The 69506-nt window shown below is 35.8% G+C and overlaps 4 protein-coding genes and 1 long non-coding RNA gene across 10 annotated transcripts in view; 1 reads left to right on the forward strand and 4 right to left on the reverse strand.

The window, feature by feature from the left end:
- Positions 1–434: 434 nt before the first annotated feature.
- Positions 435–12858, reverse strand: cd4-1 (CD4-1 molecule). The gene is made up of 10 exons (XM_073847678.1): positions 12743–12858; positions 9231–9324; positions 8975–9130; positions 8733–8876; positions 6042–6293; positions 4423–4806; positions 2988–3239; positions 2793–2899; positions 2619–2665; positions 435–864 (listed from the first exon to the last, which is right to left on the reverse strand). The coding sequence occupies exons 2-10, from the start codon at positions 9283–9285 to the stop codon at positions 828–830; spliced, it is 1434 nt and encodes a 477-aa protein (XP_073703779.1). The 5' UTR covers positions 9286–9324; positions 12743–12858; the 3' UTR covers positions 435–827.
- Positions 12859–23179: 10321 nt separating this feature from the next.
- cd4-2.2 (CD4-2 molecule, tandem duplicate 2) lies at positions 23180–47403 on the reverse strand. The gene is given in 16 exon segments (XM_073847493.1): positions 23180–23567; positions 25698–25765; positions 25840–26015; positions 26195–26297; positions 26475–26719; positions 26823–27050; positions 27146–27277; positions 27361–27519; positions 44756–44885; positions 45052–45296; positions 45396–45502; positions 45504–45609; positions 45612–45743; positions 45832–45990; positions 46139–46185; positions 47295–47403. Coding segments are annotated over 15 exon segments (2130 nt in total). The 5' UTR covers positions 46173–46185; positions 47295–47403; the 3' UTR covers positions 23180–23461.
- LOC141342200 (uncharacterized) lies at positions 32753–33840 on the reverse strand. The gene is made up of 3 exons (XR_012356677.1): positions 33481–33840; positions 33115–33200; positions 32753–32844 (listed from the first exon to the last, which is right to left on the reverse strand). It is a non-coding gene; the product is annotated as an uncharacterized lncRNA (long non-coding RNA).
- Positions 47404–48005: 602 nt separating the features above from the next.
- usp5 (ubiquitin specific peptidase 5 (isopeptidase T)) lies at positions 48006–60697 on the reverse strand. Of its 6 annotated transcripts, none has more exons than XM_073847225.1 (21): positions 60405–60697; positions 59839–59967; positions 59027–59077; positions 57400–57466; positions 57140–57267; positions 56888–57033; positions 56190–56374; positions 55961–56055; positions 55677–55870; positions 54931–55002; positions 53917–54007; positions 53621–53746; positions 53379–53532; positions 53124–53298; positions 52568–52656; positions 52254–52439; positions 51106–51249; positions 50876–51018; positions 48964–49114; positions 48785–48869; positions 48006–48670 (listed from the first exon to the last, which is right to left on the reverse strand). In XM_073847225.1, the coding sequence occupies exons 1-21, from the start codon at positions 60510–60512 to the stop codon at positions 48577–48579; spliced, it is 2613 nt and encodes an 870-aa protein (XP_073703326.1). In that variant the 5' UTR covers positions 60513–60697; the 3' UTR covers positions 48006–48576. The 6 variants fall into 6 exon arrangements, with proteins under 6 accessions (XP_073703326.1, XP_073703330.1, XP_073703329.1 ...); XM_073847229.1 differs by having other exon boundaries at positions 52311–52439; positions 60405–60696; XM_073847228.1 differs by lacking the exon at positions 59027–59077 and having other exon boundaries at positions 57400–57463.
- Positions 60698–63154: 2457 nt separating this feature from the next.
- The window catches only part of p3h3 (prolyl 3-hydroxylase 3), a 10898-nt gene continuing 4546 nt past the window's right edge, over positions 63155–69506 (forward strand). Inside the window, exons 1-9 of the mRNA XM_073847436.1 lie at positions 63155–63478; positions 63702–63883; positions 63997–64155; positions 65596–65782; positions 65971–66102; positions 67351–67493; positions 67663–67752; positions 67858–67910; positions 67993–68072. Coding sequence (XP_073703537.1) covers positions 63190–63478; positions 63702–63883; positions 63997–64155; positions 65596–65782; positions 65971–66102; positions 67351–67493; positions 67663–67752; positions 67858–67910; positions 67993–68072 — 1315 coding nt within the window. The 5' untranslated portion in view covers positions 63155–63189. The remainder of the gene's footprint in view (positions 63479–63701; positions 63884–63996; positions 64156–65595; positions 65783–65970; positions 66103–67350; positions 67494–67662; positions 67753–67857; positions 67911–67992; positions 68073–69506) is intronic.

A 69506-nucleotide genomic window follows, 5' to 3' on the forward strand; every position in this document is an offset into this window, starting at 1 on the left:
GCACGGGTATATTTGTAGCAATAGCCAAAAATACATTGTATGGGTCAAAATGACCAGTTTTTCTTTCATGCCAAAAATCATTTGGATAATAAGTAACGATCATGTTCCATGAAGATATTTTGTACATTTCCATGATTTCCTACCATAAATATATCAGAACTTAATTTTTAATTAGTAATATGCATTGCTGAGAACTTCATTGGACAACTTTCAAGACGATTTTCTTAATTCTTTTTTTTTTTTTTTTTTGGCACCCTCAGATTCCAGATATTCAAATAGTTGTAATAGTGGCTCAAATGAGAACAATCATTGTATTAGGGGTGTAAATGGCATTTTGGAGTGAAATGGTCATATAGTTTCGTTTCAAGTATTTTTTTATTTTACATTATCATTTATTTTAGTTGTTTTTCTCATATAAAAAGTACAAAGACAAATTTACAAATGCAAAAGAGCAGGAGTGGATAAAAAAATATCAGAACAATACTGTATAAAGAGGCACTTTGAGCAATTGCAATAAAAATATACAGATATAATGACTGCTTAGATTACAATAGCCACCAAATTTTATCCTGTTGACACATTTATCCTCAAACTAATGATATCATGTTATATACACCAAAAGAGATACAGCATATTTTTTGAGTTGCATATAACATAGCTTGTGATCAAGCCTGGTCAATTATATAAAGTGGTTATGAGAGTATTTGATACAATAGTAAAGAAATTCCAGCATCATCTTCACAATGAAGACAGTCAGTTCTGGCATGGAAGGATTTGTTCTGGTGACTGTGCATTAATATGATTATAAAATGAAAAGCAGAGGGTTCTCACGTCTTGTAGAATCCCTTTTGATTCTGCTGGGGACTGAGACAAAGATAGAGAGACAAAACATGATTTTAAGTATGATGTATGTTCATATAATCATATATTCAGTAACCACAAAATGTATTTGGACACCTAAAGTTGCATCTAAATATGATTACATTGCATTAGTTAGCAAAATGTGATATTCGTAAAATGTTTTATTTTTTTATTTTTAACTTCAGCTGAAGTCAGAAAGTTTACATACACCTTGCAGAATCTGCAAAATGTGAATTATTTTACCAAAATAATAGGGATCATACAAAATGCAATATTTTTTTATTTAGTATTGACCTGAATAAGATATTTCACATGAAAGAGGTTTACATATAGTTTACAATATAAAATAATACTTGAATTTATGACTGTATGATTTTGAGATCCATCTTTTCACACTGAGGACTACTGAAGGACTATGCAACTATTACAGAAGGTTCAAATGCTCACTGATGCTTCAGAAGGAAACACAATGTATTAAGAGCCTTAATGCATTAATGCATTAAGAAAACTTTTTGAATTTGAAGATCAGGGTAAATGTAACTTATTTTTTCCTCTGAGAAACATCAGAAGTATCCTCTGTAGCCGTTGAAGGGCAGTAATAAATTAAAATAACATGATATTTAGGCAAAATAAGAAAAAAATGTACCCATCTTCATTGTTCAAAAGTTTACACCCCTGGCTCTTAATGCATCATTTTTCCTTCAGGAGCATCAGTGAGTGTTTGAACCTTCTGTAATAGTTGCATATGAGTCCCTCGGTTGTCCTCAGTGTGATAAGATGGATCTCAAAATCATACAATTATTGTTGAAAAAGGGTTTAAATACACAGAAATGCTAAAAACCCAATACATTTGTGGGACCTGAAGGGTTTTTCTGAAGAATAGCAGGTAGTTTCACTGTTCAGGACAAAAAAGCGACTCATGAACAACTATCACTAACCAAAAAAAACAAACAAACAAACACACACACATAGTTGTGGATCATTCAGGTAACAACACAGCATTAACCCCTTAACTGTCACCATCCCCTTGGACGCCCAAGTTTACTTCACCATTTTACAAATAAATCCTAATCTAATCTTGACAAACTATGTATTGTTGGAAAGGTCTAAGGCTCCTAAATAGATATTTTCCTAAATTAGATTTTTTTTTTTTTGTTACAAATTGTGTAGGAAAAATAATAGATTAATTTATGTCAAGAGTGCACCTAAAAAATCTACTTCAAAACAGTAGTTCTGACCTTTGTCACAAAAAGACTTCCTTGTTGCCTTTTTCCCTATTACACTTTAGAAATCATAAGAAAAGATATATCAGCTGAAAACGTAAAATCTCAAAATTCTGCCTTTGAAAGCCATTTCAAAATCAGACATTGCATTAACATGGAAAATGGTTTTCAAAATTATATTACAAAATGTTTTTGTTCATGAATTATAAAAATTTAAGTTTGAATTCTTAATTTTCATTTCTCTGTTCAAAAATGGGAGTGACAGTTCAGAATCAAGTGTATGTAAACTTTTGAGCAGGGTCATTTTTATAAATTTAACTATTATTTTCTCATGTGGACTATATGTAAATGCATTTTCTATGAAATAAAGGATTCAGGTCAGTACTTAATAAAAAAATAACATGTATTTTGTATGATCCCTCTTATTTTGGCAAAATAATTAACATTTTGCTTATTCTATACAAGGTGTATGTAAACTTTTGACTTTGTCCAAATATTGGACAGTATATCAATTGTTTATCTTTAAAAACTCACGTTTTGCAGCAGCAGAATTTGGTTTTGCGTCGTCTGTACATCATCATCTGTTAAGAAGAATGAAAGAAAATGTATAAGGCATTTGATTTTCACTTTTTTTAACACTTTACAAATGAATGGCCAGTGTGTGGAACTAGATAAAACCATGCATCGAGTATCAAAGTAAACATTAACCTGTCTGTGCCTGCGAATGCATATGATGACAATCACAAGGAGCAAGATGAAGCCCACGACTCCACCGATAATAGCAACCCAAAGCCAGATATTCACTGGAGCTCTCTCTGCGAAACATTTTATTCACAACAAAAGGGTTACACACTTTTTATAGTACATATATCACTCTCTTACTCTTTCTTTCACATCTCTTACCAATCTTTAATGATAGCACAGCAGATGTCAGCTTTGCCCCTTTTTTCCAGAGCTCACATGTATATTTCCCACTGTCCTTCACTTTCACTTCAGGGATGAACAGAGTAGATGGATGAGTCTTGAGACTGGAAAAAATGGAGCAGGACGAGCAATTCCATTTCACCTCGAGGTCGGAGGTATGTTGATGTCCCAATGTGCATGTCAGATTCACACTCTGGCCTTCATATAATCGAGAACCTCCGGAAGAGGAAACTAACAGAAGGAGACATTTAGAGAGTTGTGATTAAATAAAGAAAGATATGTTTGCATTTTTAGTCTCAAAAACATAAAACTCTTTGTTTCAAGCCACAGATGTCATTCAAGATGTTCATGTATTTCTTTCATTCTTCAGTCAAAAAAGAAATTAAGGTTTTTAAGGAAAACACTCCAGGATTTTTCTCCATATAGTAGACTTTAATAGGGATCAATGGTTTGAAGGTCCAAATTGCCATTTCAGTGCAGATTCAAAGGGCCGTACACAATCCCAGCCAAGGAATAAGGGTCTTATCTAGCAAAACAATCTGTAATTTTCCAAGTAAATATTGCATTTATATACTTTTTAACCACAAATGCTCATCTTACACTAGCTCGACATCACGCATTACCCAGTGTTTGCAAAGTGAATGTGCAAAGAAAGACAAACGGCATTTACAAAAAAAGTCAGTTTTTTTAACCAAAGTACTCAAACGAAAAACTAACCGCATATGACTTTTCCAACGTGATTACGTAATGCATTAAGATGCGCATGGCAGAGCTAATGCAAGATGAGCATTTGTGGTTAAAATGTATACACATCATTTAATTTTTTTAGAAAATGACAGATTGTTTTGCTAGATAAGACCTTTATTCCTTACCTGGAATTGTGTAGATCCCTTTTGAAGCTGCACTGAATTTGGACCTTTCAACCCTTTGATCCCAATTGAAGTCCACTGGAATGTTTTCCACAAAAACCTTAATTTCTTTGCGACTGAAGAAAGAAATACATGAACATCTTGGATGACATCCTGCGGGTGAGTAAATCAACAGGAAACTTTTGCATAGTAATCCTTCATTCCATTTTTGCATAATAATCCTTTATTCCAGTGTCCAGAATCAACTTTAAGCTAAAACTTGCTCATAATTTAAAGGAGGACTTTGAATAACATTTAATAATATTCTATGGTGACAACTGTTACATTCATAAACCTGTGTAGGGCTCCAAAATGCTAAGGTCAGCCCTGCTTTTAAGTTAATATCACTTGTTTAGGAATCCATGGCACGAGTAACAATGTAACAAACAGCGAAGCTTCATTTTTTTAGGGTATTAAAAAGTTTTCATTTCAAAAACATTATTATGGAAGTGCTGTCACACTATTGAAAGTAGGTAAGTTAGTTAGTTCCTTGTCATTTCACTTACCCTTCAGAACCTCCACTGTGACTTTTCTGCTGAGAGTCTTGCTTTTGAACATCAGGCTACAGTTGTAAACCCCCCTGATCTTCTCTGATACACGCAGATTGCGAATCGATAGATCCTGGTCCTTCAACTCTCTTCCCTCAACGGTAGGTATACTGTCTGTGCCCTTTACCACATCCCATCTGACCACCGGATCAACGCTGAGGCTGAGGAGAGATTGTGTTGACTTCGGGTCGCTGAGAGGAGTGAAGCTCCAGCTACCACCGCTGAGGCCAGTTTCATTCAAGACTGACCAGGGAATCTTAGAATACAAGGAACAAGGAATGTCGACTGTAGAGTATGAGGACAAGGATGAAGTATAAATAGTATCTGGAAAGAGGGAGAAGTCTGGAGAAAAAGGAATGAAGATAAAAAAGGAAAACATTATAATTATTGTTGTCATTGCTGCAGGGTGTTAAAAAATAATCATTTAAAAAAAAGCAAAAGTTTTCCAGAATAGTCTTTTCTTTCTCTATTTATTTCTTTTTAGAAAGGGTATCTACACTGTAAAACCCAATAGTTTACCTCACTTAAATATAGTTAGTTATCTTTACTTAGTTGCTATATTTACTAGGTTTTTTCAAACTATATTTTTATTATAACTTTCTTCCTGTTAATGCAGCAATGCATCATGAAATCAGAGCTTCTTGATTTCAAGGAAAGAAAAGTAATCACTAGGTCGGTCTTAAAAAATTATTTGTTTTCTAATTAAATCATTATATATATACAGACACATATATCATTAGCTGTATTTTACAAGCTTCCTAATGATCCTTCACTCTTTTATAGTTCTTTATAAACACCTTGCGAAGCTTTTTATTGGGTTGATACAGTTCTTTAATATTTACGTTAATATGCTCGAGTCACACACATGACTTTAACTTTCAGCACACGAATCACAACAATGGTAACAATTCAATTGTGTGTATTTTTAATAATTGTTACAATAACCATTTTATTTGCTCTTTTTGTTGTGCTACTACTGATACAATACAGCAAATTAAATTGGTAAATAAAAACAACAGTAAAACCAAGCAACTGCATAATTTATTCATGCCGCAATGCACTCTGGGAGTCAGTGAGTAGCAATACTAAGTCAAGAGTAAACCTAAAGTAAAGAATCAAGTACCCCTTACAGTCCTTGTTTAGTTACTAGAACACTTGTGTAAGTAAACTATACTAAATAAGCATTTGTCCATACAACATACTGTTCCTATTTCACTTTACTTAGTTTTTTTAAGGCAATCAGTTTGCATGCTTTTTTTAAGTAAGCCCAACTAATTCGATTTTACAGTGTAAATTGAGTAAATAAATGAGTCTAACTTTGTCACTTTTTGAAAAACAAAATTCATTTGAACTATTTAATAAAGTACCCTATATAAATTGGAACAATTATATTTGTATATTATATATTTATATTTAGGCGGGGGTTACCCTTACAAAAAAAAAAGAGATAAAAAAAGGTTTTATTAGTGCTCTCTCATTAATCTACTACATTTCTTCTTCCCATTATAGATTTATTGTGTATTGTAAACATATACTCTTACAGTGGGAGAGAGAGAGAGTTTAACACGTGTTCTTACCTATTACAGAAACAGTTGTTGTTGCTTTGGTTTCTCTCCTATTATTACCATACTTCAAATTGCATGTCCAAAGACCACTATGACACCAAGACACAGCTTCGATGTTAATTGTCTCTGTTTTAAGTTTACTCAGATTACAGTCATTTTCAGGTGGAATCCATGTTACTGTGGGATTAACTGAACTAGAGTCCACTTTACACTCCAGAGACAGAGAGGCACCAACCAGCACAGCCGGCACTTTGGGTATAGTGACTGAAACAGAGAAAAAGAAATGTTGAAAGGTGGAATACAACAACATTTGAGGAATGGTATCATGTAATGTGTACAATTATAACCTACACCACAAATTCTAGTGCTCCTATTACACATGATTAATTCATTGCCTTCATGTGTGTAATATGGAGAAAGATGATTGTAGTTTAAATTAATAGATTAATATGTCATGCATTTTTTCTTTCTTCCTTTTTGCAGTTCAGCCGAATGACAGAGGGGGGAAGTTTACTTCTGTGTACACATCCTGAATCAAGCTCAACAGTAGGTGTAGTGTCATTTCCTTATATTTGAAAAACAAACTGATAGAAATGCTCATTTTAATTCTCACCTGATTTTTTGGGAAATTAAATGAAAACAGGTTAGCTCACCTAATTTTCAAATGAAAATTCTGTCAATAATTATTCACCCTCATGTCGTTCCAAACCTGTAAGACCTTCATTCATCTTCAGAACACAAATTAAGATATTTTTGATTAAATCCAAGAGCTTTCTGATTCTGCATAGACAGCAACACAATTGCATGGCCCAGAACAGGCATTCACGAGTTCGCCCTTACATCTAATCTGCTTGAGTGAGTAATAAGCATATTTTGGCGTGCTGTCCTGGGGAAGGGTTCCGGGCCCGGAATACAGGCCAGACACAGAGAACTCCCCCTGCTAGTTTAGGATAGAAACAGATTAGAAGTGGGGAGTAGGGGTGGAGGAGGGATGCCAAGAAACTGTCGCTGGATGGAAGTAAGACGGCTGGCAATATATAGATGATGCGCTAATTCAATGATTGGTTAAACAAGTTGCACCTGTGCCGAATGGATTGATTATCTGATCGTGCTCCTCCCGAACCTTGTTAATAAAACATCATTTGTTAAAATAGTCCATGTGACATCAGTGGTTAACAACTTTATTCAACAGTTTTTTTCTCTTTTGTGCCAGTCACGAAAGTAAGTCATGGTAATGTCTTGAATGCACATCAAAGACTGACATGGTAGAGAAGAAATTGTCAAACAAAGTAATTTTTGTTTTCTTTGTGCACAAAAAGTATTCTCGTAGCTTCTTAAAATTTAACGAGAATAATGGTGTCCTTACTACTTTTCTGGGCCTTGAACGTGTCAGTTGCATTGCTATCTATGCAGGGTCACAAAGCTCTCAGATTTCATAAAAAATATCTTAATTTGAGTTCTGAAGATGAACGAAGTTCTGATGATTTTGGAATGATATGAGGGTGAGTAATTAACAATAGAATTTTTACTTTTTGGATAAACTATCTCTTTAACAGAATCAACACATTCTCACTTCCAACTTACATATTGACGCTTGGTCAGGACCCTTTGGTGTCACATTTTAGAGCACAGGGTACCCCCTTAGCATAATTTTTCACAGTGCAGGGTCCTCCATTGCTTTAAATTAGAAACCCTTGGCATCAATATGAAGAATCAAAAGGCATTGGGAATTTCATAGTTATATATGTTGGGGTGTGATTTTTCAATGTAAACAGAAGAGTTTTATTTACACATTTATGAGCATGTAATCCAGCCCCTAAACCTAAAATCTGTCAATAAAAATATTAGTTTTCCAAGTCTTTCAGTGCAAAACAATTGATTTGTGAGAGGAATAGACATCTCCAATGGCCAAAAGCTCAGATCCTGTGGGCAGTGCGCAAATTCAAAAAATGCAGCCAAGAAGAAGCCTTACGTCAGCCTTGGTTGTGAAATGCCATTGGCACTTGTTTGTCTCTGTGACCAATTGTATCATGCTACAGCAGGATCTTTTTAAATGAGATGTGAGCGTGTTAACGGAGCTGGGTAATTTTCAGCGATTAAAACCTTATGTTTTACTTCTTCACAGAAAGACATTGTATGGCTTCAGAAAACTTAGAAAGCATCACGACTTGTTTGTAATACTGTACTTTTATACTGCTTTTTATAGGCAGTTTTTGCAATAAATATCTGACTGTACTTTTATTTGCCTGTTACATGATTATAATGTTTAGAAGTTGGTAGGTTTAGGAAAGGGATGGGGTTAGATGCCCCAATGAAAGTATACATTTATATAAAATTATTTATATTTTTATGCAAGAAACCATTCAATATAGGCAAACAACTGTAAACAATGGAGGACCCTGCACGTCGAAAAGTATGCTAAAAAAAATTTATTCAAACTAGCCTGACTTTCTTCTGCAGAACAAAAGATATTTTGAATTGTTTTCACCCATACAGTAAAAAAGTCGACTTTCACTATGTGGACAAAAACAGTTCAAAACATTCATCAAAATATATTTTGGCTCCGCAGAAGAAGAGCATAATGAGAGTGACAGATTTTTGGGTGAACTATCCCTTTTAAGAGGTGACGTTCCTGGATTATTTGAATCTTTTTCTTCTCACACACACACACACACACTATCTCTCTGACACACTCTCTCTTACCATGGTAAAGTTTGTAGGTCCTTTCTGAAGTAGCCATTAATACATGTTGTACACAGCGCCAAATTTCAAAATCAGAATCCTGTACTGGTGAGATTTGGAGAGAGAAATCTTCCAACAGATTGGCATGTGTCTTCATTTCTCTCCCTACAACAAACAAACATGCATGTGTAGTTATATTAAACATGATAGCCTGATTATTACTGTAGAGTGAAAATGCATGAACTCAAAACCATGCATCTCACCCTTTTGGATCCCGCTCTGAGGATTCCTGCTGATAGTTGGATTTTCGTCTAACCCGCGGTACCAGTTCACGTAAACATTTTCTGCATTTTCTTTTACCGTATATCTCGGCAGGGTAACAATCCCTCCTACCTGTGCATAAATTACTATTGGGCTTTCTGATGATAGAAGAACACATTGGACAGAAAAAGAATGCTTATAAAGTCTGAATTTCACACTCTTCGCCATATAACAACTATCAAGATTTTTGCAACTTACCTTGCGCTTTAATAAATCCAACGTACAGCGATATTAGTATCCAACACAACATCATTCTGTCCTCAAAGCAGAGCCAGATAGGATGGAGGGTGATCTGTAAGACACCCATAGAGACATTCATCAACAAGAGCATAAAAATACAGAGGAAGGAAGGGGCTTGTGGTGGGCTCAGATTTTTTTTTTTTGAGTGATTGAGAGAAACAGTGAAAGTGCCGGATAGTGAGGGGGAGACAGAAGCTTTGTGGTGGGCTATGGGTTACAGACATAAAGGAAGACGAGTGCCAGTGAAGAAACATGAAAGAACAACAGCTAGAAAGACAGCGAGAAAAAGACGCCGAGAGGTGTGTCTGTGGTGGGCTGAGATTGTACAGGGAGTAGATTCTTATCCCTCTCGTTTTCACCTCTTCACCTCCTCCTCCATAACACCCCCTCTCTTCCTCCCTTGTTCCACGAAAGGCGGATCTCTCCACGCTTACATACAGAAAAAAAAGAACGCCACATGGTGCTGCTGCTGGTGTCGCTGCGCTTGGAGTGCGGTGTGTGTTATGTCTATTATATCTGATCTTAACCTCTTTTCTTTCTGTGCATGTGATTCACACAAATCTCTTTTTACTGCTTTTGAAGAGATTGACACTTCAAACTAGAAAAATGCAGACACCTCATTTATTTGTTACAACCTTTCTTGTAACCAATCTATCAAATCTATTACTGCACTCTGCACTCGTTTTTGCTTTTACTTTATTTCACAATATTCTTCCTAAAAAAAGTTTTCTAAACTAGCAACACCAAGGTTTTGGGGTTGATTCCCAAGAAAGGCATAAGATGATCAAATATATACTTAATGCAATGCAAGTCGCTTTTGGTAAATCGTCTGACAAATGCATAAATAAATGTAAATGATGACTATTTTAAGATACAAATGCTCAAACTTAAATGCACACTTAAGAAAATAATTAGTATATTTTTTCACTTCCATCTTTAATATTTAGTGATTTGTTTTTTTGTTTTTATGTTGTGTTATTTCTTATCTTTGCCTGTCCACCACTGAGAACCACCAAGAAACAAATATCTGAATTTATATATAAAATAAAACAAGATATATCTACCCTAGTGATTTTTTTTTTACGCATTTATGTACTTACTAAAATTATGTACATTTAGTACACTAAACTGTTATACTTAAAGTCTGCTAAATGTTGTGCTTAATTTATTGCACTTTAATTGTGCGGAAGTAGTGATGAATTCCAGATAAAGATATACTAAAGTCTATTCAATTGTACAATTGTACCTATACTTTAGGTACCCTTGAAATATCTTGCATTTAAAGACTAATATTATTCAAAGATCATACAATCAATTGTGACATTAAAAAAATTTCGGCTTAATATAAAAAATGTGCATTGTGCAGAAGCAGTACAGCAAATAAAGTTAAATTATTTATATTAGTAAGTCTTGAGCTATATGTAGGTAAATATGTTAATAGATTTATACTTAGTATAAAATAAATTGAATACTTTGAATATATTACTTTTTACTACTTTTAAATTAGTACTTTCTTGTGACATGTGCTTTCTTATAGTAAATATGTTTAATAAATATAACTTACACAGCATAATTTACAGCAATATAGTATGCAAAAGTATACTGCATAGAACAGTTTGTGACTTTCTGTTCATGCTAAAAAATATATGCATGAACATAATGCATAATTCGCCACCAGGTGTGGGGTACTAAATATTCACATTGGTTTTGTGGTACAGGCTATTTATGCGTCTATTATTTGGCTGAATTTAAAGTGTTGAATTTCACTAAGAAAAAGATTTGCAGGCACACTCTGTTATCAACAGATAAATGAAATCAGTATCACCCAATGACCAGTGTTTGCATCCCGGGAATGTAAGCCGCTTTGGATAAAACCACCTGCTAAATGAATACAAAAGTAAATGTAAAACCACTAGTTGAGACATACATTTATAAAAGTTTCAGTCATTTGTATATGACGTCCAAATATTTTTTGCTCTGATTCAGAATTAAAATTTGCCTTGATTTTGCTGCCATTAATTACAAAAATGTGACCCTGGACCACAAAACCAGTCTTAAGTCGCTGGGGTATGTTTGTAGCAATAGCCAAAAATACATGATATGGGTCAAAATTATTGTTTTTTCTTTTATGCCAAAAATAATTAGGAAATGAAGTAAAGATCATGTTCCATTAAGATTTTTTGTAAAATTCCTACTGTAAATATATCAAAATGTAATTTTTGATTAGTAATATGCATTGTTAAGAGCTTAATTTGGACAACTTTAAAGGTGATTTTCTCAGTATTTTGATTTTTTTGCACCCTCAGATTCCAGATTTTCAAATAGATGTATCTCGGCCAAATATTGTCCTATCCTTACAAACCATACATCAATAGAAAGCTTATTTGTTGATGATGTATACAACTCAGTTTTGTAAAATTTTACCTTATGACTGCTTTTGTGGTCCAGGGTCACAAATGTCTAATGGCGAAATTGCAACCTTTTAAAGTTTTAAGTCTCCAGTGGTGCACAGAACTGTGTAAGAAATGAGGGAAAAGTTTGTGAAGAATGAGAAACAGAAACAGAGGAAGGAGAAGCACACAAAGAAACACAAACGATAGATGTAGAGATAAAGACAGCCAGAGACTGCACCTGAACAAGTAACCCAGAAAGACAGATGATCAGGGCTGTGGTCAGGATGGAGGTTAAACAGCAAACAGACACACATGAGATGCAGGCAAAGGGAGGGGAACATTAGTAAGACCAAGAACTTCAATTTCTAAATGCCTGACAAAACTTTTAGAAAAAAAAGTAATGGATTTGATGAACATGTTTGTTTTCATTCATGTCCACTTTTTAACGAATCTTAGAGATTAAGATACATTTTTTTGATGGAATTCCAAGCTATTTTAATGCTCCACTCAGTTTAGTTAAAACTAATGACAGTTTAAACATTGATGTTCTAATATCCTGTATGTAAATAATTGTTCATGTTATAATAGAGCCGAAGACAATCAGACGATGATCAGATGTTCATTTTCACAGCTACTCTCTGCATCGCATGCATCACATGCAAAAGAGAATATACTTCTGTTTTGCATCCCGCACATTTGATGTCTAATGTTATATATTGTGTATCGGACAGTTTTCAAGTTTCTGTTTCTAAGTTTTTAACAATGTACAATACATGCCGTCCGATTAATTGAACCGTAAATATAAAGAGTGCAAATTTTCATTATGTAATTTGCTATTAATTTTTAGTGTATTTCAGACTTCATTCAGAGTAAATAATTCATATTAATTAAAATATAACTTAAAGGGGTTTAAAACACTTCAGATCAACACTTAAAAGTATTTTATTCTCTATTCATATTTTATGTAATAACATAAAAACACAAAAACAGATCAAATGAAATCATCCATAAAAAAATAAAGCTATCTGTAAATGACAGTGTATAATTAAATGTACATCTATGTGTAAATATACTCACCTTATGAGCAAAATTCTTTATCGTTCCTCTTCAAAGTCGTGCAGCGGATGTGTTCACTTACAGGCCAAAATATTTCTATTTAACCTTCGTTGACGCCTCCCCTCCGTCTGATTGGCCTGAGAGGTAAAAGAAGACGTCCGGTTATTGACATGAGGCTGTTGATTTAAGCAGATTTCTAAATAAATGGAAAAAATTGTACATTTTTTCCACTGAATATACATTTTTTTGTTACTGCATATCTGTTCAGTGTATGACAATTACTTTTCTAACCGCATTATTTCTCCCTCCAAAAAATTATTGTTACTAATATAATATTTTAGAATATTATAGAAATTAATAAAAATAGATCCTTTTACAATCAGATCCATGTGGGAAAAGATTCAATGACAATCATTAAATAAAATTAACTGATAAAATTGAAAAATTTTCCGATAATAACTTTAAAAAAATAGGATCGGACATCGCTGTGTTACGCTCCAAAAAAGCTTTTTTTCTGCGTAGGTTTTTCTGTTTTTTTCTTGATTATCATGTAAAGAACACAATGTTCTCTGAAACCCTGATTATTTATTTAAGTTTTTGTGTAGCTTTATGTTTATTTTCTCTGTTTTTTTTTCATTGTTTGTTTGCCACATTATTGTATAATTGACATTATCTTGTCTATTTTTTTTTTAAATGGCAATGTCCTATTAGTAACATGAGCACTGCTTTATAGTAATTGATAAGTTATAATAATAATCTAATCTACTCCATATAAAACACTTGAACACATGCATAAATGTCTTTATCAGCACTGACCCTCCAAGCCCAGCAGAATAAACTCTAAAACATTTATTATAATTTGTTTTATTTTTATTTTTATCTGTTTTATTTTTTCGCTTTCCAGTTGTTCCATTGTCTTTACTTTATATGATTTTCTTAATCTATTGTTTAAAAAGGTCCAAAAAGAAGCTTTATTCTACTATCAACTTTCATCCGTGTCCCCGAATGCGTACATGACTTGAGCAAATATGGGTGGAATGTTACAACATGTGAAAACTGACCTATGAATATGAACAAATAATTCACTGTAATTTGTATAAGAACGTAAATCATTTGAACATTTACAATCAATCTAAGTGTGCTTAGTAAGCATGAAACACCACATCCAGACTTTAATAAATTTGACAGAGAATTGAAATAAAAATCAAAGATGTCCATTACTGTAAATTACAAGAAAGATTTTCTTAATCTATGTTATTTTTCAAAGCATTTAAATATGCATGGAAAGCAGAAATGCAGTATGCGAAAAATATATGAAAGTGCAAATGCGCCTCGAAAACTTATTTAGGGGGAATTCTTTGAATCCAATTATCATTTAATGCATACTTATGTATTATGGGTAATACTTTACAATAAGCTTTAATTAGTTAATGCATCATCTTGAACAAACAATGAACAACACATTTGTTACAGTATTTATATCTTTATTAATGTAAGGTAATAAAAATACAGTCGTTCATTGTTCATGTTAGTTCACAGTGCATTAACTAATGATAACAAACAACTTTTGATTTTAATAAGCATCAGTAAATGTTAAATTAATATGAACTAAGATTAATAAATGCTGTAGAAGTATTGTTAATTCTGAGTTTATGTTAACTAAAGCAGTTAACTAATGTAACTAATGAACCTTATTGTAAAGTGTTACCGTATTATTCAATTATTAAATCAATTTCAAATATAGATCATATCTTTTAAAGAAGCGATGTCATGGATAAACTAAAGATTAGTTTGTGATATTATTAAAACGCAGTAAATTATGACAATTCAACAACTTCTAAAAATGTTAACTTGCTTGTTTTTTAACATCTGGAAGACAGTTTCTCTGCAATGTATCACTTCTGCTATAAGATAAGCTGATTTAAACCAATGTGGTTCCATAGAGGAACACAAATTAAGCAAAAAATGAAATGAAAGCTTATGGGATGCAACGATCAACCAATTTTTTTTTTTTTTTCCTAAGGGCATTTAAGTTAAAAATCTTAGGGTGGTAGTTCTGTTTTGGTTTGTTGTGATTACTTCTGAGCCAAGTCAGCATCTTTCTGCACAATACTTCTCTTTAGAGCAGTTTATCTCTTACATTTATTGTTTGGAAATCACCAAATCAAATGCCTCGTAAGCACAAATTTAGGAAGTCTTATTCGTTAGATTTGCGTTACAAAAGATTTAGAAACCCATAAGCAGTTCACAAATCTTCTACACACCGATCTAAACAAGCTGCACTCTTAAAAATGAAAATACTTCAGTCAGTCAGTTAAGTTCTTCGCATCACATTGGTTTCAGTAAAGAATGCCATTCTTAACAAGAACCAACACTGCAAGGTTTTTATTTTGGGGCTAAATTCTTTGGAAATAAAAAAAATCATTTCAAATTATGAGATCAGGTTTAAACACCAGTTCATTGGTTTTGGTAAAACCTAGCCACTGTGAATTCTCCAATAGCATCAGTATGTAAAACTGTAACATGTTTAAGGATGAATAAAGCATCCTGCTGTAGAAGAATAAGTAGATTAAAGAAAAGCACAAGAGAGCGACAGGTACTGTAGAGCATATTTCAGCGCTGTAGGGCAGGAGTGGTTTGCTAAGGGGAACCACATGAAGGTTGAAACAAACACGTTGCCTGCCTCACATCTGTGTCTGAGGTTTCACCCCTCTGTCATTCTCGCTCTTCCTGCCTTGCTCTGTTCGTCTTCTTCAAAAAATACCTTTAGCTTTACACAGTTCTTCATATCACCATTCACATCTATCTGTCTATCTACCTATGTATTTATCTGTTTTCTCTCAGAGCTGAAAGGAAAGACCCATTTTAGAGGGATCCCTCATTACTCACAGACTGAAAAGGTGTTGAGACACCAACATATTCATTACTGAAAGAGAGAAAGAAAGCAAGCAGGAAAAGTGGGCGATTTATTTCAATATGTCCCATACAGGTTTTCGTTACGTGTTTCCCCTTCAGCAAGTCATTTCGCTGTGTACTCGACTGAAGAACCCGAGGACTGATATTGCATACGTCTCCCACACGTCTTACTCTTGTAACTTGTGTCAAGGTATTTTTAGAGTGAATAATCTGTTTTCTTATTTGTTGCCATTTTATCTAGTCTTCGTCTAAAATTAGTGAGAATTTTACGCATATTAAACGATTCGCTATGGTTATGTGACTAAGAGGGGATCCCGCTAACAGATCTGAATCCTCACTTTCAGTGATTCACACACATCTTAAACTGTGGGCCGTAGGAAATGTTGAAGGAGTCTGAGGTGTGCAAAGCGCTGACGAGGGCTAAGATGGACGCCATTGCTTTTGGTTTTCTAGAGTCAGAGTTTCGCATGGTGAACGAAGTGTTTTGGAAAAGTGAGTGGAAATTACATAGAAAGACAAATTGCAGTTGTTTCTTTCATTCTTGAGTTTTCAGTTACAACCCTCCTCCATTAAATGAAGTCCTGTAGGTTTGAAATACAAGCACGGCTAAATGTCAGTGGAAAGAGATGTCGAGAGAACAAGAGATTACTGACATTTGGCCTGATGCTTACGAAAATGTGTATTTTTAGATTAATGTACAGAAGATTAGATCATATTTTAGAAGGCAAATTTCGAAACCTCATGCTACATATGGCGACTGTTCCATTGCGTAATTATGTTCGCGTCTTTGGGGTTTTTTCTGCTAAAATCTGCAAAAGGCCCTTATTGTTGATGTATGTTCACAGAAATGCTTATAAAAAGGGCATAATCATTTTTAGGAATCTGCTATCTGCAGTGTCATTTCCTATATTCATGTGATCTCATTTTCAGTCTCACGTGGAGTTCGTTCATCCTAATGAAGATTATACATTAAAAATATGACTTTTTTACCCAATTCACATTTGAATATAATGAGTTGAACAAAGCACTAGACTTGCTGAGTGTGACCATCTGAGAGGAGGTGAAACTAAGGGTCGGGTAGGAAAACCCTCTGACAAAATGTGTGGTGTGTGTTTGTGTGTGTGTGTGTAGGACAAAGCTGAAGTGAGAGGATGAGAAATAGAGAAAAATGTCTGTATGACACACTTTGTGAAAGAGGGAATCCTGCTCTCATTATGAAAATTACTCCCTCCTTCATAACAGTAGCACTGAAACAACAAAAACGCAGGTGCAATCTATTTTCAGACTTGTTTAAAGTCACCGTTTTTTTGTCTCAAGTACTGCTTTAATGAAAATAAAGGGTCATCTATTGTGATGTAACAATGTGTTTTCTTGACTATTAAAACATTTATATGTTTTAAAACATTAAAACATAACATTTTTTAGTTTCATTCCACATTTAGTGATGTAGAATCTGTAAAATGTGTTTTGTGCTTGACAATACATTTTGCTCCTTATTTTCTCACTTGGTTTGCTGTTTATATCTTATATCTTATTTCAAGATATATATCTCATTACTGACTTATTTTTTGTAACTTACAGTCAGAAAAGGGTGTTTTTTGCCAGACTGAATTCTCAGAAGATCATGAGATCATGCTGTTGTCCCGTGACTTTATTTAAGAGTGCATAAAACATTGTAAACCAATCAAGACTGTTGTTATATTGATAACACAAAATTGCAAATTACAGCTACTGAAATATATAATGAGAAGGTATTAATTCACAGTTTTAAGTTTTACTAAACACTTTACATCCTTGTGGAGTTAACGGCGTGTTTCATATAGTTTGTTCGACTAAATCCATCGATTCACATTGATTACTTCAACTTTCAGTGTAAACCTAATCACTGGCATGTTAATGTAGGAGTGCCGCTATATTAAAGATTATTATTCATGGCATAATGCATATGTACGTTGTTCAAACTTTTCTTTCACAAGTTGACATAAACGCATGTATGCACAAAACTGAACTGGTAGCATTGTATTTTACAGTCCTGTTCCTTATTTACAAACTATGTACTTATTAAAGTGATTACAATAACTAGGTAATAACTAGGAACCATCCCAAAACCTAACCCTACCCATATATTATTACCTTATATTACCAGTACTTTCTTAGGTACACCGTAGTACACGTACTGTAAAAATGCAACCACTGAACTTTGTATATATGTATTTGGCTTTTGGCTTATTGCAAGTAACAGTTTTTTTACTGATAAACAACATTATGTAATTTGTTGCTGTGCATATGGATCATCTTAAATGTAACATATTATATTGAGCATAATATTATGTTTTCGGACAGACAGGCAGAAAATACATGATAAATAAAGATCTTGGCGGTGACCAAACAAATCTTTCTCTGAGAAACTGAAGCTGTGTATAGCGCATAATGTATTATATTACCCCTGGTAATGTATTTGGTATACGCAAGGTGTGTGCAAACAGCTGATACTACATTTTATGATTCTGCTCATTTAATAATTTTGATTCAGATTTTTTTTTTTTAATCTGAGAAGCATTTTGTGCCTGTCCTACAAGTGTTTCTATGACTGAACGGTAGCGTTCCACAACTACATGCCGCTGAATTAGACAGCAAACCGCTGGGACAAAATCCACTGTTATAATCTAATTTTACACTGACGTCTAGAATAACTAAACACATAAGATGAGGTAACACTTTATTTTAAGGTAATTTTATTACCCTTGTTATATGTACTTGCTATAGTAATAATAGTAAATGTGATCCTGGACCACAAAACCAGTCATAAGGGTCAATGTTTGGAAATTGAGATTTATACATCATCTGAAAGCTTTCCATGAATAATCCTTCCATTGATGTGTGGCTTGTTAATATAGGACAATATTTGGCTGAGATACAATTTGAAAATCTGGAATCTGAGGGTGCTAAAAAATCCAAATATTGACAAAATCACCTTTAAAGTTGTCCAAAATTAAGTTCTTAGCAATGCATATCACTAAGCAAAAATTAAGTTTTGATATATATTTATGGTATGAAATTTACAAAAAATCTTAATGGAACATGATCTTTGGCAAAAAAGAATAATGATTTTTGGCATAAAAAAAAGAATTTTAATCCATAAAATGTATTGTTGGCTATTGATACAAATATACCCGTGCTACTTACGGTTTTGTGGTCCAGGTTCACAAGTGATGCACAATTACACACAACTAACCCTAAACCGTACCTTAACCCTACATAGAAAGTATGTAGTTAATTAACATTACTCAGTACTTGCTTGCACTGCACATATATAAAAAAATGTCGGTGATTTTACTGTGCGGCATTAACTCCATCTGCTCCATCTGAGGTCAAAAGTGCTCTTGATGGGTTGAATTTTGGAAAGATGTTTTCGATGATTTGCATGTAAATTGATTTTTGCCATGACAGAAGGAGATAAAAATGTAATAAAGCTTTAGTTTAGTTGTCTCGACTACCGGTACATGTTTCGTTTAACAGTTTTTTGTTGCTTGAAGTCAATAGACATCTGTAAAGTTAGTCATGCTGGAATGATAATGATATTTTCAGAATAAAATCAGCATATCATAACAAAGCATGGACGATAACAATATCCATTTGCATTTGCGAGTACAATAGTATACACTAACAAACAGAATGCCTAAATGACTTCCTTGACATGCTTGCGTTTTGCCAAGTTTTTTCACCTGAGGGATGCAATGTGTTACAAAATTCGACTTTTGAAAAAAAAACATAATAATGTGGTTGTGAGGGATAGCAGATCTCTTTCATGTTTTGTTAGTGATTTTCCTAAAAAAAAAAAAAAAACTAAACCAGATATTAAACAAAAGACGGCGATGTCTGACAATGACGCACAGTTGTTGTTGTTTTTAATCAGGCATCCGTTTATATTTCTATCGTAATAAATTTTTTATAAAGTGGCCTCAGAATGTCTTTGGACACCTAAACCACACTTAAACATGAAAATCACTGCATTATTTGACACAATATAATATTAAATGGTATTTAATATTAAACAGTTTGATGAGTTATATTAAATAATAATACAATAGATTTACTCTTCAAATGATAACAAGAAGTATTTGGATGCTTTTGGGTCGTCAGACAAGTTAATGTGATGAGATACACCTGTGGTTTCATCTGTTAAGACACCTGTGTAACCTTACATCCAGGTCATACATCCACTAAAGCCAGTTTAGAGTGTGCACATTTGACATCCAAATACAAATCAACTTATACTGCATTCAATTGCATTTTATCAGGTTCTCCTGGGAATCAAACCTATGACCTTGCCGTTGCTAACACGGTGTTGTGGAATCAGAAAAGACTTAAAAAGGAGTATTTTGTTTGCAGATGCCACTTGATTTGATATTTTGATATTATATTTGATATTACATCTAATGCAATGACATGAGTTTTTAAGTCTGACGTTTGTAGGCAAACTGCAGTTAATGTGGATTGATTTTCGTTAGTAAAACTTGGTGGAGGATGAAGATGTTGTCTGTTAAAATAAATAATTTGTCGCTGTTATGCGCTAAAACGGTCCTCAGTTTTTGTTTCCTGCACAGAGAATATCAAACTAATAATAAAGACAGATCGGCATTCCATACCTGGAAATTTTTAAACCAATATATTCATTATATGATACTTACTAATGACTTAAACATGAACATACTTTTTTCAAAATAAATGTAAAAATTGTTACATTTTGTGAATCATGTTTTATGTAGGTTAAGAAAATTAGCTTGTTTAGCGTTAATGAAATGTAAAAAAAAATGTACTTTTATAATGACATCTCATATGAAATAAATTAAATACAAATACGCAAATACAAAAACTATCCAACTTGACTGCTGTAGCTGTGTAAACATCTAACGCAACTGTTAAAACTTCAAAAACATTCAGCTTATAACACAAAATACAAAACACTAAAACTGAACAACACATTAAGTATTTTACTTAATCTTCATCTAGTTTAAAAGAGTACTTTGTCAACAACAAATCATTTTAAATATTCAATTAACGGTTCAAACTGAGGCCTTGGCCTACAAAACAGATACAGTTTAACAACTTAAACACAATAATAAAAAAGCATCTAATATCTGTTCATATTCTGCATTATGAAGGTTACACTATAGTCTACAGCTATAAGAGTAATTAAACGTAGGCCTAATATACAAACACTCATTATCAAACGTAACTCTAACAATAATATTTGCATTGAAATATCTAAAAAACAAGCCCAAATATTTATATGTAAATAATACATACCAGTACACCTGAAAATGTATTTTCAAAAGGTTATTTATGTTATCATTAGCTATTAAACTTTTCATTCAATACCATGGTTAACGTTACTACAAACAGCACATCAGAAACAGGAGTTCGGCATCCGAAACATTTGCGCAAAACTTCACGCTACAAAACAGTATTAAAAATGTACATAGGACCATGATTGTACTGATCAAAACAAGCTGCTTGTAAACAGCATTAACTAACAAACACATCTCCACCACTGTCATTTTGTTTGGAATAATTTATAGCTCACCATTTGTGTCAGACATTTAGCTTAAGACAAAACTCTTTTGGTATTTTATATGAGAACACATCGCCAATAACAAAAAGCAGCATGGTTTATGTTTGTGATAGTACCAAAACAATACTTACAGTTGTGATGAGATGAGTGTGTGTTCTATCCAGGGTCTCAGAGCTACACTGACATTTTCTTCCAAACACACTCCGTCATACAAACACGACAGGAAACAGCAACGTGATTTGCGCAGCACTACGCTCATGTGTCTGTGGTATCTTATGCCCTTGTTTTTACTCTGAAAGCTAAGTACTATTTACTTCTATATCAGTGTCACACATCATTTATCACACCAACGGCCTTCCGCCTGCATCGGATAGCTTTTTTCTAAAGCTTCTTTCTCTTGCATTTTAATGTTGCCTTTCTAAATAGTACATTATGTAATCCTAAAGTCAAGAAAAGCACAAAACAATACCCTTCCAAAAGGTATTAAAGGGTTAGCTCACCTAAAAATGAAAGTTATGTCAAAACATAGTATTCTTTTTGTGCACAAAGAAAACAAAAATAATGACTTTATTCAACAATTTCGTCTCTGCAGCGCCTTCATAAGAGTACCAAGACCTGCATTATTCTTGTAAACAAGGCGCAGTGCATCGGGGTTCTACATCTGACCTTATATGCAAAATTTTAAAAAGTCTAACAAAAAGTATTCTAATAGCTTTATAACATTGAACCACTGATGTCGCAAGGACTATTTTGACAATGTCCCTACTAACCTTTCTGGGCCGTTTGAACGGTTATTCAGTTGCGTTGCTGTTTATTCAGGGTCAGAAAGCTCTCGGATTTCATCAAAAATATTGTAATTTGTGTCCTGAAGATGAACGAAGGTCTTAGGGGTTTGCAACGACATATGAGGGTAATTAGAGTAATTAAAGCGAGACGCTGCAGGTGAATAGGGTAAAAAAATGTACTAATAGTTATGACTTTACTTACCCAGTTGATTGATTACATTGATAACTGCAAACATTTTTGTATTTTTTGTAATTTTTTAAAATGTTACATTTAAATATGCACATAAGGCATTATTTAATGAAATATGCGCTCATTTGCAAACATTTCTAGCACACAAATCTAAATACTGGATGAAGTCAGTTTCAAAATTCTTGTTTAATTTTTTTGACATATTAGAGTCCATTTCGTCACAACATAATAAAAAAAAACTTAGAACAGACGGGAAACACTATATTTTTTACCATTTTTGAGGAAATGTTTTATAAAATCAAGCAAATTATATATGAACAAATCCCTCTGTAAAAACCTTCAGAATATAGACAGGAATAAAAATGTTAAGTGGTGTGTGTAAGTGTTACTGAAGTGGAGATTTGTGGCACAGTGTAGGAGAAAAAACTCATTTTGAGAAAACGGCCTTTAAAAATGTGTGTTGTAATTGGAACCTGTTCACATAAATAGATCAAGTGCTATAAAAGAAGCACTTAACAGTGTCTTTTGGGTGTTTTCTTTCCACTAGTCTGAAAAAACACTTTATGAAACACCAAAAAGCCCAAAATCTCAAACCTGACAGGTTTTTGCCTGCAGTGTCTCCCCTTAATACACTGTATGTACACTTTAGGCACTAATATGTACTTTTGAAGTATGAATATATACATTTAAGGTAGTAATATGTACCACTTACAGGTAAATAAGATAGAAAGATGTACCTTTCAATTTTTGTACCTTACCGTACTACTGCAGTGACAGCATAGTACCATAGTACCTTTTTTGAGAGTGTATATCAAAACACAGATACACACTTTTATAGTCAAAGATTAAAGTTCTTCATAAGATTTTTTTCTGTTTTGATGTCTGCAAACAGCTGTACATGTATGGACACCTGTGAACTAAAACAATTCCAGCTGCACCAGTTTCTGCTCAATAAAATGTGGGGAAATACACACGCACAACAGCCACACATGTAAAAGCATGTTAAAAGAATATAAAAATTTTATTAAACAAAAAAAAATAAAACATTCAACATTCTTGTCATTCAAAAAGTACGGTTATGAAAACATTTATATTACATACTCTGCCAGATATACAGGATTTGTTTTAAAGGTACAGTAACCATCACATATTTGTCGCCAGGTTCTACAAACCTTGAAAAGTACATGCCTTATTTGGCATCATTAAGCAAGAAGCACGTTTAAAAGCACAGGCCCAGCATGTTTTTTTCTAAGTGGTCTTAGACTCTGCTCCTCTCAGTTGGTATCGTTTGTGCCTGCTGTACGTGTACGCTGGTTGCGCTGTTGTCTGGGCACTGGAAGTGGCCTCACTTGCCGTTCAAACTCCATTTCTTTCTCAGCTCTAAAAAAAGAAAAATGCTGTAATACTTTGGTAACACTGTAGCAGTTACTATAGCGCATTTATGATCTTATGATTTATATATTTATTTTTAATTTTGTGAACTATAAATTTATTACCAATTAGGAAACAGACAAATGTTGTTCCCTAGAAGAAAAATGGATTTTGTAAATATAACATCCCTATGTTTATCCATTTTGACATTACCAGTAGATATACAGTATTGTGTAAACTATAGAGATGCATTTATATTTTGTCCAATACTGATAAATGGCAGAAAACATTTGATAAAATAAGATCTCATCAAATGTTCCAATAGGCATCATTCTAATGTACCGTATGAAAAGGTAAAAATAGGAAACAACCACAGAAATGTAAATATCCAACACCAACCAAATACTGAAAAATAATGTCAAATTAGTTTTAAAGGGGTCCTATTATGTCTTAATTTTGTTTTGGGGGGTGCACTAGAACATGCTCTCATGCTTGGTGGTTCAAAAAACGCATTATTTTTCACATAATTTACATTATTACAATACCTTTCTCCCCAGCCTGGCACAAATAGCTTGATTAGTTCAGGGTTAGATGAAGGCCCGCCTTCTGAAAAACCAAATGTGTTGTGATTGGTTAGCTGTCCCAGTGCGTTGTGATTGGCGAACAGCTTAGAGCCTGCTACCTTATAGTTAAGGATATATTAAGGTATAGTGGACACTACAATGGTGTTGGGTCTTATTGCCAACCTGCCAGATCACCGATATTATGATGCTAATTTATTTAATTACTTACATACTTAGATTTATTGCCCAAAACCAGGTCCAGCATAAGGCTAAAAGCAGCCAAATGTTTTTAATATGACTTCATTTGTATTTAACATGACAATAATTGAATAAAAACATTGTAAGTTATTAAATATAATGCTTACATTTGTTTAGTTATTCAGAAAGCAGATACAGAAAACAGGCAATGAACATTAACATTATAAACATCATCACTGATTAGCCTAGCCTAGTCTAGTGCAAGTTTATGCATTTTTAAAAAACACGCGCATTAAAAGTGTAGTCCAAACGAGCCGTTCATTGTAGTTCTTGAAAAGGGATTTTTAAAAAATGAAATATCTCCCTTTGGAGTGGACTTTGAGATTTGTAACTTTGTAGATCTTGTTTATGCCCAAACTGACTAAAATTCAAAAAGTGAAAAAGCATAATAGGACCCCTTTAACATATAATATATAATACAGTTACAACATTATGTATCTTCTTTTGGGTTAACATTTTCATTTTTGCTTGAACCACACTAGCAGTAAAAAGTTTTTAAACAGTAAGATTTTTGATGTTTTTAAAGAGGTCTTTTCTGCTCACCAAGTCTATATTTAATTGATCTAAAATACAGCAAAAGCAGTAATATTGTGAAATATTTGTATGATTTAAAATAACTGCTTTCTATTTAAATATATATTTTAAATGTAATTTATTCCTGTGATCAAAGATAAATTTACAGCACCATTACGTCAGATCCTTCAAAAATTCTTCAAAAGAAACATTGTTTACTATTATTATCAATATTTAAAACAGTACATTTTTTCAGGATTCTATGATGAAAAAAAAGATTCAAAGATCAGAATTGATCTGAAATACAAAGCTTTTGTACTATGCTATAGCACTATACTATTCAAAAGCTTGAAGTCAGTAACTTTTTTTTGGAAAGAAATTATAGAAATGAATACTTTTATTTAGTAGGGATTCTTTACATTAATCAAAAGTATGATAATGATAAAAACATTTATAAGGTTATGAAACATTTCTAGTTTAGATAAATGCTGTTCTTGAAGAAACCTAAAAAATTCTACTCAGCAGTTTCCAACATGATAATAATAATAAATGTTTTTGAGCAGCAAATCAGAATATTTGAATAATTTCTGAAGGATCATGTGACTGGAGTAATAATGCTAAAAAGTCAGCTTTGAAATCACAGGAATAAATTGCATTTTAAAATATATTAATATGGAGAATGGTTATTTTAAATAGTAAAAATATCTTACTGTTTTTGCAGTACTCTTGGTAAGCAGAAGAGACTTCTTTAAAAAAAACATTAAAATCACTATATTACACAGAGGAATGTAAGTGGAGGAAGTACCTGCTGCACTTGCAGTAGTCTTTAGCTGTCAGAGGCTGCCGCATGGATCTCAGCGCTCTCACTCTTTGCTAGGTAAAAAACGCAACATTAAATGAGCCACTTCCTTTCATGCTTGCTTGCTTTCTACCTTTTCTTCTCTCACCTTCTTCCGTTTGATCCTTTTACTGACGAGAACAACCACGATGATAAGTCCAATCAGAACCACAGAACTGACTCCTACAGCAATCCAGATCCACAGCTGTACACCATACACTTCCTTGGTCAAGGTTTTCATAGCTGCAGTTGTTTTCCCTTTCCATTTAGTGGACCCCTGTCCACCTGTTCAGTAATCATTACAATCAGAGACTGAACCGTTTATCTGGGAGTTTGCTTAGTGCACATAAAAGGGAATCATTTCTATTGTGGAATGAGGTTCATGCTTCTAGGGATGCAGTGATATTAAAATTCTGACAACTACCAAAACCAGTGTACCAAAATGTAGTGTAGTTTTATTTTACCTGAAGGTTTGGCCACAACCCTCAAAGTCGTCTCAGCACTTAGACTCGCTCCACCTTCAAACTTCACTGTACACACAAATGTCCCTTCATCGCTGCTCTGCACCTGAGAGAATATGAGGGGAAATTTCTGTCAACATATCCATTTTTTTTTTTTTTTTTTTTTTTGGCATGGATGATTCCATAACGAACCTTTAACATCCAACCTTTTCAATTGCACAAATAGTTTTTTTATGCAAAAAAGGGGTTCTTTGGATTGTTAAAAACAATATAAAGTATTCACATTTTTCAACGTGACATCAAAGTTAGTGCTGAGTTGCTTAGTAGTAAAGTTGACTTTTGATAAATCCTCGCCATTCCAGTGTAAGCCTTTGCCTTCTGTGTTCATCAGGGTTGGGAAGGAGACTCCGGTGAGGTGGTCAGCCTTCCATTTCCCACCCACAACACGCTGAGATACACTCTGAGGAAGAGAACAGGGCAGCTCTATGTCGTCCCCTTTAGAAACATTAACAGGTGTGGTCTGGAGACCTGTTGGAGACCCACACAAATGTCACTGACAGCATGAAATGTTAAGTATTATAGAAATAAAAAACACTTTCATACTAAATAACAACTACTGAGGGACACCAACCAACAACAGTCAATGTTACACTGAGCTTCAAGGCATCGTTGACTTGACACGTCCATTGGCCTGCTTCTTTTGAAGTCACAGACTTCAGCTGAATTACTTGATTTTTTTCATTATATTCTTGACCATTAGGTCTCTTCCACCGTACTTTAGTATTTGTGTCTCCTGCAATGTCACAGTGCAGCTTTGCATCACTAGACTGCACCAGCACTGGGCCTGGTGTAGCAAAGACTGAGAGAGAAAAGGGAGTAAATATGAAAAATACAATAATTCTAAAAAATAAATTAAGTACATACATAAATATGACAAGCACTGCTGTCTCTCACCTGACACAACATGCAGAGTGTATTGTTTTCCTGACTGCGTGCAGGAATAGACTCCAGCATCTCTTGTCTCCAGTCTGGGAACCTTCAAAGTGTCTCCGTTTGCACTTGCTTTTGACGCAATATGGGAAGTACCTTTATAAATAAAATCAATTACAGTGTGACTAAAAATTCACAATCAAATAATTTTTGTATCAAAAGGAGAAAAAAAATGATACCCTTCCGTCTAGTCCCACGTCTGCCATCAATAGTTAAGATGAGAATGTCATTTAATTTCCATTCTATATTACTGTCTGAACCTACTCCACACTTCATGGAAACGTCATCCCCGACTTGCTTATATAACACATCACATTTCCCACACCATATACACAGTGCTGATGGAGAGAAGAATGGAGGGTTAAACAGAGCAAGACAAAGAAAGCTGTACAGACAAAGTAATTACAGACTGTTTGAAATAAAATGTATAGTACAGCTTAGAATAATAATGCACTTTATGAATTTATTTATGCTCACCAAGGAGGAGAAAAAAGAGAATCTTGCAAGTTGCCATTCTGTTCTTATTTTCCTGAAATATATAGTCAATGAAAAGAAAATGAGTTTCTTTTTTAAAACAAAAACCCAGAGCTATACGGAGAATACATTTTTGTTCATAAAAAGAGGCTCATGCTTTTGCAAAGAAAAAAGAGCAAACAGGAAAAAACATACAAGCCACAAACGCTACTCCCTTCAGTAATTTAGTTTTGTACTCCCTCATTCTCATTTTTCTTGCTAGTAAATGTTTGGCCTTTGGTCTATATTCGTAATCTCAGCTATTAACTTAAATTAAATTAAATTTGTATAATATAAGATAAATGCCTATGACACTTACAATACTTTTTAGCTTAACAAGATATTATCAGCAAATATGAAATGCCTCAAAATTGTAGATTGCTTTTTAAAACAATGGATTAGATGCTTTTTTTTTTCTCTTTATCAAAGCCTTAATGTATCTCTCACGTAAATTAATTTACACAGGTTCCTCTGAATGCTTGTGGTCCAAATGAGCATTTCTATGTGAAGCTGCTATTATTGTTAGAAATTTTTTATAAATACTTAAAATTGCAAATTTTTCGTTTAAGTGTTTACATTTTCAGCTTTAAAATAAAAAAAAGTATAGGCCTATTATTTGAGCGAGTCCATACACATATATGGTTATATATTTAAAAAATTATTAAAATTAACTCAACGAAAATATAAAACATTACAAAATGCGCATTCCTCCAGATTGAGTGTTAAAACATATTTTGTTACACGGTGTCTGCACATATCCCGATCAGAGATCGAAGACTAATTTATCAATAGACCTCAAGCAGCAAAAATTCTGATACTCTTCTCATGTTACTTTTCCCTGTTTTATATAACCATTACACACAAGTTAAATATTATATTTCATATGTGTCCGCTCTGATTTTCATACTCACGCTTGGATGCTGTTTTATATTCTCCTGACAAAGTTTAAGAAACGTTCTATAGCTTTAGTCCAACTGGCAAAAGCCAGTGTGTGCGAGAAACCAGTCGATACGAAAAGAACCTGCACAAGTAACTGAAATGAGGTAAGAGAGCGGAAGAAAGCAAAAAAAAATGTTGTATGGAGAGCAACAACCAGAGCAGTGCAGAAAACGCCTCTCACATGCACTTCTCAAGTGGGAAATCCTTGAAATGACGGCTAGATTCACAATAGGGTCACAATAACGTATTAAGCATATAAATAATTAAAAATGAATCGAGGTCAGTACTTTTACAACTAAACCGACCTTTTTTTTCAGTTTTACATATATTCTCTAGTACACAGGGCTGTCAACTTTTATCACACATTCAGCGTGAGACACAGACAATTGACACTGTTCTCACGCTCTCCTGCCACACGTCCATTTTCTCACCCAGTTATATATGTTTGTATGAGTGCATTTGTAATATTTAGAACAGGGTTACTTAACTTTCGAGGCCAAGGGCACATTTAAAACAACATAAAATGTGAAACACACTTGTTCGTGTGTGTGTGTGTGTGTGTGTGTGTGTGTGTGTGTGTGTGTGTGTGCGTGCAAAATAAAATACATTAATATTTAAACATTAAAGAATGTTCAAACTCAAAACATTCTTAAGCAAATATAGCTAGTTCACAAATTTCTTTAGAGAGAAGTATCATTTTTTTCTATTTATGCCCTATAGGAAAAACATATGCGTTGCAGAAGTAATAGAACTCATGACGCTTTAGGAAATCCCTAATATGGACAAAGGCATCATAGACCCAACAATAACAAACATTTTAAAATAACAATGAATCAAATGTGCTACCTATTATATTGTGTTTTATTAAAGTCCCCATGAAATCAAAATTAAAGTTTTTTATCTTTTAGTATGAGTACACTGTAAAAAGTTTGCTGTAAATTTTACAGTAACTTACTGGCAGCTGGATGCCAGTAAGTTACTGTAAAAATGTTTACAGTATTAATACTGTAAGTGCATTTACAGTACTAAAAGGTCTTTACTGTAATTTCATTTACAGTATTTTTACTGTAATTTCATTTACAGTATTTTTACTGTAATTTCATTTACATTATTTTTACTGTAATTTCATTTACAGTGTTTTTACTGTATCTTCAATTACAGTATTTTTACTGTATTTTCAATTACAGTATCAGTACTATAGAGTTTATTTTCATTTATTTTAAACATTTTTACCTGTAAAAACAATCCAATTAACCTACAGCACTGTAATTCAAGATTTTTACCACCCAACCCCATAAAAATCACAATAACTCATAAGCATTAGTTCTGATAATATTCTTTTTAATTGTTGAACATTTTCTTTTTAAGTACAGAGACTTTGTATCATGGCAAACATACACATACTGAAAAGCAAAAATAAGTAAGTACACTACCAGTCATAAGTTTTTGAACACTAAGATTTTTTTTAAAGAATTCTCTTCTGCTTACCAAGCCTGCATTAATTTGATCCAAATTTAATTTATTCCTTTGATCAAAGCTGAATTTTCAGCATCATTACTCGTCTTCAGTATCACATGATCCTTCAGAAATCATTCTAGTATGCTGATAAATTTAATTTTTAGATTTTTCAGGATTCTTTGATGAATAGAAAGATATTATTTAGCAAGGATGATTTAAATTGATCAAAAGTGATAATAAAGACATTCATAATGTTACAAACTATTTCTGTTTCAGATAAATGCTGTTTATCTGAACTTTCTATTCATCAAAGAAACCTGAAAAAAAATGTACTCCACTGTTTTTAGCATTATAATAATTTCAGCAACATCATAATAATAGTTTTTGAGCAGAAAATCAAATTATTAGAATGATTTCTGAAGGATCATGTGACTGCAGTAATGATGCTAAAAATTAAGGTTTGATCACAGCAATAAATTACATTTAAAAATATATTCAAAAAGAAAACAGTTATTTTAAATAATAAAAATGGTTCAAAAGTGTATTGTTTTTGCTGTACTTTGGACCAAATGAATGCAGGCTTAGTGAGCAGAAGAGACCTTCTTTAAAAACATTTAAAATCTTACTGTTCAAAAGCTTTGTCTGGTAGTGTAAATAAAATAAAATCATACAGTAAAAATGTGTTTGTGTTGTGTTAAATTTTAGTAGTTTTGAGTCAAAGTTGACAAGCTCTCTGATGAGAAACGGCAGAATGGGATTCAGGCTGATGCTTGTTGTTTGCACCCTCTTTCCAGAAGTCCATCTGATCTGTGACTGTCAATGCATTTGCTGCCACAAAGGTTGACTGTCTGAACAAACCTGCAAGCACAAGAAAAACAGTGTTTAAAGAACAAGTTTGCCTCAACTGTCAAACTTGGTGCTGTATGCATTTAAAAAAAAAATTATATACTACATACGAACGCAGTAGTAAGAAAAAAAACTGAAGAAACTTTTTCTTGAATTTTTTTATAAAGAATTTTATGAATGGGTCAGTAAGTCACTGATTCTAGGTGTTTAAAAAAGGTAAATTCATTCAGTAATGAAACACTGCTGTGTGCAGAGATGCACAACATGGCTTTGTTAAGAACCGTTTTTACTAAATGGAGCAAAAAGACAATATTTTCTTCTTGATTTAAAGGAGAACTCCGGTGTGATTTTGACCTACAGTGTATTGAATCATGATACCGAGTGTGAACGTACCTTGCATATCTCATCTCGTCTTGTCCACTGCAGTCCGAAATCTGGGGTCAGTTATCCGATGCTCACAACAGGTTGTCAATGAGAGTCAACAGGGCATCGAAGAAGCCATGTAAATAAATCACTGTTTTACGCCATCTTAAATTTAGTCACGATAAGTCGAGTGTCGAGCACCAAGGAATTTATCAGGTTATCAACTTATCAGGTTGTAGTTTCCTTCGTGCTCGACACTCGACTTATCGTGACTAAATTTAAGATGGCGGCGGCCGCTAAACTTCTTGCAGTTACTGTCTGTATAAATCTACTTGTAAATAAACTACCGGTGCTTTTTCTGAGTTCTCAATGTCTCGTTTTAAATGTCAGGGCCCTTGGAAGTCTACCAATGAAGTGTGGAGCTACTTTGTGCCTCGTAAATGGCGTAAAACAGTGATTTATTTACATGGCTTCTTCGATGCCCTATTGACTCTCATTGACAACCTGTTGTGAGCATCGGATAACTGACCCCAGATTTCGGACTGCAGTGGACAAGACGAGATGAGATATGCAAGGTACGTTTACAGTCGGTATCATGATTCAATACACTTTAGGTCAAAATCACACCGGAGTTCTCCTTTAAATCACTTAATATTACATTCTTGTTTATTGAATTTTGTTGCCCTGACACTTAGTAAAGTCTGCCACGGACCATGCTAAATGCTAACCAATCTGTTCATATAAACATTCTAAACAGGTGTGTGTTTCCTAGAAAGTCTGTGCATATAATAGGCCTACTATGATTAAAAATCTATATTTGTTGTTTTACAGTAACAATAATCTAAATTGACAGACAGTAAGATTGCTATTATGAATTTAAAGGTTACAGTAAGTTAAAGATACCTGAAGCAGCTGCATTTTGCTGTTTAAATGCTGGTTTAATAGAAATAATTTTAATGCGCATGCAAACTCAATCTTGATGGTAATAAAAACATTCCCAGGAAATAAATACCTTACAAATGTGTACTTTAAATTAGGGATGCACCGATCCTCATCGGCCGATCATTTGCGCGTTTTGTCAGTAAAGCCGGTTCTGTAATCAGCGGTAAATGCCATCAGGTGCGTGATTTCACGTTAAGCCGTATATATACTACACACAGCCGTTGTTCACTGACGAGCTGCGCACATTCACACTGATAATGAACATTGATTTGCGCAGCTCGTCAGTGAACAATGGCTGTGTGTAGTATATACGGCTCAACGTTAAATCACGCACCAGATGGCATTTACCGCTGATTACAGAACCGGCTTTACTGACAAAACGCGCAAGCATGATCGGCCGATTCGTATCGGTGCATCCCTACTTTAAATACAATATAACTTGCTTAGGATAAAAGCATCTGAAAAATGCATGAATGTAAATGCAATGTAAAACAAAATATGTTTTAGGTTACCTTATTCTGCATGTCTGTAAAATGGACAGCTGGCTGTGTGATGATTCTGCCCTTGATGGTCAGCATCCAGTTAGTGCTTGGAGAAATCTCCTGTAACAGACAGTGTCACAACACCCTTTTAGTGTTACTATAGTTTATGATCAGAAAAGACAACTACTGTACAGTAATACAATTTACATTTTTAATAAAATAAACATTTATAATATTTATTAGCAAAACTTGCTATATTAATATATTGCTAGCCCGTTACTCTCTTTAAAATGTTAACCCGTTCTGTGAGTTAGTGGAGAACAGCAGCCTGTGGCTAATTTAGTAACGTTAACATTAGTTAAGTTGACGAAAGCAAAAGCTTAACGTTACCTGTTGTTTGCACTGCGACGACGGCAATCACCAGAAAAGGCTCCAATACACCTCTGATGCAGACGACATGACCACGAGACCACAAACTTGAAAATAAAACACAAAAGAAGCACTTAACCGAGGTGTTTCAGCTTTACCTCAGTGTTTCATGTTAGCGCGCTGTTTATGTCACGTCTGTCACTGAATTTAGGGACCGTCTATAAAGTTACATACGACATTGACACACACATTTCTTACTTAAACATCATTTGAAGAGAATTACCTTGCCAGCTATAAAGAAGCAGCGTTGAAACGATATTATGCCGCTCTGTGACTAACGTTAACGTTGAGTTTGTCAACTTCGGCTTATGGACATTATTAGCTTACCAGTTCATGTTATCGTCGATACTATGGCAGTCATTCACAAGAAGAAGATCCAAAATACACCTCCGACGTTACAGACGACATCCAGACCAGAAACTTGAAAATAACAAGCAAAAGAAGGGCTTGAAAATACTATTTAAAATCTCCACAGAAAAAGCGGTGTTGCTTAACGCACTTTACGTTACCTCAGTATTTCACCTCAGTTCGCCGTTAAGCTTGAGTAACGTTAAGGGCTCGTCAGACGAGTTAACTTGCATTAAAGGGCAGCACAATATACAAACGCGTTTCTCGGTTTCACTAAAGTTTTATTTCGACTAATATATGTCACCTTAAGTTACTCACCAGTCCATGTTTTCACCGTTATGGCGGCGCCCCGGCCGTCAGTCAGAAAAAAAGGCTACCGACATGCAAAACACGATGAATATTGTTAGTTTCCTGTTAACAAGTGAAACATCTTAAAATTGTTCAGTTTTTCATAAAACAGAAATAATATACTAACCTTTTTGTCAAGTTATTGGTGCAACATTTCTCCTTTTGTCCTTTTTACCGCCACTTCCTCTCAGCAGGAGAGAAAAAAAATCGCCATTGCCATTGGTCAATTTTTCGCGGGCAAGTTCACTACTGTAAATTTACAGTAGTTTACTGTAAACGGATTTACAGTAGTGGATAATTACAGTAGTGATCATATATTTTCCCACAATCCTTTGCAGTTTACAGTAAAATACTGTATATACATTTTACAGTATCTTACTGTAGATATTACAGTAAAATACTGTTCAAATTACAAAAATCGGTTACAGTGTATGTTAGCCTTAAGATTATCTATAAGCTAGTGTGCTCCAAAACAACAACAACAACAACATTCACGTTTACAAGATATGAGCATTTAAAACTTACAGTCTCTCACTTCCGCCAATATGAATCAATGATTTTGACGACATCACGCTGCACTTCAGCTTCTCATTAAACGTTCTGTCCAATCAAATGCTCTCTAGAATCCATAGTGTCCCACCCCCTACACTATAAATAGACGTTGAAGCTGCGGCTGAGATCGGTCACTTCTTCACAGTGTTAGTGTTTTCTCTATGGTGAATGGCATGTAGTGCACAATTTAGGTGATAGGAAACGATTCAGACATTGTAAATATGCTTTCCATTGGGGAAAATGAGATCTGGTTTTGCGTCAAGTCATGCGAACCATCTGCACATATTAAACTACACAGCCTCAGCATGATTATGATCACTATTTTGTTTTAATCAGTGTTTCATATTGAACCTAGGGGGTAATCTATCAGACTATGGCTGTCATAAACTGACAAATCCAGCTTTATCGAGCCTGGTCTTTGCTGGTCCTCAAGCTGGTTTTAGAGGGGTTTTGACTTTTGGGAGACCAGCTGAAATAACCAGTTAAAACCTGCTTAAGCTAGTTTTAGCTGGGGGGGGGGGGGGGGTTATATCCATCGCCATTTGTAAGATCTTTCTGTAGCTGTGGTCATCATGTCCCCCCTTAGTCCAAAATATGTATGAAAATGTTAAATAACGTTATATTAAACTATGCAAGTCTTAATACCCAGGGTTCCCTTTAATATGCTGTCTTACACATACAATTGTCCCGTTTACAATTGTCTCTTTTGGTTTCAGTTTCACAGACTTTCAGTTTGTTCATCGTCAGTCTCCTTTTTTCTTTTGTCTTAGTTTTCTGCCATTAATATGTTTCCATGGCCACTAACTGATTCATCACAGCTGTCCGTTATTAGTTCTTCATCACTGTGTTTTTAAGTTCCTCCTTGTGCACTCTTCATTTGTTTGGTATTGTTTGTGCAAGCCACACTGTTTTGCCTGCTTTAGGATCTACCTGTATTTGTTAGATTTAATAAAGACTTCTGTTATTTTGGCTCCTTATTGTCTGACCTAAAGCGTGACAGAATACCAGACTCCAAGATCAGAAGACGAGAAAGGATTGGTACCATTAATGTGGTACCTCATAGCTGCCCGGGACTTGATTTTCCAAGGTGGCCGTTGCTTGGAGGGCTATGTGGAGGAGTTACCATCAGCCACCAAGTGGTGTGCAATAATGTCACCCTCATGGATGACTTTTGGTGTCGGTTTCCTGATGGCCAGAGAAAATTTCTATTAAAGTTTTGCAGAGTACATAATCTTTGTCCTCCTTTGAGATGGAACAAGCTGAAGAGAAGGACAACAGCACAAGCGTTTAGCCCCACCTAACATCCATTATCATGCCACCGATTCCAGTGCCCAGCCTGCCATCATCTACACAAGGAGCTCTCGCCTGCGGTGATGAGAGAGCTAGACCCTGAGTGGACAGAGCCGGTCATCGTCTCATTGCCTGAGCCCCAAAAGGAGTATTGTCATGGGATGCTTCGCTGAGTACAAAGTTATGGAGAAGGACCTTACCCACATTTCCACCGCTGAGGGTGAGCTGGAATAGAGTGTTTTGGAATATTAAGTGGAGGAAGTCTCCTTTTTGCTCTGCTGCCATTGATCCTGCTCAGTACTAAGTGCCTTCATCGTCACTGATTATGCTCAGCTCAAAATTGTTTGTCTTCGCCATCACTGGTTCTGCCCAGCTCAGCGAATCCGGAGTCTGTAGAACATCCAGCCGGCCTCCCTATCCCGCCTCCTCTTAACAATCCAGCCAGTTCTTCAGCCCTGTCTCTGCTGGCCCCCTTCAGTCCCTCGACATCTCCAGTTACCCCACTCAAGTGTGCAGATCTGCCTTGGGTCCTCCAGTCACCAGCTCTATCCAGGCTAGAGGTTCCTATAGTTCTGGCTTCGGCTTCTGGGCCATTCACTCCACCTCTGCCAGTCAACCCACCAGCTTTGCCTTGACTCCTCCCTCCCTCGGCTTCACCCGGAACCATCATCCTTCTGCTTGGTCCGGGTTCCCTTTCCCACCAGTTCCACCCTGGTCAGTTGTCGCTCCAACTTCTCCATGGACTTCCAGGCCATCAGCTGCTCTTAATCCCTCCACCCCTATGGCTTGACTGCAAACCTCATTCCCTCAGGCTCCACCGCTGTCCTCAGTCTCCATGTTGTTACCGCAGTCTTCAGGCTCCCTGGCTGCATCACTCGTCACAACGGCTCCGCCACACTCTCCGATATGAGGGGTTTTCAAACCCCCCTGCCCTACACATTTTGCATGTCTCCCTCATCTAACATACCTGACTAAATCATCATACCTACTAAATCATCAGCTCATTAGTAGAGACTGCAAAACCTGAATTGGGTGTTGAATAAGGGAGACATGCAAAATGTGCAGGGAAGAAAGAGCCTTGAGGACAGGTTTGAAATCCCCTGACCTATACCGCCAGACCTATATATATATGAGTGGTTCTGAGTCGAGCTCTCCATCTACTGCCTGGTCCCCTCTGCCAATGGCTCCATCTCTGTCCATAATCGCCATGGTCCCTTCACCCTCCCTCCATCAAGTCCGCTGTGGGCTGTCATTCTGGTTGGGCTCTGGATCCCTGGTTGGCTACCATCAGCTCCGCCCTGGTTCCTGGTTCTATTGGGGACCTAATGACCTCCTATCCCAAGCCAAAGGCTTAATCTGGCATCTGAACCTAGAGCATTTTTATTTGCACTCGTATTGGTAAAACGATTAGAAGATATTCAAGCGGAGTCAGTCAAAGAATCAAATTTGGATTTTGAACCACATCAAAAATCTTCTAAATTTGTTCAGAGTGGTCAGACTGAAACAGAGTGACAAATCCAACCAGTGAGTGGTCTGTTGCACTAATGTGAACTCACAATTGTGAGAAATAAGTTTGAATTGTGAGATGTAAATTTGCAATTCTGAGAACATCATTTTAACTTTTCATTGTTAACCAGATGAATTACCAAATGTCATTACTAGTGTTGTTTACACACTTAGATTTACAGTAACAGTATATTTTCATATTTTTACATGTACAGTCTCTATACTCTAATTATTGCCAGTAAACATGCATTCATACAGATTACTTTCTGTAAAATGTTTATTATTGCTGACACTGCATTTCACATTAGCTCTAGAAGCAATAATGACACAATAGCCACTATCCAATCAGGGGGAGGCACAAAGGAGACTAGTGGTTGTGTGGTAAGGCATTGTATAACATGGGCGTTTCAAGGAAGAACCGTTAAATCTGCATATCCTACGTCTTTTTTTCCTTTCGTTATTATCATATCTCGATAGCCCAGGTCCTTAGGTGGTTTCTCGGAGGCAAAAGCTTTCTAGTCATTGAGGATTATAAACCTGAAAAAAAAGCAAAGAGAGACACATGAGAAGAAAATTAAATGACATGAGAAATCAAATTTGCCTTGATCTTTTTGACATATAGGTCTTTAAAACATTGTCCTCATAATAAACAAACCACTTAAGCTCCAAAAACAGTTTGTTTGGATATTGTGGGATTTGGATTTGTGACTGCCTCCAGACCAATACTTTGCAAAATTGCATATGAATAAAGAAGGATGGAGAGAGAATTTCACTCACTTTTGGTCCTTCTTGATGTGGTGTAACATATTCTAAATGTAAAAGGAAGGGAAATGAGCATGCACAATTACATGTCCAGTATTAATATTGTATATTCAATACTGACTGATCTAACATTGGCCAATAAGCTAACTGATACGGTTCTGATATAAAGTGTGCATCCATACAAGACTGATATTGTACTGAACAGAAGTTGTGCAGTGTAGTTTTGTTTTACCTGAAGGGCTGGGTACAACCATCAAAGTCGTCTCAACACTCGATCCACCCTCAAACTCCAATGTACACATAAATGTCCCTGCATCGCTGCTCTGCACCTAAGAGAATATGAGGGGACATTTCTGTCAACATATAAAAATGGTTGACTTTTGATGATTTCTAGCCATAACAGTGTAGGCCTTTGTCTTCTGTGTTCATCAGGGTTGGGAAGGAGACTGTGGGAAGGTGGTTAGCCTTCCAGTTCCAACCCACAACACACTGAGATACACTCTGAGGAAGAGAACAGGGCAGCTCTATGTCACCCTCTATAGAAACATTAAAACCTTTGGTCTGGAGACCTGTTGGAGACCCAGACAAATGTCACTGACAGCATGAAATGTGAAGTATTACAGTAATAAAAAAAAAGAACATACTACTGAGGACACCAACCAACAACAGATGCCCACTGGCCTCTTTTGAAGTCACACGCTTTAAGTGAATTACTTGTTTCTTCATATTATATTTTTGACCATTAGGTCTCAGCCACTTCAGTATTTGTGTCTCCTATGTGTTTACAAAGAAATTCTAGACTGTTTATAATAAAATATATTGTACATCTTAGAATAATACAATGCACTTCATAAATTTATTTATGCTCTCCAAAAAGGAGAAAAAAGGAGGATTTTGCAAGTTGTCATTCTATTCTCCTTTTTTCCTAAAAAAAATGTTAAATGAAATGAAAAGTTTATTTTTATAATAAATTAAAAAAACAGAGTTAAATTGACATTTCTTTTCAGTGAGAAAATCTTTATATATTTATGTTCATAAAAAGAGGTTCATGCTTTTGCAAAGAAAAAAGGGCAAACAGGAAAAAACATGTGGCTATGAGCCACAAACACAACTCAGTTCAATAGTTTTGTTTCGTTCTCATTTTTTTCCCCAGTAAATGTTTGATCTACAAAATAATATTCATAGTTTTAACTGATTAACATTAGATTCAAATAATGAGATAAGACATTTATTATTTTTAAGCTAAACAAACTATTACCAGCAAATCATATAATGCCTCCATACTGTACACACACCTAAAAAACAAGCATTATTTCAAAAATGCTCTTATTATTACAGATTATTTATTTATATGATCATATTCAAAAAGCATTAAATATAACGAAAATACACTGCTCAAAAAAATAAAGGGAACACTAAAATAACACATCCTAGATCTGAATGAATGAAATATTCTTATTAAATACTTTGTTCTTTACATAGTTGAATGTGCTGACAACAAAATCACACAAAAATTATCAATGAAAATATAATTTAACCCATGGAGGTCTGGATTTGGAGTCACACTCAAAATTGAAGTGGAAAAACACACTACAGGCTGATCCAACTTTGATGTATGTCCTTAAAACAAGTCAAAATGAGGCTCAGTGTGTGGCCTCCACGTGCCTGTCTCCCTACAATGCCTGGGCATGCTCCTGATGAGGTGGAGGATGGTCTCCTGAGGGATCTCCTCCCAGACCAGGGGCCTCATTTATAAAGACTTGCGTAGAAACCATCCTTGATTTTATCTAAGAACTTTTCTGATTTGATCGTAAGAGCGATTCAGAGAAAACGAACGTACCACGAAATCCATGCGTACGCCAGTCATTCAGTTATAAATCACAAATGATCGTGGAATTGTGTGCAGCTGAATGTTCCGCCGTCGAAACGCCCCTGCTTAATTAATTAACATATAAAATGAGCTCATTCCTAAAGCAAAAACTCTGTGACAATGGCAAGTAAAAAGGAGTGCAAGAAATCAAATTATAGTGAGGCTGAACTATCTGCAATACCAGGCATTACCACAAGGAAACGGTCGTACGCCAAGCTGGAATCTGACGTGGAGATAAGTACTTTTCCACGTCAAAGACGGTTTTTATAAATCTGTACTTTGACGTGGATTTGATCGTACGAACACTCTAAGATCAAATCAGTGCGTAAGAAAGATTTTATAAATGAGGCCCCTGGACTAAAGCATCCACCCACTCCTGGACAGTCTGTTGTGCAACGTGGCATTGGTGGATGGAGCGAGACATGATGTCCCAGATGTGCTCAATTGGATTCAGGTCTGGGGAACGGGCGGGCCAGTCCATAGCATCAATGCCTTCGTCTTGCAGGAACTGCTGACACACTCCAGCCACATGAGGTCTAGCATTGTCTTGCATTAGGAGGAACCCAGGGCCAACCGCACCAGCATATGGTCTCACAAGGGGTCTGAGGATCTCATCTCGGTACCTAATGGCAGTCAGGCTACCTCTGGCGAGCACATGGAGGGCGGTGCGGCCCTCCAAAGAAATGCCACCCCACACCATTACTGACCCATTGCCAAACTGGTCATGCGGGAGGATATTGCAGGCAGCAGAACATTCTACGGTGTCTCCAGACTCTGTCACGTGCTCAGTGTGAACCTGCTTTCATCTGTGAAGAGCACAGGGCACCAGTGGCAATTTTGCCAATGTTGGTGTTCTCTGGCAAATGCCAAATGTCCTGCACGGTGTTGGGCTGTAAACACAACCCCCACCTGTGGACGTCAGGCCCTCATACCACCCTCACTGAGTCTGTTTCTGACCGTTAGAGCAGACACATGCACATGTGTGGCCTGCTGAAGGTCATTTTGCAGGGCTCTGGCAGTGCTCCTCCTGTTCCTCCTTGCACAAAGGCGGAGGTAGCGGTCCTGCTGCTGGGTTGTTGCCTCCTATGGCCTCCTCCACATCTCCTGATGTACTGGCCTGTCTCCTGGTAGCGCCTCTATGCTCTGGACACTATGCTGACAGACACAGCAAACCTTCTTGCCACAGCTCGCATTGATGTGCCATTCTGGATGAGCTGCACTACCTGAGCCATTTGTGTTGTCACTCATGCTACCACTAGAGTGAAAGAACCACTAGCATTCAAAAGTAACCAAAACATCAGGCAGAAAGCATAAGAACTGAGAAGTGGTCTGTGGTCACCACCTGCAGAACCACTCCTTTATTGGGGGTGTCTTGATAATTGCCTATAATTTCCACCTGTTGACTATTCAATTTGCACAACAGCATGTGAAATAAGCATCATGGATTCAGATTGAATGTTGTGGTGGATGTGGCGACTGTCGATTACGTCTCGTTTCTCCATTGGACTGTTTACACACGTGTTTCAGAGCGATACGCTGAAGGCGTTCCCATAGGGTTTCCGGTGCAGCGTCTCGTTCCCTCAAGGAGACGTTTTTGCTGTTTTTTAAGAAACCATTCGCTTTTACAAGTTAGATATTATATTTAATAGTTGAACTCTGCTTTTAATACTCATGTTTGGATGCTGTTTTATGTTTTAAGTTCTGCGCCTTTAGTCTAACTAAAAACAAACCAGCAAATATGAAAACCTGAACCTGCACAAAAAACTGAAATTAGGTATGAGAGCGGAAGCAAGCAAATGTTATGTGGACCGAAACAACTGGAGCAACCAGGGTCTCACCTCAGTCATGGTACTGAAGGTGGAAAAGAGCGCTGTACATTCCCCCTCCACCTACTATCCCTGCCGGCCATGACTAACCCATATGCAGTGACATTTGCCAATCATAACAGCAGCAACAGGTCCCATGTACTCAAACCTCATTTACCAAGCTGTGTGGGTTATTACAGGCAAACATTTAAATTAATGCATGATTAAATATTGTGGCAATAAATTTTAGTTTTTTAAAAAAAAGTTAATTTTAGGATACTCACATTTATTTACGATTAAAAAACTCCCATATTGACGCTTGGTCAGGACCCCTTGGCGTCACTTTTTGACACACAGGGTCCCACTTTAGCGTAATTTTTGTGCAGGGTCCTCCACTGGTTTAAATAAGAAACCTTTGGTGTCAGTATGCTGACACGAAAGGTATTGAGAATTTTATTGTCATGATTAAATTACATATTGGGTAATAATTTTGCCATTATTGCATATATGTTGGAGTGTGGTTTTTTTTTTCAATGTAAAGAGTCAAAACAATTATTTTTACATTACACTATTTACACATTTATGAGCACATAACCCAACCCCTGCCTAAACCTAAACATTTGTCAATATAAAACATAGGATATACAGGCAGATACAACTATAGTCACAATTTATTTAAAAAGTATTATTATCCCAAGTCTTCCAAGACAAAACGATTGATTTCCAATTAAGTTCAGTGAATGCATTCTTCACTACCACTGAGTAAACACTACAAAGAGTTACAGAGAGAGTCTTAATAAGGGACTGCTTTGCTAACTTACATTTTGGGCATGCAAAACTTGTAGAATAAGTAACAATGCACAAATGTGTCATCAAATTATTTGCAAAAAACATACAGTCATTGACTATTCTTTGACTTTTTTCAGTTTTAGTGAGTAATATTCATTTTGAATTTCCAGCAACTTTATTTGCAAATTGAGCTTTTTTCTTTCAAGAGACTCAATGTCATCCTCAGGGGCTGTACTCTGTGCAAACCCTGGGTCTTGTGAGGGAGAGGGCTCAACTGGAGGATATGGGGAGATGTCCTGAGTTGATACAGGAGAAGATGCATCAGATGGACTGGCTCCAGCATCATCCATACTACATTCACATGCAGAAAATAATTAAGAGTGCAAACATGTTTAGTGAATCCGATGTGTATTTTTTTGCATGTCCATAGAATAAAGTAACTAATGTCAAGTTATAAAAAAGGCTAACACATTAAATATATCATTTTCTTCTTACCATCTCTTTAACTCCTTTAATTTAAGCAGTGCAGGAGCTTCTGCAGTGCCACAAATGGAAAGACTGGCTAATCCCAGTATCTCCTCTACTATCTTAGCGATCTCGGGCTGAGGTTTACATGGAGTGCCTCCACCTATTCAACAAGAAATCAGCTGCTGACCACATGGAAACAGTCATTTAATATAAAAAGAAGGGTTTAATAAGCCTAAAATAAAATGTGCTTTATTGTCATGCTTCAATTTCCTTTGATTGTTGTTGCCAAAACATTGTACCACCTCTTCTCTCCATTCTCTGTTGAACATCTTGTCAGAGAAACTGAATATTCCTCTTATCACCTCTTTCCATTTAAAGACTGACTGCACTAGAAGATTTTCTTCTTTGGACCAGTTTGGTTTTCTTTTCAAATCTATTTTTATAGTCTGCAACTTCCTAGTCTTTTCTTTATATGAGAGCAATTTACAATGCTGTGATTCATCAGCCTAATTAATTAAATAGCATCACATTTGTCCATTTAATTAATGTGTTGAAACTCACAATTAAAACTGTGTTTTTGCACATAATGCAAACAATTTTTTTTTTTTTGAAGAGCAGGTAATATGGGTTTTCGAAAAATGTTTTTTGCATTTTGTTATGTAGCTATCCTTCAATGCAAAAAGTCCGTGCATGATAAATAAAGATATTGTCTTTCAAAGAAAGACAGACAGATTTGCTAAATGCTTGCCAATGAAAGATAAGTCTGTACCTTCTTTATTTGGACCAACAAGCATCTCCAAACCACAACCTGTAAGTACGATTGATACGTTATGTGTACATTTTAAATTGAGTGCTCAAAATATAATGTTTTTTGTGCTAATAAAAAACAGTATTACTGTCTTACTGAAATAGTTCTGATAATTCGCTCTGAATCCACTATTTCTTAAGAATGTGTTAAACAATGTAGACTGTTGTTTATCTAATTACTTCGTTTAATAATAAAGAATGTAGACATATTTAGGTTTAAAAACTGTATTGTTTTATCAGTTAACAACGTTAGCACTCAGCTAACACATCCACTGTTATTGTTTTATAAAGTGCTAACAGTTTAGCAGCTTTTGTTGTGGGCATGATTTGCTTGCATAAGTGTTACACAAAATGTTTTTTGCTATTATTTAATAACAGATTGGAGCACTATATTTTAGTTTGTAGTTTGTATCTAAAGGTGCATGCTTTGTCAATGGTAGCACTCGCTAACTTGCTGAAGTACTCCTCTCTGTACCAAATCACACAGACTTGGCCAACTGACCAATCAGACAAGAGTAGGCTTATAGAAGAAAGGGGTTTGTTCAGAACTGCTTGGAAATAAAATTACAATCTGACCTTAGATGCATTTAAACCTGTTGTAGGGGACTCCAGCACAATATTAGGAAACTTTAATACCATATGACCTGCTCTTTAAATAAATTTAAATATTAATATAATTGTAATGTGACTTCCCCTTTGCAAACTCACTATTAGGCAATTTAAAGGTTGAGGGCCGCCATTTTGGGTTGACATCATTGCAGTTCTTAGTTCATAACACTTCAGCTATAAGACTATTCTTGAGAGCATTTCTGAGAACTTTTATACACACAGGCGCAGATCTAAATTTAAAAAAAAAAGTGCTGTACATAAGCTGCATATGAATATTGATAAAGAGAGATGGAGAGAGAGCTTCACACCTTCTTCATGTGGTGTAACAATTTAAATGTAAAAATAGGGGAAATGAGCATGTATATGATATATATTTAGTAATGACCGATCTCCAACATTGGCCAATAAGCTAACTGATATGCTTCTATTATAAAGTGTGCATCCCTACAAGGTGTGAGGTGTAGTTTTGTTTTACCTGAAGGTTTGGCCACAACCCTCAAAGTCGTCTCAACACTTAGACTCACTCCACCTTCAAACTCCACTGTACACACAAACGTCCCTTCATCGCTGTTCTGCACCTGAGAGAATATGAGGGGACATTTCTGTCAACATATAAAAATGGTTCTTTGTTGGCCCAGATGATCCTATCAAGAGCCTTTAACATCCATGGAACCTTTACAGAAGCACAAATAGTTCTTTATACAGAAGCATTCTTTAGATTATTAAAAACTGTAAAGTGTTTACATTTTTCAACATGACAGCAAAGTTAGTGCTGAGTTGTCCAGTAGTAAAGTTGACTTTTGATGAATCTTCACCATTCCAGTGTAAGCCTTCGCTTGCTGTGTTCATCAGGGTTGGGAAAGAGACTGTGGGAAGGTGGTCAGCCCTCCATTTCCCACCCACAACACGCTGAGATACATTCTGAGGAAGAGAACAGGGCAGCTCTATGTCGTCCCCTTTAGAAACATTAACATCTTTGGTTTGGGGACCTGTTGGAGACCCACACATGTCACTGACAGCATGAAATGTGAAGTATTACAGTAATGAAACACTTTTATACTAATTAACAACTACTGAGAGACACCAACCAACAACAGTCAATGTTACACTGAGATGTAAGTCATCTCTGACTTGACACGTCCACTGGCCTGCCTCTTTTGAAGTCACAGACTTTAGGTGAATTACTTGATTTTTTTTCCATATGTACTTCATTATAAGGGGGTCTCATCCACAGTACTTTAGTATTTGTGTCTCCTGTAATAAATACATACATGAAAATGACAACCACTGTTGTCATCTCTCACCTGACACAATATGCAGAGTGTATTGTTTTCCTGACTGCGTGCAGGAATAGACTCCAGCATCTCTTGTCTCCAGTCTGGGAACCTTCAAAGTATCTCCTGTTGTATGTACTTTTGATGCAATATGTGAAACACCTTAAAAAATAAAATGAATTACAGTGTGACTACTCATAAAAATTCATATTCAAATCATTTTTGTATCAAAAGGAAAAAAAAATGATACCCTTCCGTCTAGTCCCACGTCTGCCATCAATAGTTAAGATGAGAAAGCCATTCAATTTCCATTCTATATAACCGTCTGAACCTACTCCACACTTCATGGAAACCTCATCCCCGACTTGCTTATATATCACATCACATTTCCCACACCATATACACAGTGCTGATGGAGAGAAGAATGGAGAGTAAGGAGGGTTAAACAAAGCAAGACACAGAAAGCTGTACAGACAAAGTAATTACAGACTGTTTAAAATAAAATGTATAGTACAGCTCAGAATAATAATGCACTTTATGAATTTATTTATGCTTACCAAGGAAAAAAAAGAGGATCTTGCAATTTGCCATTCTGTTCCTTTTTCTAAAAAAAGAAAGAAAGAAAGAAAGAAAGGCTCGTTCTTTTACAAAGAAAAAGAGCAAACAGGGAAAAGCATATGTGACCCTGGACCACAAAACCAGTCATAAGGTTCAATTTTACAAAACTGAGATGTATACATCATATGAAAGTTCAATAAATAAGCTTTCTATTTATATATGGTTTGTTAGGATAGGACAATATTTGGCCGAGATACATCTATTTGAAAATCTGGAATCTGAGGATGCAAAAAAATCAAAATCCTGAGAAAATCACCTTTAAAGTTGTCCAAATTAAGTTCTTAACAATGCATATTACTAATCAAAAATTACATTTTGATATGTTTACAGTAGGAATTTTACAAAAAATCTTCATGGAACATGATCTTTACTTAATTTCCTAATGATTTTTGGCATAAAAGAAAAATCAATAATTTTGACCCATACAATGTATTTTTGGGTATTGCTACAAATATACCCCAGCGACTTAAGACTGGTTTTGTGGTCCAGGGTCACATATGTGACTATGAACCACAAACAGTTTTAAGTAATTTTGTTTCGTTTAAATTTTTTCCTCCACTACATGTTTGGTCTAGAAAATAATATTAATAATTTCAAACTATTAACATTAAATTCTAATAATCTGAGATAAATAAGACATTTACTGTAGTTTTAAACTAAACAAGCTATTACCTGCAAGATAATTAATGCCTCCAGACTGTAGGACACACATACTAGAAACAATGAATATCTTTATTGTATTTATTGTATTAATATATGTAAGATTCCCTTAGTTTTTGTGGTGAAAATAAACATATTTATGAATATTTCAGATTATTGTTATTACAGGTTAAACGTGTATTTGTCGTTTTCTTTCAATTCTTTAAATTAGCCATTTTTAATTTGCAAAAAAAAAAAAAAAAATTCCAAGTCAGTCCATAGATTTATAAATGAATACAAGACAAAACATCTTTTGGTTGGCAAACACGGTTAAACTTAGCAAAAAACAATAATTCTAGTACTTCTCTTTATGTTGGTTTCCCTGTTTTATGTAACATACTATTTGCTTATGCAAGTTAGGTATTGTTATATAAACGCTCTTCTTTTCATACTCACGTTAGAATGGTGTTTTGTTTTGTTGACAAAGCTCAAGTGAAGTTCTGTGCCTTTAGTCCAACTAGTAACAAGCAGTGTGAGCGAGAAACTAGTCCATATGAAAACCTGACCCTGCACAAGGAACTGAAATTTAACATGACAGCGGAAGAAAGCCAAAAAGATATTTGCTTGGACAGAGAAACAACCAATGTAGGAACAGAAAACGACTCTCACATGCACTTCTCACGTGAAATCCTTGAAATAAGTTTAAATTCGACAATTGAGCCTATAAACAGGGTCACAATAATATAATATAGAAAGGAATTAATAAAACTAATTATTCGACGTCAGCATTTTTACCAATAAGGCTATATAGCATTTGCAGATAAAAACAAGTATTGGCTTTTCAGCGCAGACAACGTTTATAAATACACATCCAGTAACAGGACTTTGATGCCTAAACTAATTTACTTACCAAAGTTTATCAGAAGTAGCATCACTGGCGCTTTAACTTTCAACTGTTAACCAGATAAATTACCAAATGTCATTCGTGTTATTTATACACTTAGAAGAGTTTCATGCTTTTACGTTCATCAATAGTCTTTCCACTCTTAGTATTGACAGCAAAGGTGGAGTCACATCGGTTATTTTCTGTGATGAACATAAAATGTTTATTACTGATGACACTGCATTTGGCAGAATATACCCATAAGCAATACACAGAGTCAGAAGCAAAGAGACACTTTTTTTATTTTAAAGCAAAAAGAACAAAAGGAATTCTTTCCTCCCCCCCAAAAGGAGAACAAAACAAGGAAATGTGAAACTGCACAATACCTTTTGCATTCATTTTTTAAATTTAAAATTCCAATATATAATATTTAGCTGTTTTTTGTGATTTAGTGACATTTACTTGCCGTTAAACATTGCAGAAACATTCTGGAACACATAAAGGGAAGGAAGGTGGAGCTTAGCTCTAAAAGCGATGATGTCACAACAGCCACTATCCAATCAGGGGGAGGCACAAAGGAGACTAGTGTGTGTGGTAAGGCGTTGTACAACACGAGCGTTTGGAGTAAGAACACTCTAATCCGCACATCCTACATCTTATTTTTTTTCCTTCTGTCATTATCACATCTGGGTTCTCTCGGTAGTGAATATATTTGATGGAGAAGTGCTTTGACTTATTAAATGGTGCATCAGTTCCGAAGCAGGAGTCTGGGCCTACTGTTCCAGTAGATCAGATACAGAAAGGTGTGTGTATGCATGTGAAAGATGGAGAGAGAAAATGCTATTCTAGTTTACTCTATTCCACCACTCTTCTGTAAAAGTACAGGTAGCCCAGGTCCTTAGGTGGTTTCTCAGAGGCACAGACTTTCTGATCATTAAAGATTACCCACCTAAAATAAAGCAGAGTGACAACGAATAGATTAATACTTTTAAAAAGTGATATTGATGTACCAGAATAATAATACAGAGAGATGAGTCCACTGAAGGATAGAGACTTCACTCACTGTTGGTCCTTCTTGATGTGGCAGACGTAATGACCACACATTGTGCTCGTTCCCATGTGACTGATGAACGCAAAAAGCTCATACTCTTCAGCAGAAAAGAATAGGAAAGATGTGGATCATTAGAAGAAAGCAAATTATTTACAAAAATCACAATATAATAAAATACAGCAGAAACATACTTCCTTGCCCATCACGGACACGCGGTCCTGGAGGAGGTTCCCGACTGGCTTCACTTCCTCCCTCCGAGCGTCCACCCTCAGACACATCCATGGACTCCAGATCATCCAGATGAGAGAAGATCCAGTCCACAGCTCGCTCTAGAACATTATTCTACAAACACAAAAATTGACAGATAAGATTTGAATCTCTTAAATAAATCATCATTTAACAAAATGTTCTGTGAATTCATTGCCTAGTTATACTACGAAATTCACCATTTTTGCTACCCATTATCAAAATTTAGGAGCATGCTTTGTGTAACTTGGGCTGTGTTCACATCTGTCATGTTTTCTTCGATTGCTCTGTTAATGCAGTTCATTTGAGTAAGTGTGAACGCTGCCATCCGAACCCTGGTACGCACCAAAAGTGGATGGGTCTCGATCCGCTTCCAAACCAACTCTGGTGCGGTTCAAATGAAATATGAATGCAACACGGACCAAATACTTATAAACGAACCAAAAACAGGATGTGACGCTATGCAACATAAATACACGAAGGGAACACACAATGTATCCAAAAAGAAAATAAGCAGAGGGCAAACGTGAAGCAACGATGAGGTAAAGTGCCTTTTATGAACTCTTTATGAGTTTGCAGGTGGTAAAAAAAATAAAAATGATATACACGTAACAATTAGCGTGCTTAGTCCAGCAGATGACATTAGGTGTATTGGACTCAAAGTCTCGCTTCAAGTCAAACACACCTTTTCCTTTTGTTGGAGTGTTCGGTGAGTTCTGTCATGAAATGTACATCATTCAACCTGACCAATCAGGTTCGCTGTTAAAAATGCCAGTGTGAATGCTAAGTGGACCAGGACCAAATGTATCATTTTCCTTTTAGGTCCAGACCAAATGAACCAAACAAACCGAACTACAAGTGTGAACACACCCTCAAGTGCATTTGAAGCAGTAAGTATTAACTGGAGAATCGCAGTGATGCCACTTCATGGGGGTTACAATTTTAAAAGAGATGTTACATTTTTTTTATACTGAGGTAAAACCAATGTAGCAACTGGGTTGCATGCAAAATGGGGGACAAAATACTTTTGGTATCATGTTTAAGCATCAATAAATCTTTTTGGTATTGCTCCGGTTAAAGGATTAGTTCACTTCCAAAATAAAAGTTTCCTGATAATTTAATCACCCCCATGTCATACAAGATTTCTTCAGAAATTAGGTTTTTGAGGGAAACATTCCTGGTTTTTTCTCCAAATAATGCAGCTTCAAAGTGCTCTACAAGATCCCAGCCGAAGGAAAAACAGTCTTATCTAGCAAAACGACTGGTCATTTTCAAAAAATAAATAAATAAAATGTATATACTTTCAACCTATAAACCTCACACACGTGACATAGGCAAAAGTACCAACCCAGTGTTTACAAACCGAACTAGCAAAGAAAGTCAAATGCCCTTTACAAAAAAAGTAAAACAACGAAGTCAGACGATTTTATGTTGGAGGAGAAAGTGAGACGTTTTTTGCCGAAGTACACAGATGAAGAACTAACCGTGCGCGACCTTTCCAACATGAATACGTAATGCGTGAATACGTATGAGGGATTCATGTGATTTTTATAATAATAAAAAAAAAAAAGAAAATAGATAGTTTTGCTAGATTTGACTCTTATTCTTTAGCAGGGATCGTGTAGAGCCCTTTGAAGCTGCACTGAAACTGCAATTTAGACCTTAAACCTATTGATCCCCATTGAAGTCCACTATATGGAGAAAAATCCTGGAATGTTTTCCTCAAAAACCTTTTTTTTTTTGACTGAAGAAAGAAAGACATGAACATCTTGGATGACATGGGGTTGAGCAAATTATCAAGACATGTTTATTCTAGAAGTAACTAATCCTTTAAGAGAAACGTTTGACGAGGCTCACCGTAGCTCTGAGAGCGCGAGTGGCCTGGTCTCGGCTGAATCCCATCGACACGATGGTTGCTAGGTGTTCCTCAGGTATACTCTCTGTGGGTGTGGTGCCAGGAGCAGAACTAGATCCAGGCAACACTAAAGGTGCGGAGAAATCTGCAGAAGATCAGAGAATATTACTGCATATCTGCATGCTACTTCAAATCCTCTTCACATCCAACACTCATTAATGAATGTATTTACCAGGGTCTTCCATGTGTCCCATCACCCAGTTCATAGCAGCATCAATGCCAGTGTTGCCTGTGTAGTACACAGCCTTTCGACAGGCCTCCAGTGGAAAACCCATCTCACACAGCTGAGATACTGTGGAGTCATCCAACACTGGAGCTGAGACATAGAGAGAGAGAGAGAGAGTGCTCTACAGACATGTTTCAATATCAAAATAATAGAGGGTTTTGGATATTTTAATCAAAAAAATCATACATATTGTGCCTTTAAAAGTAATAGTTCACCTCAAAAGAATTTTTTTTTTTTTAAATGTACTCACCCTTCTTCATCAGATCATATTTGCCATTTAAATTAATTATTTATATCACTTGCTCGTCAATGGATCCTATTCAGTAAATGGGTGCAAACAGCTGATGAAAACATTAGAATAATCCAAAACAGCCTATCAATTAAAATCTTGTGAAGTGAAAAACTGCTAATTTTTAATAAACAAATCCATTAAATCCAATACATTTTTTCAGTGAAAAAAGTTCTCATCTGAACTTGAGAAAAAAAATGAACAGAACAAACACTATTTAAAAGTGAAAACAGTTCAAACCAAATATGTTGGTAGATTTTGCTGTGAAGGGACAACAGGTGATGGACTTTTTCACTGGAGGAATCATTATGGACAGCTATTTTTGCCAGAAGCGATGGTTTACAAATTATGTATTTGTTTCTTACATAAACAGCTTTTGATTTAATAAGATGATAATTTATGGACTGTTGTGAGTTGTGTAGATTACATCTGCATTGTTAAAATATTTTTATTAGCGGTTTGAACTCTCATTATGACGGCACCCATTCACAGCAGAGGAGTTAATGCTAAATTTCTCCAAATCTGATCCGATAAAGAAGGGTGAGCACATTTTCAACAAATTGTAATTTTTAGGTAAAGTATTCCTTTAAATTAAAAATAAAACATTTAATTGGAAACTAAATATTAAGACTAGCTAAAGCTGTATGAGAAATAATTTTCATAGAGCAAATAAACTAAAGCAAGCAATTGTAATAAAATAAAAACAGACACTGTAAACAAAGAAAGCAAAGGAAAAAGAAAGAACGAAAGACAGGCTTAAGTGACAGACAGATGCAGTCGGAAAGAGGAGAAAAGACAGACTGACACAGCAGTGGGGAGTAGAGAGAGTCGTCCTCCTCGTTGCCGTGGGAGCCCAGGATACCTTTAACCTCCACATCAGGGGTCATGAGAGGAGGTGGAGCCACCTCTGGAAGAAGCTCTTCCCCTGGCTGCTGTCCCATGGCACGGAGTGCGCTCAGATCCAGTGTGTCAGGAACGTCAATGCTCACATCTAATGAAGTGATTACGAGAGTATATCAGCATTTAAACTAGGGCTGTAAACAAACTAACATAATTATACAATCAATTGTGCAAAATGAACGTTACATTATCAAACAGCCAAAAATATTTATAATTCACCCAGTTTTTTAGGAACCCAATCCAGGCCGAAGGTGAATTTCTTAATTTGGATGACAAGATGATCAGGAAATGAAGCAAAGCGTGTGGTTCTAAGAGAAAAAGAAATATAAAGAAACTATTACACACACAAGTAGAAAACCAAAGACTAATTGTGACCCTGGACCACAAAACCAGTGTTATATTTGTAGCAATTGCCAAAAATACATTGTATGGGTCAAAATTAACGATTTTTCTTTTATGCCAAAAAAATCATTAGGATATTAAGTAAAGATCATGAGCCATGAAGATATTCTGTTAATGTCCTACCATAAATATCAAAACTAATTTTTGATTAGTAATATGCATAGCTAAGAACTTAATTTGGGCAACTTTAAAGAAGATTCTCAATATTTAGATTTTTTGCACCCTCAGATTCCAGATTTTCATATATTGTCCTAACCTAACAATTCACACAGCAAAGGAAAGATTATTTATTCAGCTTTCAGATGATGTATAAATCTCAATTTCAAAAAATGGACCTTTATGACTGGTTTTGTTGAACTAATATTATTATTACTTTGTGGCAGTGGTTTTGGCTTGCACTGCAGAGCTCCAGAAATCTGTGAGTGTTTCTGGTTCGCTAAGAGCAGCCAAACAGACAGCGAATGGGATTTGAGCACGTGGTGCTGCAGGGGGAGGAGCTCCAGATGACTCCGCCTCCTCTCTGCGACGCTCTGCTTCATGTAGCTCCTCTGATGAACAGAAAGAGATGATAAATGAGCAGAAGAACAAAACAGAATGGATACACAGAAGCATACTATGAGTGTCTAACCCATATTAGTTGCCTGGTCCATGGGAACGGGCAGCTGGACTATGTAGTCCACTCTCTGGGTATATTTGGCCTTTTGTGACTGCTGGCATACGATCTTCTCCTCCACTAGGAAGCGGAAAGCTTCTGAGGGATTCATGCCAGACCGGCAGTTCCTCTGGCCAACATAAATACAAGGCAAATTGAGTGAATGCAAAAGTAAGTTGTGTACAGCACAGACAGCAAGAGACAGTCATTATTATTACCTCCACCATATTTATAAAGTGAAGAAGAAACTCCTGCGCATCCTGCTGTCGATTGGTAGAGAACTCAGGGTGGCCTCGTCCAACCAGGGCTTTGAACATGCGAGGTGCTATTCCAACCTGGTCACCCTGTACGAACAAATTCACATTTATAAATGGCTTTTCCTAAACATGAGCAGAATGAATGTCTGCATTTTCTTGCAAAAATAATCACATTCCATACAAAAACTATTAATGTATGATTTAAACAGAAATCCTACTTATCTTTCATGAACGAGACCCAATATGTGTGTACATACCTTGGTTTCAGTTGAGGCATTGGGGTCATCTCCGGGATCAGGGGCTGGCTTAGAGTACTCTCCTGAGAGAAGGCCATATCCCAGCTTTGCTCTGATGTTAAAGAGTGGAAATGAAGGAAGAAAAGATAAAAATTTTGGTTACTTCATAAAATCGCTATAGTGTTTCAGCTCTTTGATTCAATTGGAGCAGATAATCATGCTTTTTCAGGTAGCAGGGAGAATTGATGTATGGCGACATCTGCTGGATATGTGGTATTACTAAAGCCTCTTCAGTATCATCTTCAAAGGGACAGTTCACCCAAAAATTAAAATACTCATTACCCCACCCTCATGTCGTTCTAAACCTGCAAGACCTTCATTCATCTTCAGAACACAAATTAAGATATTTTTGATGAAATCCAAGAGCTTTCAGACCCTGCATAGACAGCAACACAACTGACATGTTCAAGGCCCAGAAAGGTAGTAAGGACATCTTTAAAATAGTCCATGTGACATTCAACCTTAATTTTATGAAACTACAAGAATACTTTTTGTGCAAAAAAATAAAGACATGTTAAAGACTGACACGGAACAGAAGGAATTGTTGAATAAAGTAGTTATTTTTGTATTCTTTGCGCACAAAAAGTATTCTCGTAGCTTAATAACATTACGAATGAACCACTGATGTCACACAGACTATTATATTAATGTCCTTACTACCTTTCTGGGCCTTGAACGTGTCAGTTGCATTGCTGTCTATGCAGGGTCAAAAAGATCTCGGATTTCATCAGAAATATTTTAATCCTGTGTTCCGAAGGTGAACGAAAGTCTTGCAGGTTTGGAACGACTTTTGGTAATTAATGACAGCATTTTCATTACTGGGTGAACTAACCCTTTAATAGGCCTGAAATTAAAATAAGATTTGAAAGCTACTGAAGACAGCAACATTTTTGAGGTGAACAATCCTTTTTAGACCAAACAAAATGATATTTTAAATTATGTGTGCATTTGAGAGTTTGTGAGACAGGTACTCACACTTGAGTCTTGAAATCCTGGGTAGGGTCACTGGGCGCCTCATTAAAGACCTTGTCGATGTTGGAAACGTATCTGAGTATCAATAAGAGTGAGAGGAAACAAGATGCATTTAGACACTTTATTTCAACAGCAAAAGCTCCATATGATCATAAAATATACAAAACTTACATACACCACCATTCAAACGTGTGGGGTCAATACAATTTTTGTAATGTTTTCAAAAATCTCTTATGCTTGGCAAGGCTGCATTTATCTTAATAAAGTAATTTTATGAAATATTACAATTTAAATGAACTATTTTCTACTTTAATATATTTGAAATAATTTAAAATGTAAATAATAATTAAAATCATTTTAATTTAAATAATTTAAAATTGTATTTATTTTGAGTTTATAAAAACCATTGCTTAAGTCAGTGTCACACATTCCTTCAGAAATCATTCTAATATGCTGATTAATAATATAATTAATAATCACAAAAAATACATTCTTTAATGAATAAAAAGCTCAAAAAACTGTGTTTTTGAAGCAAAAATCTTCTGTAACATTGTCTTTAATATCTCTTATTTTAATATATAGAAGTATTCATTTCTTTTTAAAAACATCTCACTCACCTCAAATCTTTAAACTGTAGTGTACATGCATATGACTCACATGCTCATATCTCTGGCTGAAATATTACTGCACCAACATGACAAAAACTCTACAAGTTACACAGTCTGACAAACACTGTGAGAAGAACTAACTTGGTCTGGAAGTCTGGGATGGTGAAGAGCACTTGCATGACAGAGTTGAGGTAGCAGCTGTTTCCCAGGTTCTTCATACCAGTGAGCCCCGGGCCCCACATGGGCCTCAGAGTGGTACCTGACTCCTGTATCACCTCCCACTCTCCCACACGCTGGTTCACTGCGATCTCCAGCTCAGTCATGGTTCTTTCCGTCTAACAAAGAGAGAGAAGCACTAATCAATAGATTCTTACGCACTTTAAGAACTAAAGCCCACCTTACAGAGATTTTTAGGATGACAGTACCTTTTCCATTGTCATCATGTCGATGCCAAAGTGAGAAAGGTGTTCTGGAAGCTTAGCGTCTAATACCATATCATCTTCATCATATGAATAGACATCTGCAAAGACACAAACATCACACAGTGTAATTACAGCACTAGTTAACAAGCAAGCATATATAACTTCACTAGCTTGAAATATTCAACGTCAGCATGATTTAATTAGATTCCAGCAGATTTTGTGACAATCTCACCTGCTCCGTCAGGTGTTATTGTGCCGAGTTTGACAGCCAGAGGGAATCCAGTCTGCTGGTAGTGCAGGAGGGCATGGTTATTCCCCCCTGAGCCATCAAAATATCTCCGGCCGCACAAAACCTTGCCATCTGTCAGATTCATCCACAGGTTTTCCTGTAGGTTACAGACCTCACACTTCCATCCACTAAAAGAAAGATGGAAGTATGTAAATGTAAACAATCACTCAAGTTCCTCCTAGGATCATGTTTTCGAGCTTAGCTGTACATATCAAATGTCTACAACATTTACACATGTATGTAACCCTGGACCACAAAACCAGTCTTAAGCAGCATAGGTATATTTGTAGCAATACCAAAAAATACACTGTACGTGACAAAATTATTGATTTTTCTTTTATGACAAAAATCATTAGGATATTAAGTAAAGATCATGTTCCATAAAGATATCCTGTAAACTTCCTACCATAAATGTATCAAAACTTATTTTTTGATTAGTAATATATTGCTAAGAACTTTAAAGGTGATTTTCTCAATATTTAGATTTTTTGCAACCTCAGATTGCAGATTTGCCAACAACAAAAAGTTGAATCTCGACTAAATATTGTCCTATCCTAACAAAACCATACATCAATGGAAGGCTTATTTATTCAGCTTTTCAATTCCATGAGTGGTTTTGTGGTCCAGGGTCACGTATGTACCTCGGAGGGATTTTGAGCCCATTGTCGAGTTGTTTCAGTTCAGCTGCGTGTTTTGACTCCTGTCGCACTTCTCCGTCCCACTGCTGCACCTGCAAAGCGTGCGACACTGAGTCTGCTGCCTGCAGCCCTGCCATCGACAGAGACACCTGCAATAACACCAATATAGCCAATCAATATCTGCTCTATTATTAAGTATAAAGCATTTATTGAATTAATAATTATTTATATATTACACAGAGCAAAATGACTAACCCGTTCTCGGACAACATCTGGCATGGAGGCTAGATCATCTGATGTCACTTCCTGTTGGTCTGGAAACAGAACCACCTTGACCTCTTCCTCATACTGCTCCTGTTCAACATCAAACCCTCCCTCAATCCCTGCAAGAAACACATGCAAGTTTTCAGCCTTTTACATTTCATAAAATAAACGTACTAATAACACAGAACACAAAACAAACATGTACTAAAATATTAAGCAAACACTGAGGGCTAAAGAATGCAGATGCTTACCAATGGCTAGTCTTGTGGGCTTCTTTTTTGGAGGGTCACCTGATCCAGAATTGTTATCATCCTCCTTCTGGCAAACAGACAAGATTAGTCCATAGTTGCTATGAATCAGCACTTAAAATGCAGTGATATTGTGTGAAGATTACAATATGTTAAAATATTTCTGCTATACCATATTATTTTGCAGAGACATAAACCATAAAAAGCCTAAAAAGTCACAGTGGCCGCTCACATTTTCAGCTGCCTTTTGTTCCAGAAGTATGTTTCCCATTCATTTTTTCCACAGAGATTTTACTTTTTTTCATAATAGAGTTATGTCATGAACTAAACCAATCAGCTATGAGGTGAATTTCACCATAAACTTTAAACTATTCAAAACTTGGACCAAAAGACAAAACTGTACTCAAAGTCACAGAAGCAGCAACTGATCTTTTCTTCTTTCCGTAACACACTTATTGGATTCTAATATGTGGGCGTGGCACTCAAAAGTGGAGACAGATGAACATAAGCTCACAGGGGCGAAGTCTGCCGAGGTCAGGAAGACATTAAAAATAAAACATATCCATGGACTAAGTCAGGCTATTAGAAGGGCTTTATGAAAGCGAGTAAGCACTCTTTTGGTATGTTTTACTCGTCATGATTCTCGAACTGGTGAAGATTTCTTTGGAGAATCATGGGTAATGTAGTTTTAACCAGGAATTTCACTGCAAAACGTGCTTATTTTTAAATATCAGTTGAGATAATCTGGGCTGATGGCTTCAACAAAAGCATCATTGATTAAGGCTTTAAGGGTTCATAAATTATCGTTAAAAAACAATTTCACGTCGGCGCCGACATACAGCGCTGTTGCGCTCCAAGCGTCCCGTGTTCGAATCCCGACTTGAGGACCTTACCCGATCCCATCTCTTATCTCTCTCCCACTTCGCTTCCTGTCAATTCTGATCTGTCCAATCAAAATAAAGGTAAAAATGCCAAAGGATAAATCTAAAAAAAAAAAAAAAAACTATTTCACTATGGAGAAAATAAATGGGATTTTTACTTCCAGAACCCAAATGTTGACCTTAAAGTAGGGCTGCACGATTAATCGAACGATGTTGTGCGGCGCGTTTAGTCAATGAAGCCAGTACTTTGATTAGTAGTAAATCTCCATCACGTGCGTTCAGCTGCGTTCAGCAGGAGCGTTCAGAGGCGTAAATCACTGACAAGCTACGCCAAATCGCGCTCAAAATCGAATACGATTTTGAACGCGATTTGGCGTAGCTTGTCAGTGATTAACGTCTCTGTTTATTAATTGCCGCTCCAGCTGAACACACATGATGGAGATACACTACTAATCAAAGTACTAATCTTCATTGACTAAACGCGCCTCTCAACATTGTTCGATTAATCGTGCAGCCCTACCTTAAAGGCAACCCCGGGTATTAAGATTGTATTTCTTAATATAATGTAAATGAAGTCTCTTACTAAAATACATAGTAGAAAACCCATTAAAGATTTACATTATTTAAAAAAAAAAATCCACATTTTGGAATATGGGGGCCACTACTATACAATTATGTCAAATAGTTGAACTCTGCATGCTATTTTTACCGCAACACATTTTGGACCATAAAATACTGATACAACATACATTTTCAGTCGAAGGATAACAAGAGATGCGATGGAAATCTTCACTGCTTTCCTAGTGATAAGAAGAGGAGAAAAGAATGGGAAGATGCCTGTGGATGAATAAAATTTCCTAAAGACTTGCGTCTTTGTTCTCTCCACTTTAGCCCTGATGCGTCTGAGACTTGTGGTAGACCACAGCAAAGACATGAAATGGGGATTTCACTCAATATCCAGAGGCTTTTAGACTCCTTGTGTAGAAAAATCGATGGTACAGCATTTGGTTTAAGGTTATGATTATTTCAATCTTCATCTGTAAGCTGTGCAATGCATGTGTAATGTGTAAGTATCAGTATATTATTATTCAGTTATGTGATGCAGTAAAAAAAAAATTGACAGGTAGTGCCAGTAGCTCACTGAGTGCAACAATTTGTCGTCATCAAAATAATGGCACCACCCATAGTCCAAAACATAAAGCGATGTGGATTTTTAATTATTATAAATCTTTCATTGGTTTTCTACTATATATTTCAGTAAAGGACATCATTTACGTTATATTAAGCCATACAAGTCTTAATACCTAGGTTCCCTATAAACACTGCTATTTCTCCCACCCAGCCTGAGACAGCAAAATATGCTAAACCAATGGCATGAGTTTGGGGCGGGACTATCTATCCAATGAAAGGCAGGAGGAGAAGGAGTGTCCAGGAAGCCTGTTTGATGCCCATCATTTTTTTTTTTTTTTTTTCATTTGAACACTTATATAAAGAGTTCTGAACCCAACCCATGAATGATTATTATTTATAACTGCACAGAGTGATTTGTTTCTGTGTTTACCTGTGTTTTCCGGGTCCGAGTGATGTGCAGGTAAGCTCTCTGGCCGGTTTTGGCATGATGTCTTTCTACATACTTACTCCCAAATCCCAGAAAGCTGTTCATGCAGACATACAAGCCTCCCTCACTCTCCTAAAACAATAGGAAAGAATTGTGTGAACAAAATACTGTTGGTCAGCACCATGCGCTCAGTGAGGCTGTGGCTGTCTGACGTGCACAAAACAACACTGATACAGAAGCACAGACTTATCAAGAAAACAAACTTTGCAGCTACTCGCTCACGTTAGCGTTATAACTAGCTCAAGATAAAGTAATAGATATAAGCGGCTAATTTAAGATTTAAGTTGTTTAGTCAAGGTGTGACCAAAGACATTACGATGATGACTCGCTTGACATAATGAAGGAAAATTGTGCAAACTTGTGCACTCATTGAGCGCTAGTTAGCAAACATCACGGCTCATGGTAAGACGAAAGCAAAACAACAACCTTACGCAAACAAAAAACAAATAAATTAACCCCGAAAGTGCGCGATGACTGTGCAGTCGCATGCTACTTGTTACTGAACTCACCGGGCTGGCGAATGAGAAGGCGCACTCGTCTTTGTGAACACGATCTCCGGGCCTCGGAACCCGAATCGTAGACAGAACCGACATCAATATCTCGCTAACCTCCGTCATATCTGGCTAAACACGATTTGCCGCCTTGCCTTCACACGCTTGCCCGCCTGGGTATTTTGGCCCCCGCTCCTGAAATACAGTCCGCTTTAAGTCTCTGACAGCCCCTTCTTTCTCTCAGTTTCCCCTCAATGAAAAGCTGCTACTGATGATCCAGTGTGTTTCATTCGAGGCCAGGGGCGCTGCACACACTCTCACTGCACGCATTACAGCCGCGAGTGTTTGACCGTAAAGCGCCAAAACTGCGCGCGTACGAGTTTTACAATCCTAAGTAAATTTTGACACTCAAATAAGCACATTAGTGTAACGTATTCCCTACAATAGTTAAATGATCGTTTACTGCAGCATAACAATCTTAGTGTAACAAATACTTTCTTTAGCTGTTCACTACTGAGGAGAAATAATAAACCTTTTGTGAATTCTCATGTATGTTGTGTTTTACGGTAAAATGGAAGCCATGACAGTTGTCAAAATGAGAAAGCGGAAAATTTTTACCTCATGTAAATAACAATACTGGCCTCATGCGGCTGGGAGTGCAAGTGCGCGCAAAAAAGTGTAAATAAAAAGTATGTGATGTATCAAATACAAAGATGGTGTTTCTTACGATTGCTGATTATCTTGTATTTGGATTTAATCATAATAGATTTAGCCTATTCACATTTTGTACCCTAAGAACGGCCATTTCTAAATTTTATAGGCCAGGCTTCCGGTCTCATCCACGCCCAGCTACTTTTAGCTCTACAAAACAGCTCGTTTTGCTGCTTGATATTACAAATTGGTGTGTCTTACCATGTTATTTTTATGTATTAATTATGAACACAATGGTTTGTAGTGCAAACAGCTTACATTTTACTGCACGTTGTTATTCTTCTCATTATGTTCCTATACTCCTTGCATTCAAAAAATGGATAGATGGTGGATATCTTAAAATTGGTGCTGGGCAACAATTGATAACATCCAAAAGAAAAGTTTTTGTTTATATAATATATGTGTGTGTGTGTGTGTGTGTGTGTGTGTGTGTCTGTGTAGGCTACATTTATTGTATAAATAAAGACACACACACATTTATTATATTATTTTCAAAATATTTACATGTATATATTCATATTCATATAATTTATATTATATATAAATATTTTTAATATATAAGCATAACATTTTTCTTAAATATATACATGCATGTGTGTATTTATATATACAACATAATTATAGGCTACACAGTACACACACATATATTATGTACACAAAATATTTTATTTTGAAAGCTATTGATCGCAACTAATTGTTGCCCAGCATTACTGAAAATATAAACAAAACAAACTATTTAAGCAATTATAATACTTGAAGTATTACTAGCAACACATACGTTAGTTCTAACTAAATGAGGACATATCACATTGGTTTTTTATATATATATAAACTAATTATGTTTACAACAAGCTAATACAAACCTAAATACCCGTTTACACCAAAAACATCTTAAAAGAATGTGCTACAGTTTTGTAGTCTGCTGATTTAGATGCTCAAGCTCTTTAAAGTCTGGGCAATTCTAATGGGCTGTCATGATTGTATTGTTTATCAGATGGAAACATTGCTCTGAAAGTAATTCCAACAATATTGTCGCATATTCTCATAGAATTAGAACAGTTATTAAAACTGGGTGTTATAATAATAAGTTACCATCCTTGGTGTGAATTTTAAATGAAATGGTTTATTTATTTAAAATAATTTCAAATAAGTTAAACATAAAAAGCATTATTTACTAATAAAACAATACATGTTCACGTTCAATAATTTTTTAAAATTATTTACATGAATACTTTGCAATGATTTCAACCCCCGATTTCACAAACAAGGTTTAACCCTAGTCCCAGACTAAATGTAAGTCTGAGCTGTTTCAACTGAAAGAAACTTGCACTGACTGATCTTAAAATATATCAGTGCATTTGTTTTGTCTCTAAGATGCACACTAGTAATGTTTTTTTTTTATAAGGCACATTTATAAAAACTACTTAAATGTCCTAATTGAACTATGGCCTAATCAGGATTGGTCTAAGCCTTGTCTCTAAAACCAGACCTAATAGTAGCTATTTAGATTTACCAATGTTGGGGGTTGTGCAAAAGTATGCGAGTTGCGTAATCAGATTACTTTTTTCAAGAAACTTCTTTCAAGTAACGCAGGACAAGGATTAAGAACCACTGCTATAGATAAACTAACAATTGGGCTTCATTTTTTTTTTTTATTGCTGAAGAGTGTTGAATTTATTATTTTCTTCAGCTTGAGGTTTATTAATTTCACTTTTGGCACAAAAGATATTTTACATTTGCCAAAAATATAACTATATTATTTAATATACAAGCCCTGCTCATATTTTAAAAGCAACGCAAAAGTAACGTAACGCATTACTTTCCATAAAAAGTAACTAAGTAACGTAGTTACTGGGAGTAACACAATACTACATATTGTAATGCATTAATACAGATATAAGTAATAAGTAATTATATAGTAAGTAAATAAATAATACATATAAAAAAAAAACTAAGTAAATTTCTCTTCCAGAAACAGACTCATTAGTTTTCCTCTCCCGTGCTGGATTTTTCTCGCTGCCAGGCACGTATTCCCTCATTCCTCTGTGTGACCTCCTCCCTCCTCACATCCCAACTACAGTCTCGCTGGACTATGGCGCTACACTCAAACACAAGCTCTGTATACGTGGCGTTACTTTTCATTCTCAACTATGTGTTTATAATTGCAGGCAGCGGACTATCTTTAGAGAGTTCATCCGGACTTTTAGCCCCTTACGATGAACTCTATTACCGCGGGGTTCGGGCGTATTTTAGGGAGGATTGGGAGCGAGCAGCGGAGTTCCTGGAGAAATCCATTTCCACGCGAGACAAGCTCCTGCGGACCAGACGAAAATGTCACGACGAGTGTTTAAGAGCAGGAGATGGCAAAATCTCCAAACTAGGTAAATGGTTACATTTTGTACAGATGCACAAAGTGTGTTTACGTAATCTCCATCTCAGTATGCGAGTGTTTAAATGAGCTGGAGTAACTCATTCATTTACAGTGCTTGATACAGTACAGTACTTTATCTAACTAATGCAGCAATACAAATCATGCTCTGCAAACTGGAGACTGTAGTTTTCCATGACTTCAATGCATGTTAACACATGTTAATGTGTGTGTAGACACAGATTTTTCTCTCTGGGACCTGGGGATACTAGACTGGATCCAGGTGCGGGCTGAGTGTGTGAGGTTCTGTATGGGTCGAAGCGTCTCTCCTGCTGCTCTGCTCCCTGTATCTTCAGACATTGAGTATGAATTTGGAACACGCAACCCTTACAACTACCTGCAAGTTACCTACTACAAGGTATGATGACCAATTATAGAGTTTAAATGTGAAATCAGGCAACACACCTGGAAGGGTCTGAGTAAACTGGTCTGTTTTGTGAGTTTAAACTCCCTCTTTCTCTTGTTATACAGTTGGATAAAATGGCCAAAGCAGCTTCAGCTGCTCACACGTTCTTTGTGGCCAATCCAAGTCACCTGGAGATGAGGAACAACATCGAGAAGTACAGGAGAATGTTAGGAGTGAAAGAAGAATCCTTCCTGGACAGAGAGAGAGAGCAGGAGCAACACTGGGTGAGATCAACAGAAGGAAATCTGCTGATCAGCGTTTTTATTGTTAGCTAAAACTAAAACTATATTAAACATTATTTTAAAGTATTGAAATAATATAATAATATAAATAGTAGATTAAAAAAATGTAAAACTAAAAAAAAAAAAAATTTGAAATGTTGCTTTGGCAACTAACTGAAATAGTTAAGTATAGATAAATACACAGTCAAAAGTTTTTGAACAGTATGTTTTTTAATGTTTTTTTAAGAAGTCTCTTCTGTTCACCAAGCTTTCATTTATTTGATCCAATGTACAGCAAAAAACAGTAAAATATTGAAATATGTTTACTATTTAAAACAACAGTTTTCTATTTTCTATATTTTAACATTTCATTTATTCCTGATTTTAAAGCTGATTTAATCCAGTCACATGATCCTTCAGAAATCATTCTAATATTCTGATTAGCTGCTTAAAAAAACATTTATTATTATTATGTTGAAAAGAGCTGAGTAAAATTTTTTCAGGTTTCTTTGATGAATATAAAGTTCAGAAATTTAAAATAGAAATCCTTTGTAACATTATGCAAGTCTTTATCATAAATTTTGATTAATTTAATGCATCCTTGCTAAATAAAAGTACTGGTAGTGTACTACAATTAATACAACTAAAATAAAAATACATTTGAAAGAAATATAAAAACAAAAATGACAAAAGCATAATTTTAAAAATGTAAACAAAAATAACTAAAAATTGTAAAACTGAAAAGCTAATTCAAAATATTGTAATAATGAATATGAAGTAAGTAAATAATTAGAATATTTTGTATATCTAAACAATGAAAAAAGTAACTTTTAGTTATTAATGCCAGACTTAAGAAATGTTTTCTTGAGTAACTGCTTTTGTGTCTGTTTAATAATAAAGATTAGTGGAAGTGATGCTTTTTAGAATCATGATGAAACAAACGTAGATAAAATAAGGCTTCAGTCCACACCATTTTTGGTTCATTTGTAAGATTATGTATTTCTGTATGTATTTATTATGGAAAACTGTGTATGAAAACAAAAATAAATCTCAAAGACAATGATAAATAATACTAAAATAACACTGTTGCAAATGTCACTACAAAATACATTGTGTAATTGGATTGCATGTGCTCAGTGTGCATACCACCGTCTGAGCAGCTCTCATAATTGTTGTCAGTGTAATTGCATTGTTGTGAATCACAATAGTTATTTTGGTTTCTAGTGTGTTGTGCAGGGTGTTATTTTGGTGATTTCTTCCCACATTGATCGAGCAGTCTTTTGTCTTTGAGACCAATATCTGGAGAATGTCAACATCTGTCAATTATATACTTGTTCTACACCTCACTCATCTCTTTTTCTCACTCCTTTTTAAATTAACCGCATTAGTTTCCCTGTATACCATCTCCACATCTTTTTGTAATGTTGTTTATAATTTTTCTAGGAGATGTATGATGCAGCCATTCTGGCTGAGAGCTCGTCTGATTGGGTGAAGGCAGTGCAGAAGTGGAAGGAGTGTGTGAATGAGACACTGAAGCAGACAGACGAGTGCAGAGCTCAATGTGTGATGGCGTCACGGGTCATTCCAGAGGAGCCAGACACCGTTCAGGGCGTTTATGAGAGAGCTGCAGGTGAAAAAGGATGTTTATTTACCAGGTCTATCAAGTTACTGCAGCCACTATTAGTAGAATAACATCAGATAATATTTTCAAATAATTTAGATGTTCATCAACAGAATAGTTTAAATAGTGTGTTGCATTAGTATGAGATATTTTATTATTAACATTTCAGTGAATTCAGTGTTTTTCTGTTTCTTCAGAACTGTCTCTCTCCTTGCTGTCATGCAAACAGATGTGTGTGACCTTAGTGTCAACGCGACCTGGAAGGGTTTCTGCTCTGGAGGACTTCCTGCCCTTTCAGCTCGAGCACCTACATGTTGCACAGTTTAAAGGTCAGATGCCACAAGCAATGATGTTTCCTACCAGTATAGTATATAGTATCACAAATTATTTTATATTATTTACAAATTATATATTTTTTTATTCTTTATTTCTTTGTTCTTCAGTGTTAATATTTTTAATATTTATTGTGTTTCCTTTTTTACATTTATATTTCTATTTAGCTTTAAATTCCTATTTTTATTTTAAGTTTTAGTTTTTTAAATTGGTGGTGGTGAATTGTTGCTGTTAGAGTACACAATTTAATAAAAAAAAAACTAATTGTGATACTGTTTGTGACTTTGTTATATTCAGATCTGATAAAAGGTGGTGCTTGTCTGAAAAGTTTGAGAACCACTGCATTAAAGGAGACAAACTTATATCTAAAAGCATTGATCGTGATTTCGTTTTGTGGTCAATGGCCGGTGAATGGGAGTACTAGGGGCATAACTTTGAGCGCATCAAAATCAATATTTTTACAACACTAAGAAGGCTCGACACACCATGAAACTTTGCTCGAAGTATTGCCTGGGTCTCTACACATGAACTCGAGCATTGAGAACATTGTTTGTGTACACACAGTTTACTAAAAAGAACGTTTTTAAACAGCTCACTTTCATTGTTTGAGTTTCCGCTCGCGGCCGTCTTGCCAGTCAAGAAGTGTCGATCTCCGAATGCGAGGAGAGTAAAGATGGATAGCTCCTAAAGCATATTTCCACATAAATGCACGGCTAATTTGTTGTTTTGTCGCAAGTAAAAAACAATATTAACCTTCTAGTTGTAAAAAGAGCCTCATATAAGCCTAATATTTCGTCCTATGGAGTCCATTCATTCGCATTCGGAGATCGACACTTCTTGACTGGCAAGACAACCGCGAGCGGAAACTCAAACAGTGTAAGTGAGTTGTTCAAAACCTTTCTTTTTAGTAAACTCTGTGTACACAATGTTCTCAATGCTCGAGTTCATGTGTAGAGACCCAGGCGATACTTCGAGCAAAGTTTCATGGTGTGTTGAGCCTTCTTAGTGTTGTAAAAAAATCGATTTTGATGCTCAAAGTTATGCCCCTAGTACTCCCATTCACCGGCCATTGACCACAAAACGAAATCACGGTCAATCTCAAAAAACGGCTCGTTTGTCGTAATTATGCTTTTAGATATAAGTTTGTCTCGTTTACAGTATAAAAAAAAACAGCTCAGGTTGCATTTTGGCAATAGTTATCCTTTAACCAAACCCTGTTGTTACCTCTCTTTGGTGTACTGCAGCTGGTGACCTGAAGGGGGCAGTAGAGACCCTGCGTTCCCAGCTGCTCTTTTACCCCACAGATCCAGACTCCCTTAGTAATCTGGAGCTCTACACTCAGACTCTAGAAGGCGACACTGAGGCTCAGGAAACAGGCCCCATGCAGGTATGATGAACACACTGGTGGAGAAACTATGACAAATGGGAGATGGGTAGAAAGAATAATGTTTGCATTTATAGACAGATCTATCTGTTAGATGGATGGATGAATAGATGAGTCAATGCTCCAGATCAATACAGACTTTTAAATGACCTATCTATCTTTTTTCTCAAAGGAAATTGCCAAGTATATCAACAGAGCTTTGCAAGAGAAGAGACTGCTTTACTTTGGGATGGCAAACTTGGACTTTAAATTCAGTGACCCGGTATATGCCCTTACGCTGTTGCTGTTTTTTTCACCTCTCGCCTTTTGTTCTAACTTTCTGAAACTAGCCAAAAAAGGCCTCAGTCTCACTCTCTATTCTCTTCAGGATCTGTGGACACCCGAGGACGTTGTGCCCGAATCTCTGCAAGAAACCTGGAGGTGAGACAAAGAAATAGAAACATGATAGAAAAGGACTGGTGAAATAAATATTCTGGCAGAATCAAACATTTCTTCTTCACAGAGCAGAGAAAGAAAAACTTCATGAGAAACTGAAGCAGGGCGAGAAAGTGGAAGAAGTAGATGAAAGTGGATTTTATGCAGGTATGAGCAATGTTTATATATGTTTACAGTGCCTTGCGAAATTTTTTGTTTTGTTGTGTTGCTGCCTTATGTTAAACTGCATTAAATTATTTTTTTCCCCACATCATTCTACACTCCACACACCATAATGGCGAAACAACAGACAGGTTTTTAACATCTTTGCAAATGTATTAAAAATAAACTTAGGACTTAAATGATTCCAGTGCATAAGTATTCAACCCCTTATCTGAGACAGTTGAAATTTAGCTCAGAAGTCTACATGCATTCATATTGCATGTAGACGTTACTACACTTTGAGTGGAGTTAACTTGTGGCAAATTCAATTGAATGGTTATGATTTGGAAAGGCACATATATCTTAATAAAAGGTCTAACAGCTGAAAATTCATGTCAGAGCAAAAACTAAGCCCTGAGGTAAAAAGAACTGCCTGTAGAGCTCAGAGACACATCTGGCAAAGAGTTCAGAAAAAAACATTATTCATAATGGAAGATGTTTGGACAACCAAGACTCTTCCTAGAGCTGGCCTCCTGGCCAAACTAAGCAATTGATGGAGAAGGGCTTTGTTAGAGTGGTGACCAAGAACCTGATGGTCACTCTAGTTGAGCTCCATCATCATATATGCAGATGGTAGAAATGTACAGGAGGCCAAACATCACTGCAGCACTCCGCCAATCTGGGATTTATGGTGGTGTGGCCAGACGCAATCTAGTCCTAGTGAAGACACATGAAAACCCAGTTGGAATTTGCAAAAAAAGCACCTAAGGGACCCTCAGACCATGAAAAACAAGATTCTCTGGTCTGATGAGCTTCAATTCCAAGCATCATGTATGAAGGAAACCAGATACTGCTCATTACCTGCAGAGTACCATCCCACAATTAAAGTGTGGTGGTAGCAGCCTCATGCTGTGGGGCAGTTTTTCAGCGGCAGGGACTGAAGGATTCGTCAGAGTAGAAGAAAAGCTCAGTACCAAAATATAGAGATAGCTTTGATGAAAACCCAGTTTAGAGCATTCAGAACCTCAGACAGGGCAGATAGTTCACCTTCCAACAGGATGGTGACCCTAAGCACACAGCAAGATTGGCTTATAGACAACTCTGTGAATGTCCTTGTGTGGCCCAGCCAGAGCCTGGGTTTGAACCCAATTAAAAATTTCTGGAGAAACCTGAAAAAGTCTGCCAGACCCCATCCAAGCTGACAGAGCTTAAGAGGTGAAGAGGTGAGGAGAAAAATGGCAGATAATTGCCAAATGCTTATGTGCAAATCTTGTCACATGATACCCAAAAAGACTTGAAGCTGTAAAGGTGCTTCAGCTAATTACTGAGTTAAGGGTATGAATACTTATGAAATATACTTATTTTTTTTTTTATAAATGTACAAAGTTGTGACAGTTCTGTTTTTGCTTTGTCATAATGCTGTATTACGTGTAGATTGAC

The sequence above is a fragment of the Garra rufa genome, chromosome 9 (genome assembly GCF_049309525.1).
Source record: "Garra rufa chromosome 9, GarRuf1.0, whole genome shotgun sequence".
NCBI classification, from domain to species: Eukaryota; Metazoa; Chordata; class Actinopteri; order Cypriniformes; family Cyprinidae; genus Garra; species Garra rufa.

Coding starts and splice junctions, on each gene's coding strand:
- cd4-1 (XM_073847678.1), bottom strand. CDS start 9,285: ATGATGTTGTGTTGGATACTAATATCGCTGTACGTTGGATTTATTAAA. Junction 8,877..8,974: donor TCAGAGCGGGATCCAAAAGG/GTGAGATGCATG, acceptor TGTTTGTTGTAG/GGAGAGAAATGAAGACACAT. Junction 3,240..4,422: donor CACAGTGGAGGTTCTGAAGG/GTAAGTGAAATG, acceptor TCCTTCTGTTAG/TTTCCTCTTCCGGAGGTTCT.
- usp5 (XM_073847225.1), bottom strand. CDS start 60,512: ATGACGGAGGTTAGCGAGATATTGATGTCGGTTCTGTCTACGATTCGG. Junction 55,003..55,676: donor ATCCCAGACTTCCAGACCAA/GTTAGTTCTTCT, acceptor ATTGATACTCAG/ATACGTTTCCAACATCGACA. Junction 51,019..51,105: donor GGGACACATGGAAGACCCTG/GTAAATACATTC, acceptor GATCTTCTGCAG/ATTTCTCCGCACCTTTAGTG.